The following is a 71,207-nucleotide window of genomic DNA, read 5'->3' as shown; positions in this document are numbered from 1 at the left end:
GGGAGTAGGCCAATTTTGAATAGCTTCAATTTTAGACACATCTACTTCTACTCCATGCTTAGAGACAACATAACCCAGGAATATGACCTTATCTTTGCAAAATGTGCACTTCTCAAGATTACCATAGAGTTTATTATCACGCAACACTTGCAAAACATGTCTAATATGTATAGTATGATCAGATTCATTGCGGCTGTAGATTAATATGTCATCAAAATACACAACCACAAACTTGCCAATAAAATCACGCAAAACATGGTTCATCAGTCTCATGAAAGTGCTAGGTGCATTAGTTTAACCAAAATGCATTACTAACCACTCATATAAACCAAATTTTATTTTAAATGATGTTTTCCATTCATCCCCTTCTTTCATCCTAATTTGATGATAACCACTACGCAAATCAATTTTAGAGAAAATAGCAGCACCACTCAATTCATCTAGCATATCCTCTAAAAGGGGAATAGGATGACGATATCAAATAGCAATGATGTTGATCGCTCTACAATCTACACACATGCGCCATGTACCATCTTTCTTAGGAACTAGAATAATAGGAACAGCACAAGGACTAAGGCTTATGCGGATATAAGCTTTGTCGAGTAGCGCTTGTACTTGCTTATGTATCTACTTTGTCTCTTCGGGGTTCGCCCTATATGGCGCCCTATTGGGTAGCGAAGCTCCGGGGATCAAGTCGATTTTGATGCTCAATACCACGCAATGGTGGCAATCCTGCGGGCACCTCCTTCGGAAACACGTCGCTGAATTCCTGCAAAACACTAGAAACACCAAGAGAAATAGGGGTCATGTCGTTAGAAACCAAAACCTCGCCCTTGTACATGAGCACAAGAGGCATGGCTATAGGATCCTCACTAAATTTTCTCATGTATTCTTTGGTGGCTAATAAGACTAATGAATTCACTCTCTCACTCTTCATTATATCACTCAAGACATTACAATTATCTCGCCTATCTAGAGGTGCATCCTCCAAGTTTACTTTAACTTTCTGACGAGATTCATTGATAGTTTGTGTGGTGACATAGGCTGCAAGTTTATTTTCTTGCCCTTGAACTCCAAGTGATATGTATTGGCACGGCCATTGTGTTGTACAGAACGGTCATAGAGCCAAGGCCGACTGATACGTCCATTTTGCATCACTATTTTATATCATAATTTACTGTTATTCATTGATATATTTCATATTTAGAGATGATACTTATGTTATTTCATCTATTTTGCGTGTTTCATCATTATTGGAGAATCGCGCACCGGAGTCAGGATTCTGCTGGAAAAAGCACCGTCAGAATGCAATATTTCGGAAGATCAGCAATTGACGAAAATTATACGGAAAATCTTATTTTTCCAGAAGACGGAGACAGCCAGAAAGAGGAGCCGAGGAGGGCCGCCATGGGCCCCCCATAGGCCGGCGCGGGCCCAGGCCTGGCCGCGCCGCCTTGTGGGGAGGGGGCCCACAGCCCCCTCTGGCCTCCTCTCCTTCGCGTACTTCTTCGTCCCGAAAACCTAAGCTCCGGAGGAGTAGTCGCGAAGAGTCACAGCCGCCTCGCGGGGCGGAAAACACCAGAGAGAAAAGAGCTCTCCGGCGGGCTGAAATCCGCCGGAAAAATTCCCTCCCGGGAGGGGGAAATCGACGCCATCGTCACCGTCATCGAGCTGGACATCATCTCCGATCATCATCACCATCATCTCCATCATCGATCACCGCCATCTCCACCGCTGCACCTCGTCACCGCTGTAACAATCTAGGGTTGGATCTTGATTGTTTGATAGGGGAAACTCTCCCGTATTGATTTCTACTTGTTATTGATGCTATTGAGTGAAACCATTGAACCAAGGTTTATGTTCAGATTGTTATTCATCATCATATCACCTCTGATCATGTTCCATATGATGTCTCGTGAGTAGTTCGTTTAGTTCTTGAGGACATGGGTGAAGTCTAAATGTTAGTAGTGAACTATGTTGAGTAATATTCAATGTTATGATATTTAAGTTGTGGTGTTATTCTTCTAGTGGTGTCATGTGAACGTCGACTACATGATACTTCACCTTTATGGGCCTAGGGGAATACATCTTGTATTCGTTTGCTAATTGTGGGGTTGCCGGAGTGACGAAAACCTAAACCCCGTTGGTATATCGATGCGGAAGGGATAGCGAGGATCTCGAGTTTAAGGTTGTGGTTAGATTTATCTTAATTACTTTCTTGTATTTGCGGATGCTTGCAAGGGGTATAATCACAAGTATGTATTAGTCCTAGGAAGGGCGGTGCATTAGCATAGGTTCACCCACACAACACTTATCAAAACAATGAAGATTAATCAGCTATATGAAGCGAAAGCACTAGACTAAATTCCCGTGTGTCCTCAAGAACGTTTGGTCATTATAAGTAAACAAACCAGCTTGTCCTTTGTTCTAAAAAGGATTGGGCTACTCGCTGCAATTATTACTCTCGCATTTTACTTACTCGTACTTTATTCATCTGCTATATCAAAACCCCCTGAACACTTGTCTGTGAGCATTTACAGTGAATCCTTCATCGAAACTGCTTGGCAACAACTTGTGGGTTCGACACTCTTATTTATCGAAAGTACTACGATACACCCCCTATACTTGTGGGTCATCAAGACTATTTTCTGGCGCCGTTGCCGGGGAGTGAAGCGCTATTGGTAAGTGGAATTGGTAAGGGAAACCTTTACTGTACGTGCTGATTTTATTTCTACCTGCTGCTATAACTCATTATGGAGAGATCTTCTCTTGAATTCCTATTTGGAAAATCTACTACTACTGCAAAGGTAGTGGATGAGGCGCCAGGTGAGAAAGAGGTTCCATACAAAATACCTATGAAAATTATTGAACGTGTTGTGGATAACCGCTATGAGGGTGATGGAACTGTCCATCCTGGTGATCATTTACTGTTTTTACATGAATTATGCCGGTTATTCAAATGTGCAGGTATTTCTATGGATGAAGTTAGGAAGAAACTATTCTCTATATCGCTGTCTGGTAAAGCGGCGCATTGGTATAAATTGTTGAAGAATGGTGATTCTCTTGATTGGAAGGATATTGTGCCTCTATTTTATTCTAAATTCTATCCTCCAAGTGAAATTCACAAAGACCGGAACCGCATATATAATTTCTGGCCTCATGATGGAGAGAGTATTGCCCAAGCATGGGGGAGATTGAAGTCTTTAATGCTCAAATGCCCCATTCATGAGCTTCCCGGTAATATTATCATTGATAATTTCTATGCAAGACTTGTCTTTTCAAGATAAGACTTTGCTGGATACTTCTTGTTCTGGATCATTTACACGCAACAAAGAAGAGTTTAAAAGGGACCTTCTTGATCGGATCCAGGAGAATACTCGAAGGATGGGAGAACGACAAAGATAGAGAGTCGGGTATAAACTATGATTATAAATGCATTGAAGCTTTTATGGATACTGATAAATTTCGTAATATGAGTGCTACTTATGGTCTTGATTCTCAAGTCGTTGCAAACTTTTATAAAGCTTTTGCCTCTCACTTTGAATTGCCTAGGAAGAATTTTGATAAGTATCATGAACCATACAAAGATAAAACTGATCCATCTATAAATAAATGTGCTATAATTGAAACTATTGATCATATTCTTCCTGAAGCTTATATTGAAAAAACTCCTTTCCCTGCTAAAATGAAGGAGTATTCTGTTATAACTAGTGCGGTTAATAAAAGTGCAAAGAAACCTATAGAACTTGAAGAACAAATAAAGGTTGAACCTGCTATTGCAATAGTTAAGGATCTTGTGACTGAAAATGTAGAAGATGGTCATATTATTTTCTGTGAAGATGCTTCTAATATTGTTTCGCATCCTAATAAGTCTAGGAAAGCCAGTGTTCCTATGCTTTCTGTTAGAATTGGTGATCATTGTTATTATGGTTTATGCGACATTGGTGCAAGTATTAGTGCCATTCCTTATGAGCTTTATACGGAGATCATGCATGAAATTGGTTCTTGTGAACTTGAAGATATTGATGTGGTTATTCGGCTAGCTAATAGAGAAACTATCTCTCCTATTGGTATTGTTCGAGATGTGGAAGTTCTATGTGGTAAGATTAAATATCCTGCTGACTTTTTGGTACTTGGTTCTGCTTGCTAGTAAGTCTTGTCCTATTATTTTTGGTAGACCTTTTCTAAATACTTGTGGAGCTGTTATAGATTGCAAGAAGGAAAAAATTGTGACTAAATTTGCTGGTGAATCTTATGAGTTTAATTTCTCTAAATTTGCCAAAACTCCTTATAAAGCTGAATTGCCTAATAATGATTTTAGAGTTGAACAATGTGCGTCTATTGCTCTTGCTCCTAATAATCCTTTGCAGCAACATTTGGAGGATAGTGAGAGTGAAGTGTTTAGGGAAGAAAGAAATGAGCTTGATGAAATTTTCCTTCGTCAACCTATTCTTAAACATGAGTTGCCGGTTGAAGATTTAGGTACAACACCACCACCAAAGGAAGATCCTGTTTTTGATTTAAAACCACTGCCTGATAATCTTAAGTATGCTCATATTGATGATAAGAAAATATATCTTGTTATTATTAGTTCTAAGCTTTCAGAATTTGAAGATGAAAGGTTATTGGAAATACTGAAGAAACACCGAGGAGCTATTGGCTACACTCTTGATGATTTGAAGGGGATTTCTCCCTCTATTTGCCAACATGCTATCAACATGGAAGATGATGCAAAGCCGGTTGTTGAACATCAGCATCGTCTAATTCCTAAGATGAAGGATGTGGTAAGGAATGAGGTATTAAAACTTCTTGAAGCTGGTATTATATATCCTATTGCTGATAGTAGATGGGTTAGTCCTATGCATTGTGTTCCTAAGAAAGGAGGAATAACTCGTTGTGCCTAATGATAATGATGAGCTCATTCCTCAAAGAGTAGTTGTAGGGTATAGAATGTGCATTGATTATCGAAAAGTTAATAAGGTTACTAAGAAAGATCATTACCCTTTACCCTTTATTGATCAAATGTTAGAAAGGTTGTCTAAAAATACTCATTTTTTGCTTTCTTGATGGTTATTATGGGTTTTCACAAATTGCTGTTAAAGCTAAAGATCAAGAGAAAACCACTTTCACTTGTCCCTATGGAACTTATGCTTATAGACGTATGCCTTTTGGTTTATGTAATGCTCCTGCTACTTTTCAAAGATGCATGTCTGCTATTTTTCATGGCTTTTGTGAGAATATTGTAGAGGTATTCATGGATGATTTTTTTGTCTATGGGAATTCTTTTGATAATTGCTTGCGAAACCTTGATAAAGTTTTGCGAGAGATGTGAAGAAACTAACCTTGTTCTTAATTGGGAGAAATGCCACTTTATGGTTAATGAAGGAATTGTATTGGGACATAAAATTTCCGAGAGAGGTATTGAAGTTGATAGAGCTAAAGTTGAAGCAATTGAGAAGATGCCCTATCCTAGGGATGTTAAAGGTATTCGTAGTGTTCTTGGTCATGTTGGGTTTTATAGGAGATTTATTAAAGATTTCTCCAAGATTTCAAAGCCTCTTACTAATCTTCTACAAAAAGATGTACCTTTTGTTTTTGATGATGATTGTAAGGAAGCTTTTGAAACTCTAAAGAAAGCCTTAACAAGCTGCTCCTGTAGTTGAACCTCCCGATTGGAATTTACCTTTTGAAATTATGTGTGATGCTAGTGATTTTTTCGTAGGCGCTGTTCTTGGACAGCGAGTAGATAAAAAATTATATGTTATTCATTATGCTAGCAAAACTCTTGATGCTGCTCAAAGAAATTATGCTACAACTAAAAAAGAATTATTAGCTGTAGTGTTTACTTGTGACAAGTTTAGATCCTATATTGTTGATTCAAAAGTCATGATTCATACTGATCATGCTGCAATTAGATACCTTATGGCGAAGAAAGATGCTAAGCCTAGGCTTATTAGATGGGTACTTCTTTTGCAAGAATTTGATTTACATATTATAGATAGGAAAGGTGCTGATAATCCTGTTGCTGATAACTTATCTAGATTGGAAAATATTGCTTATGATCTTGTTCCTGTTAATGATAGTTTTCCAAATGAACAATTGGCTGTAATAAAGGTGAGCTCGCGAGATAGTCCTTGGTATGCTGATTATGCTAACTTTATTGTTTCCAAGTACTTGCCTCCAACCTTTTCAGCTCAGCAAAGGAGGAAATTCTTTTATGACTTGAGGCATTATTTTTGGGATGACCCACACTTATATAAAGAAGGAGTAGATGGTATTATGCGAAGATGTGTTCCCGAATATGAACAACAAGAGATATTGAGTAAGTGTCATGGTAGTGCTTATGGAGGACATCACGCCGGAGATACAACTACGCAAAAAGTTCTACAATCAGGTTTCTATTGGCCAACTCTCTTCAAAGATGCAAGGAAGTTTATTTTATCTTGTGATGAATGTCAAAGGGTTGGTAATATCTCCAGACGCAATGAAATGCCTATGAATTATACTCTTGTTATTGAACCATTCGATTGTTGGGGATTTGACTTCATGGGTCCTTTCCCTTCTTCAGAAGGTAACACTCATATACTTGTCGCTGTTGATTATGTTACTAAATGGGTGGAAGCCATACCCACAAAAAGTGCTGATGGTGAGACTTCTTTAAAAATGCTTTTAGATATTATTTTTCCTAGGTTTGGAGTACCTAGATATATTATGACTGATGGAGGTTCTCATTTTATTCATGGTGGTTTTAGAAAAACTCTTGCTAAGTATGGTATTAATCATAGGATTGCTTCCGCTTATCATCCTCAAACTAGCGGGCAAGTAGAATTATCAAATAGAGAGATTAAATCTATCTTGGGAAAGACTGTTAATAAATCTAGAAAGAACTAGGCTAGTAAATTAAAGGAAGCACTATGGGCTTATAGAACTGCTTATAAAAATCCTATGGGTATGTCACCTTATAAAATGGTTTATGGGAAAGCTTGTCATTTACCTTTAGAACTAGAGCACAAAGCTTATTGGGTTGTAAGAGAACTAAATAAAGATCCTAAACTTGCCGGTAAGAAAAGGTTGCTACAATTGAGTTCTTTAGATGAATGGAGAAATGAAGCATATGAAAATGCTAAACTCTTTAAAGAGAAAGTTAAGAAATGGCATGATAGAAGAATTATCAAAAGAGAATTTAATGTTGGGGATAAAGTCCTATTGTATCGGTCTCGTCTCAGATTCTTTGCAGGGAAATTGCTCTCAAAATGGGAAGGACCATATGTCATTGTGGAGGTGTATCGTTCAGGGGCAATTAAAATTAGTTCTCTGCAAGGTGATGCCACACAAGTAGTGAATGGACAAAGACTCAAGCACTATATTTCTGGAGATTCTTATAATGAAGATGTTGATGTTATCCAAGTGGTGACTCCGGAAGCTTTCATCAAAGGTCAAATTGACAGTTCTGCAGAGTTCGACTTTGAATAGGTAACAGTTCTGGTAATAAAAAGTCCGCGTTTAACTTTACGAACAATGTTTTTGCTATTTTCGGAAAATATGAAAAATTACGAGATCGAAACGGAGAGGAGGAGACGCACGAGGGCGTGCCCCCATAGGCCGGCGCGGGCCCCAGCCTGGCCGCGCTGCCCTATGAGGACGGCGCCTCGGAGTCCCTCTCCGACTCTGGTTCGATCTGGTACTTACCTTCTGTCGTGAAAATTTCTGCTATATAATCCCCCAGACTCCTGGAGGTCCGTATATCGCTTTCTCGTCGTGTCTTGTTTCGAGCTGTTTTCTGCCAGGATCTGTTTTTGATCTAGAAGCACCATGGTCTCCAACAACAAGGACAAGGAGCCTTTGGAGGAAGATATTCAGGATCTCGAGTTGAAAGAAGAATTCGAGGAGGAAGTGAAGGAGATTTCATCAATAAAAAGAAAGCGGCAAACTGTGGGGAGTAAGCCAATCTTGGTGGGATCGGTTAACACTGGACGTTCTTTTTCTCATAACTTGCAGGGACCTCTACCGCCTGCTCTTAGCCTCAACTCTTTCCCTTGTGTGGAGGAAGCACTACGGGTTACCGATGAGTTTTGTGATCAATACCGTGCTCTGAGAAGGGAAGTGGAGATACTTCAGGAGGAGAACAACCGACTTCGCAGAATGCTGGAATATTACTCAATTCCCATCACAAGGCCGCCACCGCCACTTTCAGATAACAATGAATCTCTTCGAGTCTTAGTGCAGAACTGCCAAACTGAGAAGCTGAAGCTGAAGGAGATCTTTAAGGATCGCAAGAATTCATCACCATCACCACCGAAGGAGTAATTCATCATCGGTATTGGCATCCCCTTGGTTTGTTCCAAGCTTGGGGGAGTGCCGCGGTATCACATCATCACTATCTTTTACCTTTTTACTATCAAGTAGTGTCATATCATGAGTAGGGAAGTTATCATATAAGATAGTTTGCGGTATGGAAGTATCTCTCTTTAGTTGGTTATCTATGTATCCCTTGGTGTGAGTTATCGTTATGGAATATTAATGAGAAGTTTTATCATTTACATGTTGCACATCTTATTTTAGTTTGCAATCTCTATTATATGATTGATCTTGTTGTTAGTATTGGTATCACTTTGGGAGCATTGAGTAAATCTATTTGGTTTTGGCAAACTTAGCATTGGTCAATAGTAACAACACTTTGAGTTTAAGTAGAAAAGAGGAAATACATGTAGATATGTTGTTCCATTATCTTTCTTTCTTGTTAGCTATGAGCTTAGTATTCTGAAGTTAAAATTGTTTGTGCTTACAAGGAAGATGCATGATTGGTTCTATCACATGTATATTTGTTTGTTTCCCTCAACTCTTATGCTTGCTAATCAACCTTGCTAGCCAAATACCTGTACTGAGAGGGAATGCTTCTCGTGCATCCAAACCTTTAAACCAAACCTATGCCATCAGTGTCCACCATAACTACCTATTATGTGGTATTTTGCGCCACTCCAAGTAAATATTTCATGTGCTACCTTTAAACAATTCAAAAGTTATCATCCCTTATTTGTGTCAATGTTTTATAGCTCATGAGGAAGTATGTGGTGTTTCATCTTTCAATCTTGTTGGGCAGCTTTCACTAATGGACTAGTGGCTTCATCCACTTATCCTATAATTTTGCAAAAAGAGCTGGCAACGGGGTTCCCAGCCTCAATTAATTAACTCTCATTAATAATCCTCTTCACATGTTTTGCTCTGATTCATCAGTAAGCAACTTAATTTTGCAATAGAAACTCCTCCATGGTATGTGAAATGTTGGAAGGCACCCGAGGATTCGGTTAGCCATGGCTTGAGAAAGCAAAGGTTGGGAGGAGTGTCATCCTTAAATAAACTAAAGTACATGTGTAAACAAAAGAGAAGAGGGATGATCTACCTTGCTGGTAGAAATAACGTCCTTCATGGGAGCCGCTCTTTGGAAGTCTGTTTGGCAAGGGGGTTAGAGTGCCCACTACCATTCGTTGACAACGACAAACACCTCTCAAAACTTTACTTTTATGCTCTCTATACAATTTCAAAACTTGAAAAGCTCTAGCACATGATTTAATCCCTGCTTCCCTCTACAAAGGGCCTATCTTTTATTTTCTTGTTGAGTCAGTAAACCTATTTCCCTCCATCTTAAGCAAGCAATTGAGTTGTTGTGATCCCACCATCTATATTGTGATTTATTTAATCATGCCTTTTATTCTTCCTTGTTCAGTACAAGTTTTATCTGAATGAATATAGCTTTGAAGGTTATCAATGATTATGAGGAGATTATTATGATTGAGTATGCAAGTTTTGCTATAAGCTTTAATATAAGAGCGCTGCTCGATAAATAAGTACAATCTGTTAAATGTTCTCTGACCAAGAACGAAGTTTGCCATCACCAATTATGATTTCCTATGCACCTTTATTTGTGATTTCCTTTTACTTGTTTCAAGTTGAATCATATTGGGAAGTTGTTCACTAGAATGTCTTGTGTGAATTAATATGATTCTTCTTGTCCGTATTTTATTTATCGACTCTTCACTCCATAAACATGTGGTCTTGTTTACGGAGTTCAGTTTTGCTTGGGGACAAGCGAAGTCTAAGCTTGGGGGGAGTTGATACGTCCATTTTGCATCACCATTTTATATCATAATTTACTGTTATTCATTGATATATTTCATATTTAGAGATGATACTTATGTTATTTCACCTATTTTGCATGTTTCATGATTATTGGAGAATCATTCACCGGAGTCAGGATTCTGCTGGAAAAAGCACCGTCGGAATGCAATATTTCTGAAGATCAACATTTGACGGAAATTACACCGGAGATCTTATTTTTCCCGAAGACGAAGCCAGCCAAAAGGAGGGACCGAGGAGGGCCGCCATGGGCCCCCCATAAGCCGGCGCGGTCCCTGGCCTGGCTGCGCCGCCTTGTGGGGAGGGGGCCCACAGCCCCCTTCGGCCGCCTCTCCTTCGCGTACTTCTTCGCCCCGAAAACCTAAGCTACGGGGAATAATCGCGAAGAGACACAGCCGCCTCTGCGGGGCGGAAAACACCAGAGAGAAAAGAGCTCTCCGGCGGGCAGGAATCCGCCGGGGAAATTCCCTCCCGGAGGGGGAAATCGACGCCATCGTCATCGTCATCGAGCTGGACTTAATTGGGATCATCATCACCATCATCTCCACCATCGACACCGCCATCTCCACCGCCACCTCGTCACCGCTGTAACATCTAGGGTTGAATCTTGATTGTTTGATAGGGGAAACTCTCCCGGTATTGATTACTCCTTGTTATTGATGCTATTGAGTGAAACCATTGAACCAAGGTTTATGTTCAGATTGTTATTCATCATCATATCACCTCTGATCATGTTCCATATGATGTCTCGTGAGTAGTTCGTTTAGTTCTTGAGGACATGGGTGAAGTCTAAATGTTAGTAGTGAACTATGTTGATTAATATTCAATGTTATGATATTTAAGTTGTGGTGTTATTCTTCTAGTGGTGTCATGTGAACGTCGACTACATGATACTTCACCTTTATGGGCCTAGGGGAATACATCTTGTATTCGTTTGCTAATTGTGGGGTTGCCGGAGTGACAGAAACCTGAACCCCCGTTGGTATATCGATGCAGGAGGGATAGCAGGATCTCAGAGTTTAAGGCTGTGGTTAGATTTATCTTAATTACTTTCTTGTATTTGCGGATGCTTGCAAGGGGTATAATCACAAGTATGTATTAGTCCTAGGAAGGGCGGTGCATTAGCATAGGTTCACCCACACAACACTTATCAAAACAATGAAGATTAATCAGCTATATGAAGCGAAAGCACTAGACTAAATTCCCGCGTGTCCTCAAGAACGTTTGGTCATTATAAGTAAATAAACCGGCTTGTCCTTTGTGCTAAAAAGGATTGGGCCACTCGCTGCAACTATTACTCTCGCATTTTATTTACTTGTACTTTATTTATCTGCTATATCAAAACCCCCTGAATACTTGTCTGTGAGCATTTACGGTGAATCCTTCATCGAAACTGCTTGTCAACACCTTCTGCTCCTCGTTGGGTTCGACACTCTTATTTATCGAAAGTACTACGATACACCCCCTATACTTGTGGGTCATCAGTGCGGTAGATACTTCAATTTCAGCTTGGCACACAACTCCTTGCTTGCTAGATTGCGATAACTCCCGCCATCAATAATGACCTTGCAAGCTTTATCAGGACCAACTAGTGCCTTTGTTTGGAAAAAATTGCAGTGCTGAGTAGATGCACTTGGCAACACATTAAGAGCACGCTGAGACACAACAATAGTGCGAGCTTCAGACGGATAAGCATCTACACCATCACTGTCATAGTCAGCATCTTCTGGAGCTTATGGATCAACATCATCTCCAGTCTCATACTCATTGTCCTCATTAATAATCATGACCTTGCGGTTAGGACAATCTCTCTTGAAGTGACCCTTGCCACCACATGTATGGAAATTCATATCGCGGTTGCGCGCTGTAGACATGCTAGAACCACTCGTACTGGCAGCAGGTTCGGGCTTCTTTGTGTTGGACACATTGGAGACCGGCTTGCTAGACGGAGTAGAGTAAGGTGCAGAGCGCGAAGATGGCGTTGGCGCCGTAGACTGGGGCACCCTAGGCGTGTAGCGCCCAGCTCCCGTAGCACGCCCTTTGATTTGCGCTTCTTCAGCCAACTGTGCTTCAGCTTCTCTAGCATGATGTAACAATTCATTCATAGTGGTGTAACTGTGATGACGAACAATGCCTTCGATATCATACTTCAAGCCATGTAGAAAACGCTGCATTGTCATCTGAAGGGACTCACAGACACGGCCACGCTGCATAAGCATCTCCATCTCCATAAAATAAACATCAACGGTCTTCACACCTTGTCGCAACAGGGTCAACTTATCATATATAGTACACAAATAATTAGTGGGGACGAAATGAGCTTGCATGATGGCCTCCATCTCGCGCCATGTAAGAACTGGAAACTCGTTGTCTTCTTGACGAGCACGTGTAACTCCATCCCACCAACGCAATGCATAACCATCAAATTCTGAGGAAGCGAGTTTCACCTTCCTGTCTTCAGTATAATCATGTAAGCGCCATAGCTTCTCAATCCTTAGCTCCCAAGTGAGGTATTCTTCGACATCAGCTCCTCCTTCAAACTTGGGTATGGAGAACTTGGGCTTACCCAAACCATCGTCTTGTTGTTGTGGAGGGACACGGAAAGCTCCGAGTTCAACAAAGCCACGACCACGGTTACCACGTCCAACACCACGACCAACACCGCGTGCTTCATCCTGAAGCTCAGGGTCTTCTTCTTCTTGTTGCTGTTGTTGAGTGAGATTATCAATAACCAGTTGCAAAGCTTGAAGACTTCGCTGGATATCCGTCATTTGATCGGTCCTCGTAGTGACGGTCGCATTAGTAGCATCCAGCTTCTGGGAGATTGATGTCTACGGGTGCTTCTATTCTTGTAGACAGTGTTGGGCCTCCAAGAGCAGAGGTTTGTAGAACAGCAGCAAGTTTCCCTTAAGTGGATCACCCAAGGTTTATCGAACTCGGGGAGGAAGAGGTCAAAGATATCCCTCTCATGCAACCCTGCAACCACAAAGCAAGAAGTCTCTTGTGTCCCCAACACACCTAATAGGTGTACTAGTTCGGCGAAGAGATAGTGAAATACAAGTGGTATGAATGAATATGAGCAGTAGTATTGCGGCAGAAAAGTGCTTGCTGGCGTGCAGTTGATGGTAGTAATATTGCGGGAAGTAAACAAGCAGTAGTAACGCAGCAGTAGTAACGCAGTAAAACAGTAACAAGCAGCGATAGCAGTATTTAGGAACAAGGCCTAGGGATTAGACTTTCACTAGTGGACACTCTCAACTTTGATCACATAACAGAATAGATAAAATGCATACTCTACACTCTCTTGTTGGATGATGAACACATTGCGTAGGATTACACGAACCCTCAATGCCGGAGTTAACAAGCTCCACAATTAAATGTTCATATTTAAGTAACCTTAGAGTGTAAGATAGATCAATACGACTAAACCAAGTACTAACGTAGCATGCACACTCGTCACCTTCATGCTTATGTAGGAGGAATAATACACATCAATACTATCATAGCAATAGTTAACTTCGCAATCTACAAGAGATCATGATCATAGCATAAACCAAGTACTAACACGGATGCACACACTGTCACCATTACATCGTGCAGGAGGAATAAACTACTTTAATAACATTGCTAGAGTAGCACATAGATAAATTGTGATACGATGCACATTGCAATCATAAAGAGATATAAATAAGCACTTCACTACGCCATTCATAACAGTGAATAAGTATTCTGTGAAATATAGCCTAAGAGACCCACACGGTGCACACACTGTCACCTTTACACACGTGGGACAAGGAGTCTCCGGAGATCACATAAGTAAAATTCACTTGACTAGCATAATGACATCTAGATTACAAGCATCATCATATGAATCTCAATCATGTAAGGCAGCTCATGAGATTATTGTATTGAACTACATAGGAGAGAGATGAACCACATAGCTACCGGTACAGCCCCGAGCCTCGATGGAGAACTACTCCCTCCTCATGGGAGACAGCAGCATTGATGAAGATGGCGGTGGTGTCGATGGAGGAGCCTTCCGGGGCACTTCCCCGTCCCGGCGGCGTGCCGGAACAGAGACTCCTGTCCCCCAGATCTTGGCTTCGCGATGGCGGCGGCTCTGGAAGGTTTCTCGTACCGTGGCTTTTCCGTATCGAGGTTTTAGGTCGGGGACCTTTTTATAGGCGAAGAGGCGGAGTCGGAGGGGCGACGAGGCGGTGCCACCATAAGGCGGCGCGGCCAGGGCCTGGGCCGCGCCGGCCTATGGTCTGGGGGCCCAGTGCCACCCTCTGGTCCTTCCCGGGTGTTCTGGAAGCTTCGTGGAAAAATAGGAACCTGGGTCTTGATTTCGTCCAATTCGAGAATATTTCCTTACTAGGATTTACGAAACCAAAAACAGCAGAAAACGAGAGCCGGCACTTCGGCATCTTGTTAATAGGTTAGTTCCGGAAAATGCACAAATACGACATGTAATGTGTATAAAACATGTAGATATCATCAATAATGTAGCATGGAACATAAGAAATTATCGATACGTTGGAGACGTATCAGCATCCCTAAGCTTAGTTACGCTCGTCCCGAGCGAGGTAAAACGATAACAAAGATAATTTCTGAAGTGACATGCCATCATAATCTTGATCATACTATTTGTAATCATATGTAATGAATGCAGCGATCAAAACAATGGTAATGACATGAGTAAACAAATGAATCATAAAGCAAAGACTTTTCGTGAATAGAACTTCAAGACAAGCATCAATAAGTCTTGCATAAGAGTTAACTCATAAAGCAATAAATCAAAGTAAAGGTATTGAAGCAACACAAAGGAAGATGAAGTTTCAGCGGTTGCTTTCAACTTATAACATGTATATCTCATGGATAATTGTCAATGCAAAGCAATATAACAAATGCAATATGCAAATATGTAAGAATCAATGCTAAGTTCACACAAGTGTTTGCTTCTTGAGGTGGAGAGAGATAGGTGAACTGACTCAACATAAAAGTAAAAGAAAGGTCCTTCAAAGAGGAAAGCATCGATTGCTATATTTGTGCTAGAGCTTTTATTTTGAAAACATGAAACAATTTTGTCAACGGTAGTAATAAAGCATATGAGTTATGTAAATTATATCTTACAAGTTGCAAGCCTCATGCATAGTATACTAATAGTGCCCGCACCTTGTCCTACTTAGCTTGGACTACCGGATCATCGCAATACACATGTTTTAACCAAGTGTCACAATGGGGTACCTCCATGCCGCCTGTACAAGGGTCTAAGGAGAAAGTTCGCATTGGATTTCTCGCTTTTGATCATTCTTCAACTTAGACACCCATACCGAGACAACATGGACAACAGATAATGGACTCCTCTTTAATGCATAAGCATGTAGCAACAATTAGTGTTCTCATATGAGATTGAGGATATGTGTCCAAAACTGAAACTTCCACCATGATTCATGGCTTTAGTTGGCGGCCCAATGTTCTTCTCTAACAATATGCATGCTTAACCATAAGGTGGTAGATCTCTCTTACTTCAGACAAGACGAACATGCATAGCAACTCACATGATATTCAACAAAGAATAGTTGATGGCGTCCCCAGAAACATGGTTATCGCACAACAAGCAACTTAATAAGAGATAAAGTGCATAAGTACATATTCAATACCACAATAGTTTTTAAGCTATTTGTCCCATGAGCTATATATTGCAAAGGCGAATGATGGAAATTTAAAGGTAGCACTCAAGCAATTTACTTTGGAATGGCGGAAAAATACCATGTAGTAGGTAGGTATGGTGGACACAATTGGCATAGTGGTTGGCTCAAGGATTTTGGATGCATGAGAAGTATTCCCTCTCGATACAAGGTTTAGGCTAGCAAGGTTTATTTGAAACAAACACAAGGATGAACGGTGCAGCAAAACTCACATAAAAGACATATTGTAAACATTATAAGACTCTACACCGTCTTCCTTGTTGTTCAAAACTCAATACTAGAAATTATCTAGACCTTAGAGAGACCAAATATGCAAACCAAATTTTAGCATGCTCTATGTATTTCTTCACTAATAGGTGCAAAGTATATGATGCAAGAGCTTAAACATGAGCACAACAATTGCCAAGTATCACATTACCCAAGACATTATAGCAATTACTACATGTAGCATTTTCCAATTCCAACCATATAACAATTTAACGAAGAGGAAACTTCGCCATGAATATTATGAGCTAAGAACACATGTGTTCATACGAACCAGCGGAGCGTGTCTCTCTCCCACACAAGGATGAACTTATTCAAACATAAACAAAAACAAAAACAAACAGACGCTCCAAGTAAAGTACATAAGATGTGACCGAATAAAAATATAGTTTCAAGAGAAGAAACCTGATAAGTTGTCGATGAAGAAGGGGATGCCTTGGGCATCCCCAAGCTTAGATGCTTGAGTCTTCTTAAAATATGCAGGGGTGAACCACCGGGGCATCCCCAAGCTTAGACTCTTCACTCTTCTTGATCATAGTATATCATCCTCCTCTCTTGATCCTTGAAAACTTCCTTCACACCAAACTTCAAGCAAACTCATTAGAGGGTTAGTGCATAATAAAAATTTACATGTTCAGAGGTGACACAATCATTCTTTACACTTCTGGACATTGCATAAAGCTACTGGACATTAATTGATCAAAGAAATTTATCCGACATAGCAAAAAAGGCAATGCGAAATAAAAGGCAGAATCAGTCAAAACAGGACAGTTCGTAAAGACGAATTTTAAAATGGCACCAGACTTGCTCAAATGGAAAAACTCATAACTAATGAAAGTTGCGTACATATCTGAGGATCACTCAAGTAAATTGGCATAATTTTCTGAGTTACCTACAGAGAATTAGGCCCAGATTCGTGACAGCAAAGAAATCTGTCTCTGCGCAGTAATCCAAATCTAGTATGAACCTTACTATAGAGACTTTACTTGGCACAAAAACATGATAAGGAGAGGTTGCTACAGTAGTAAACAACTTCCAAGACACAAATATAAAACAAAGTACTGTAGTAAAAAAAACACATGGGTTATCTCCCAAGAAGTTCTTTCTTTATAGCCATTAAGATGGGCTCAGTAATTTCAATGATGCACTCTCAAGAAATAGTAGTTGAAGCAAAAGAGAGCATCAAGAGGAAAATTCAAAACAAATTTAAGTCTAACATACTTCCTATGCATAGGAATCTTGTAAATAAACAAGTTCATGAAGAGCAAAGTAACAAGCATAGGAAGATAAAACAAGTGTAGCTTCAAAAATTTCAGCACATAGAGAGGTGTTTTAGTAACATGAAAATTTCTACAACCATATTTTCCTCTCTCATAATAACTTTCAGTAGCAACATGAGCAAACTCAACAATATAACTATCACATAAAGCATTCTTATCATGAGTCTCATGCATAAAATTATTACTCTCCACATAGGCATAATCAATTTTATTAGTTGTAGTGGGAGCAAATTCAACAAAGTAGCTATCATTATTATTCTCATCAAGTGTAGGAGGCATAGTATAATCACAACAAAATTTACTCTCCATAGTAGGTGGCACCAAAAGACCACTATCATTATAATCATCATAAATAGGAGGCAAAGTATCATCAAAGAAAATTTTCTCCTCAATGCTTGGGGGACTAAAAAGATCATGAAAACCAGCTTCCCCAAGCTTAGAACTTTCTATATTATTATCAACAATGGTGTTCAAAGCGTTCATACTAATATTACTACCAGCACGCAAATAAGATTTCATAGGTTTTTTAATTTTCGCATCAAACAATCCATGTTTTAAATCAGGAAATAGAATAAGAAGCTCATTCTTGTCCATTATGCCAAACTAGTGTAAACAAGAAACAAAAAGATGCAATTGCAGGATCTAAAGGAAATAGCTTCGAGTACTTACAACGGCGAAAATAGCTTAGTAGCCAAGATCCGGAGTGTGAGTACCTTTTACCTTTCCTCCCCGGCAACGGCGCCAGAAAATAGTTTGATGTCTACGGGTGCTTCTATTCTTGTAGACAGTGTTGGGCCTCCAAGAGCAGAGGTTTGTAGAACAGCAGCAAGTTTCCCTTAAGTGGATCACCCAAGGTTTATCGAACTCAGGGAGGAAGAGGTCAAAGATATCCCTCTCATGCAACCCTGCAACCACAAAGCAAGAAGTCTCTTGTGTCCCCAACACACCTAATAGGTGTACTAGTTCGGCGAAGAGTTAGTGAAATACAAGTGGTATGAATGAATATGAGCAGTAGTATTGCGCCAGAAAAGTGCTTGCTGGCGTGCAGTTGATGGTAGTAATATTGCGGGAAGTAAACAAGCGATAGTAACGCAGCGAGTAGTAACGCGATAAAACGAGTAACAAGCAGCGATAGCGATATTTAGGAACAAGGCCTAGGGATTAGACTTTCACTAGTGGACACTCTCAACTTTGATCACATAACAGAATAGATAAAATGCATACTCTACACTCTCTTGTTGGATGATGAACACATTGCGTAGGATTACACGAACCCTCAATGCCGGAGTTAACAAGCTCCACAATTAAATGTTCATATTTAAGTAACCTTAGAGTGTAAGATAGATCAATACGACTAAACCAAGTACTAACGTAGCATGCACACCTGTCACCTTCATGCTTATGTAGGAGGAATAATACACATCAATACTATCATAGCAATAGTTAACTTCGCAATCTACAAGAGATCATGATCATAGCATAAACCAAGTACTAACACGGATGCACACACCTGTCACCATTACATCGTGCGGGAGGAATAAACTACTTTAATAACATTGCTAGAGTAGCACATAGATAAATTGTGATACGATGCACATTGCAATCATAAAGAGATATAAATAAGCACTTCACTACGCCATTCATAACGAGTGAATAAGTATTCTGTGAAATATAGCCTAAGAGACCCACACGGTGCACACACTCGTCACCTTTACACACGTGGGACAAGGAGTCTCCGGAGATCACATAAGTAAAATTCACTTGACTAGCATAATGACATCTAGATTACAAGCATCATCATATGAATCTCAATCATGTAAGGCAGCTCATGAGATTATTGTATTGAACTACATAGGAGAGAGATGAACCACATAGCTACCGGTACAGCCCCGAGCCTCGATGGAGAACTACTCCCTCCTCATGGGAGACGACGAGCATTGATGAAGATGGCGGTGGTGTCGATGGAGGAGCCTTCGGGGGCACTTCCCCGTCCGGCGGCGTGCCGGAACAGAGACTCCTGTCCCCCAGATCTTGGCTTCGCGATGGCGGCGGCTCTGGAAGGTTTCTCGTACCGTGGCTTTTCCGTATCGAGGTTTTAGGTCAGGGACCTTTTTATAGGCGAAGAGGCGGAGTCGGAGGGGCGACGAGGCGGTGCCACCATAAGGCGGCGCGGCCAGGGCCTGGGCCGCGCCGGCCTATGGTCTGGGGGCCCAGTGCCCCCCCTCTGGTCCTTCCCGGGTGTTCTGGAAGCTTCGTGGAAAAATAGGAACCTGGGTCTTGATTTCGTCCAATTCCGAGAATATTTCCTTACTAGGATTTCTGAAACCAAAAACAGCAGAAAACAGGAACTGGCACTTCGGCATCTTGTTAATAGGTTAGTTCCAGAAAATGCACAAATACGACATGTAATGTGTATAAAACATGTAGATATCATCAATAATGTAGCATGGAACATAAGAAATTATCGATACGTTGGAGATGTATCAGAGATCTCCTGAACAGACCCCCTAAGCTCATCATCCTGAGTGCGGAATTCACGTCGCATCTCATTACGGAGAGCTTCATACTCCCTCCATGTCATTATATCCGCGGAATTCTTATTTTCCTGGTTAACAATTTTGGCATCACTAGCATACATGGTTAGTAGGTTAGTGCACTAAATCAAAAATATATGTGGTGGTACTCTCACAACTCACTCAAAACGTATAAGAAAAGGAAATCTTACCGTTCCAAAGTAAATTAGTGTTGCTTACCACTTGTAGGGACAACTAGTGCACGGATGTAGCGAAGCGAATATCGAGGGTATAAGAACAATCACACGACAAAGCAGGATATATGTGAGGTTGTAGGTAGGCTACCTATTTGCACCAATAACAAGCTCTAGCGTTGACCGAAGACAACCAATGATACTCACACAAGGCGATAAATGTGGCAATGCAACTATATGGATGAAAGGTTGCAATGCACTGGAGAGACACTAGCAAAGCTCAACGAAACAGACACAAGATTGCTCAACTACACGTGCAGAAAAGTAAACTTAGGCCTTTACTTGAATCTTACTAGCACTTCATTCTTTCTTTTTTTGGATTTTTCTTTTTGTAACACACGCAGCTATGTAGCTCTTTTTTGCTTCTTTTCTATTTTCTCTTTTTTTTCTGACTCAACTCCTTGATAACACGGCCAACAGAAATTGCAAAGCACCAAAACCCTAACGAGCAGCCTGTCGAGCGGTAAAACTAGTCTCTTCTGGGGAAGTTCCTAGTCACTTTATATCGAAAGGTTGTGTCTATGGTTGGAACAAGCACACTGTACACTATGTGGACTCAGGGAAACAAAAAGTAAAACTAGATGATAGCGGAGACTCAAACCCTAACAATACTAGATGGAAGAAAAAGATACGCAAAAACAACTACGAAAAGCAACTAAAACTCGAAATTAGTGCAATCTAAGGCTATGGCAAACCCTAACCATAACTTTTTATGGATTTTTCTGGATAGGAAACACTCACAACTCAACTATGGGGTGGATTGTGGATGGCTTACCAAGGAAACCCGAGAATCTGATACCAACAAGATGATAATGGGTGGCCCGATCTTCTCAGTAAGCAACGGTGGTGATGATGATCACGGGATGAACACAACGGAGATACACGATGATGAAGTGGATGATAACTTGTATGACGTTGTCGAGTCTCTCGATCGATCCTTGTCGCCAATGCAACAGCTCTCAACCCTGCAAGATATTCGCAACTCCACACACTTGCGCACGTAGCCGCCGACCACGAAGCGGTAAGTTGCAACCGTCTAATTCCCAATGGAACAACAGATCACACAAGACTTTCAGGGGTTCAACACCAAATCGATGCAATATGGTGTAGAGATTCAATAGAGTTGCAAAGCAATCAACTATGAACTAGGGTTTATCTTAAACGTGGTCTAAACCTAATTTGGGGGCGTCCTGGGCACTTATATAGGGGTTCAGGACGACCAAGGGTCGAAAAAGTACATAGAAAACCGACCCAGATCGGATCTGGTCGAGACAGACTCGAAGTCGGCCGGTCGACCGGGCCTGGGACCGGGCCACCCGGTTTCAACCGGATGTGGCGCCGGGTGGTGACCGGGCAAGGGCTCAAGAGCCCCTGGATAGTCACCCGGTTGGCACAAGCGTGGAACCCGGTTTGGACCGGGCCGATCCGGCGTGGCAGCCGGTCGGACAGGGGCTGGGACCGGGCGGCCCGGCGTCACGGCCGGTCTGACCGGGCCTGGCGCCGGCCTGAGCTGGATCTCCTCCTCTCGCGCATTCCTCCCGCTCCTCCCTCGCGCGTCCATGGGATGTCTTCATGTCCAGCTCCATGTCCAGCTTCACGTCCATCTTCTTGTCCAGCTGCTCCTCTCCTCCTCGTGCGATGCTTGCTTCCTCTTCATACCTGATCATACATAAATCATAGGACTTAGGCAGTATAAAGTTCTCATAGATAAAAGTATCACATAGGAACAAGTTCACCTGTTGCTTAAGTAGCTTCGCACGAGCTCGTGTCATTGGTCCAATCCTGACTTCATTGGACTTGAGCTTCACAGTAGCATCGTCTTCATCTTGCAATGACGGAGGTAGTGGTAGAGTAGCAGGGATGTCCTCATCACCTCGCGTGGCAGGAGAGGGAGCTGCGCCTCAGGGAGGAGGCGCAGCTACAGGCTGCTGCGGCGGAGCAGCGGGCGGCTCCGGACCCGCACTCGGCCTGGGAGGAGGCCCTGTGGTCGCCGTGGCCGGAGTCCCCGTCGCGGTCGAGCCACAACAGCCCCTCGCCGCCCGAGGACGTCCTCGACGCATATGTTTAATGAAACTTCGTTTAGGTTTAAATTTTTCCTTTGTTTTTGATTTTCTTCACGTATGCGATGCGTCCGCGCGTTGGGCGCAGCGTGTGACCCAAACGGACACGCGGACGCGGCCCGCTATCCGGATGTCCGTGCGGCCACCCAAACGGCCCAAAACGGGCATCTCCAACGCAGCGACCCATCCCGCGCCCGCGCGTCCGGATGGGTTGAACCGGACAAAAACCCGGACCAGCGCGCGGACCCATCCCAAAAACGGATGGCCGGGGCGTCCGAGACGACCCAAAGCCGGCCCAAATTTGGGCCGCGTTTGCGTGGCCGCGGACGCCGATGGCTGGCCGCTCGCGTCCGCCCCTTGTCCGCCCCTGGCCCGCGTGTCATAGGGAGATAGTTTCTTTCTTCATTAAAGTTAGCCATTACATTTTTTCTTAAATCTACTACTACTAGTCTAGGTACGTACGGGGCCGGCGGGCTCGCCGGCGACTCGCCGACGGGGCCGTGGATTTCACTCGACGTGGGCGGCCTGTACGCGTGATGATTCCACTCCAGCTTTACCAGTTGGGTGCCTCGACGGCGGCCCTCTTGCTGCGTTCTGCGGCCGCCCTCCTCCTTTCCGTCCTCGCAGCTCGGGTGCGCTCGCGCTCCACCTCCTGCGGCGGCACCATCAGCTTCCCGCACAGCTCGAGCTCCTGCTGGGCGGCGCGTTCCACATCGGTCCGTGCCTCCAGGCGGACGCGGCCGGCGGCCTGGGCCTCATGGTTCTCCTCCCGACGGCGCATGCGCTCTTGGCGGCCGCGCTCCACCGACGCAGCAGCCTCCCGGGTGTGCCGCTCCGGCGAGGGCAGCTGGATGAGGTGGCGGGCCGCTCGCATAGCGAGGAGATGGTTCTTCAGGCCGAGGAGGTCGCCTAAACGGCGGCGGCCGGCCCGACAGGTGGCCTCGTGCTCCTTCGTCACGCGCGTGAGGTCGTCGAGACGCTCCTCGATGGCGACGTTGATGTTCACCAGCGCGAGGTCGTCGAAGTAGTCCTCCGCGTCGACGGGCTCCTCCTCCGCGGCGGGCTCCGCCTCCTCCTCCGCGGCCTCGTACCAGCCGTCCGCGGTCTCGTGCCAGCCGTCCGCGGCCGCCTCCACCAGCTCTGCGTCCTCTTCCTTCTTCGCCGCCCCCTCGGCAGCGACGCGGAGCGCCTCGTCGTCGGCGACCAAACGCGCGTCCGCCCGCTCCTCCTCCTCTGTCCGCGGGAACCTGGCCCGGGCGGCGAGGGAGAGCTTGGCCCACGTGGCCTGGAGGGTGCGCGGCATGGCGACGGAGGTGTAGAGGGCGCCGGAGAAGGAAGAGGGGGAGAGGACGGCGGACCGGGTGTGAGTTCTGCGAGGCTGGCGCCGTCTTTTATAGCTGGGGCGCGAGCGCGCGCCCATGGCCTTTTCGCGTGCGGGGGAACTTTCCCGTGCGTTCTCCCGCCCGCCATTGTTGTCCCGTCGAGGCCTGCCATGGCGCAACGCCGCCCAGCGAAAGACGAACCACGTGGCGGATTTTTGGGACCCAAACGGACAAGCGAACGCGGCCGCTGTCCGGGTGTCCGCGCGGCCATCCAAATGGCCTAAAACGTCCGTTTGGATCGCCGCGTTGGAGATGTCCTTAGAACCCTTTTACAACTGCCAAAAAAAAAAACGGCTTGACAGTTGACATGTGTGGTTTGGCATGCAATGCACATTTTTACTTGACAGAGTTGTGCGAGCACTTGCAAAGAAAACTTAATTATTGCATAACACTGAAAAAAAAGACACTGAAGTACTGAACCATGCTACTAGTTGGAACTGAACCGGTCAACAGAACAACCCACTGGCCACTGCAACTCCCTCCAAGGAAGCGGCGCTGCGGCGGCATGAGCTTGGAGGACATCATCGTTCCATCTCGTCGGCAAGGAGCTCGCCGCTCCGCCGGGGGCGACTAGCTCGCCGTTTGGGGCTGCATCGTGGGAGCTGGACGCGACACTCCGCCTCGGGGGTGACTGCCTGCGCGCGCTGCGTCCACCACGCCCATGTCCCGCCTCCACCGCCGCTTCTCCTCCTCCATCTCGCCGCGCGCACGCTCCTGGTCTCCCCACTCCGCCTTTGCCGCGGCCACGGAGCGCGTGCGCGCCGGGACGCTCACTTCGGAAGACGCACACCACCTGTTCGACCAATTGCTAGCGCGGCCAGCCCCGGTCCACGTGCGCTCTCTCAACGGCTTCCTCGCCGCCCTCGCCCGTGCGCCGGACTCCGCCACCTGCCGAGATGGCCCCGCCCTCGCCATCGCCCTCTTCAGCCATGTGTGCCGACAAGAATCCGGCCAGCGGATGGCGGCTCTCACAGTCCACACCTACGGCATCCTCATGGACTGCTGCTGCCGCGCACGCCTCCCGGAACTTGGGCTTGCCTTATTCGGTCGCCTTCTGAGGACGGGCCTCAAGACAAATGAGATCATCTGCAGCACCCTCCTCAAGTGCCTCTGTTGCGCAAAACGGACCAATGAGGCTGTCAACCTCTTGCTTCATTGGATGTCTGACCCTGGCGGTGTGACTAATGCCTTCTCATGCTCCATTGTTCTGAAGAGCTTATGTGACCATAGCAGGAGCCAGGAGGCGCTCGACCTGCTCCAGACGGTGGCAAAAAAAGGAGGCGCCTGCTCCCTCGATGTGGTGGCATATAGCACCATCATCCACGGCTTCTTTAAGGAAGGGCAAATTGGCAAGGCATGCGATCTATTCCATGAAATGGCGCAGCAAGGGGTTTTGCCTAATGTGGTCACTTATAACTCGATTATCGATGCGCTGTGCAAGGCCCGAGCGATGGACAAGGCAGAGTTGTTCCTTCGGCAGATGATTGGCAATGGTGTTCCGCCCGATAAAGTTACGTACACTAGCATGATCCATGGATATTCCACTCTGGGAAGTTGGAAGGAGGCAACTAAAACGTTCAGACAAATGACAAGCCAGGGCCTTATACCAGATGCTTTTACTTGGAATTCGTTCATGGCCTCCCTTTGCAAGCATGGAAGAAGCAGAGAAGCTGCAGAATTTTTTCATTCCATGACTGCCAAGGGCCACCACAAGCCAGATATCTTCTCATACTCTATTCTGCTTCACGGGTATGCCTCTGAAGGATGCTTTGCCGACATGATTAATCTCTTCAATTCTATGGAAAGCAATGGCATTGTACCTGACTACCATGTTCGCACCATATTAATTGATGCGTATGCTAAATGTGGAATGATGGATGAAGCTATGCTCATATTTACTGAAATGGCAGGACAAGGAGTGAGTCCGGATGTCTTCACCTTTTCAAGTGTAATTGCTGCATTTTGTAGAATGGGCAGGCTTGCTGATGCTATAGAAAAATTCAATCAGATGATTTCTATTGGAATACAACCGAATGCAGTTGTGTATCGCTCCCTAATTCAAGGTTTTTGTACACATGGGGATTTGGTGAAAGCCAAGGAGTTGGTTTATGAAATGATGAACAAAGGTATTCCTCGTCCTACCATTGCGTTCTTCAGTTCAATAATAAACAGTTTATGCAAAGAAGGAAGGGTTTCGGATGCATGGCCTATCTTTGACTTAGTTATACACTTCGGTGAGAGACCTGACGTCATTATATTTAATTCGCTGATTGATGGATATTGCTTAGTTGGCAAGATGGAGAAAGCAATGAGAGTGATTGATTCCATGGTATCAGTTGGCATTGAGCCTAATGATGTTTCATACAATACACTTGTTAATGGCTATTGCAGAACTGAAAGGATCGATGATGGGTTGATTCTATTCAGAGAAATGTTGCATAAGAGAGTTAAACCTACAACTGTTACATATAACATCATACTAGATGGGCTATTTCGTTCTGGGAGAACTGTTGCTGCAAAGAAAATGTTCCACGAGATGATAGAAAGTGGAACCACGGTGAAGATTTCCACATATAATATACTACTTGGAGGACTTTGTGGAAATAATTGCACCGATGAGGCAATCGTCCTGTTCCAAAAATTAGGTGCAATGCATGTGAAGTTCGATATTGCAATACTCAATATCATGATTAATGCAATGTACAAGGTTCAGAGAAAAGAAGAAGCTAACGAATTGTTTGCTGCTTTATCAGCTCGTGGCTTGGTACCTAATGCTTCCACATACGGAATAATGATAAGAAATCTTCTAAAAGAAGGATTGGTGGAAGAAGCTGAAAATATGTTTTCCTCAATGGAGAAGAGTGGTTGTGCTCCCAGCTCTCGTCTTATAAATGATATCATCAGAATGATGTTGGAAAAAGGTGAGATAGTCAAGGCAGGAAATTATATGTCTAAAGTTGATGGCAAAGGCATCTCACTTGAAGCTTCAACTATTTCTTTGCTGATGTCTCTCTTTTCAAAGAACGGGAAATATCAGGACAAAATAAAATCGCTCCCTGTAAAGTACCAATTTTTTGATGGAGTCAGCTGATGCACTGGATTCAGCAGATAAGTGTTGGCCTTGTCCGAAGATGGCTCTCAACGATGTGGGCAAGTGTCTATTCTGTGTGCTCACGAATATCGAGCTGGGTTATAGTGCCACCGTGGTGTTCTGGTCTGGTATGTTGCTACTAGGCATGCTAGCTGTGGGGCTAGCTCCTAATCTAATGCCATATCAACGCAGGGCCATTTGGTGCATGATGAGCTTGCTAATGGTGAACGCATTACTAATGCCAGGAGCATGTCATGGCGGATGTCATCTCTGAGTTTGTCGACTCTCGCTACATTATCAAGATATTTGAACCTCAGCATATCTGGTGCATGTTAGCTGAGGGTGATTATAGTGAAATCGATATGGTAGCTGATAGGAGCTCATAATGTTCTCGCTCTTTAAACCTTGAGTGATAGGATATTTTGTTGAATGTAGTTACCAAATACATGTACTGTTTAGATAAGACGAGTGGTCGGCAAGCAGGCGCGTGTAACCAGCAGCCAGGGTTCAAGGATTCACCCGACTTAATGACTATGGCAGGGAGGTGTCTTCCCCTCTGCTCCAGTTATCTTCTGGATAAGATCACTGTTTTTATCTTGTTAACTGAACCTGCGAGTTATCTCCAGATGAAGTTTCTGTGAAGAGAAATTGGCTGGGCGATCCATCTGCCCTTACATTTTCTGCATGGAACGGCTTGTGCTATGGTTATACTTCCAGCAGTCCTCGAAGAATAGAAGCCTGGTGAGTTGACACTGAAATTAATCGGTCAATATATATTCCATCAACTTTTGTGTACATTTGCATCCGTTATCAAAGAAATGAGGCTATAGCTGAATATATAAGGATTGTTTCAACTTCTTTGCAGAATCTTGTCATCCAGTGGGTTGATTAGTCAAATTGACGCTTCTTCTGGTGATCTAATGTTGCTCCAACATGTACGGTCTGTAGATATCCTATTAGACTTCCTCATAAGCGTGTTTCCACGGGGCTTCCACGGTTCCACCAACCACCATGGGACTAGTTTAAACATCTTTAAGTGCTTGATGTTAATTTTCATTTCCAGGGATCTGTCTCACCACAATCTGCCAGGATCATTACCTGATACTCTTAGTCAAGTGTCATCACATGGTCCTTCCTGATCTGACACCGTTTTTCAAATTGTGCAGCACAGAACCCTTAGTCTTTTATTTCTTTCACACAAGTATTTGCATGCAGTCATTTTTTTTTTCGAGGAATGACGGGGGGAAGAGATCCCCACCGCTTGTTGTTTATTACCCGAAACGACTAAGCAGTCAGTCCATCTTTACAAGGGAGTGAAGAGAAGTACATGGGGGAGGGAAGAAGAGCCGAGCACACACGAGGTGGTCAAGCAATGCACGTAAGGAGATAAGAACGAAGCATGTCACCTCCACTCTAAGACGCCAGCGCCAAATAGTGAGGTCATCGCAAGCATGCAGTCATTGGACTGGAGGATTTAGTTATTTCATTTTATTGAGTTCAGCTGTTGTACTCTGGTTAAGTAATCCTCTTTCATATACCATTCTGATACTGTTAACTTATTATTCATGTGAAGATCTTCTTTTCTTGCAAGCCGGCCATCGTCGTGATGATGCCGTGGCTTACCCAGCCGTCCTAAAATAGTACAGGAGAGGGCATATTTACATGTCGGTCCTTGGAATCAAAGAAACAGTATGTCTATCTGCGTGTCAGCAGTTTATTATGAACGTAAATAAATGCAATACAGTACTTGATAGAACACCAGGTTTTCTTTTACATTTACCTATAGAACAAATTCAGTGCAATCACAGGAGAATCATTTGAGGCTCTAGTGACCTTTCTTCCTACCACTGCGTGTGGCCGTTGAGAAAAAAGCGTATCCACTTCGTTGCTAGATTGTACCAACCAGTTGTTTCCTGTCCTAAGAGCATCTCCACTCGTCCCCCCGACGAGGCTCCCGGCGATCGTTTTTTCCATCCGGACGGCGTAATTCGGCCCAGTCGCGCCCCCGGTTCCTCGTTTTCGTCCGGATTTGGCCTTTCATCCGTCCGGGGAGCCCAGGCCATCCCCGGCCCCCCGGGGAGCGCTCGGGGACTCCGGATGAGAGAAAATCGCGGGAAACGTTCGGTGGCCCCGACCTGTCGGCGACAATGGCATGGGTTTCTACGGCAATACCCTCGTCTTCCCGATCTACGGCACTACCCTTGTCTTCCCGATCTACGGCAAGACCATCGTCGAACTAAAGATTTGAACTCTCAACATAGTCAAATTATATATAGTTCGACTAAACATAATTATATATAGTTCGAATAAACATAAAAATTACATATAAAAACTTAAAAACGAACTTAAACTACTACTTCTTCCTAGATGGCCCCGCCTCATCGTCGTGGCGGCGACGCTTCCGGCTCGTCACCTCCTCGTCGGAGGAAGGTGAGTCCTTCGCCTCTGCGTCCTCCTCCTCCTTCGCCTGCTCCTCGGCCTGCTCCTCGGCCGGCTCCTCGGCCGGCTCCTCGGGCTGCTCCTCGGCCGGCTCCACGGCCGGCTCCACGGCCTGCTCCACGGCCTGCTCCACGGCCTCTTCGTCCTCCTCCTCGTCGTCATCCCATTCGTCCTCGCTGGACGGCGGGGGGGAATCGTCGCTGCTGGACGATGCAGCTCGATCCCACCAATGGCGCCATCCTGGCGGCTTCCCCTCGCTGTCGGTGTCCGATGGCCAAGACCCGATCGCTCATGGTTGACAGAAGATGGTGAGGAGAGAATAGATGAATGGCGTCGGCCGTTCGAAACCGTATATGTAGTTCTCTCGACGAAGAGAGCGGCGGTTGCTCTTCCTCGGAGTTCATGCTCCATTACGGCGGTTGTCGCTTCGAGGCGACTTCGACCGTTCCCGACGAGGCGTTTGGGCTCTCCAGACCACTTCGCGGACCATTACGGCGGTTCAAAGCGACGAGGGCACTCCGACGGTTGCCCTTCCCGGCGACACACCGTCGCTATGCACGCGGTGGGTGCGCGTCCATGAGCTCGCGGCTGGAAAAATGGGCCTCCCCAGGCCAAAAACTACATCCATCCGGCGCTAAATTTCGCCGGATTTGGGCGTGGGGAGCCCAAACGAGTGGGGATGCTCTAACAACAACACAATCTCTCCTCTAACCCACACATTCCTTCACCGCCACATATGACGTGTGTGTGCTCCACAGTCGATGCAACCTATCACCAATGAACATGTGACCCTAGTGACCAAGGAAGCCAGTTGTCGGTGTCAAAGATTATCAGCAGCTCAAACCTTTCGAAATCAAACATTGATCAACATTTCTAGGAGCACAATTCTCCATCTCGAGCCACCGATCGTCTTCTACTCGGATCCCGGCCACTGCCGCGCTTTCTGTCTACCAAGCACTCACAGGTTCAGAACACACTTTCACACCCCAGAAAAGCACCTCAAGGAAAGCAGGCGTCTGCCGTCTGTGTGAACAGATTCGCCATTCTCATCAGGACTCCAAGAAAAAAACTTATAAAGCATGTGGTTACCGGCGCCACATACGTCATTAGAACAAACCACATACGCTTTTACCTGATTGGCCGCGGCATCCAGCTGATGAGCTTATCCTGCACAAAGGGAACACACAAATGAAGAGAAAAGGTGAGCAAAAGGCAGTGCATTATGCATATGATGCGCTTTTTATTCGCCACTGATCTTGGCAACACGACGACTAGCCAGGGCCCCTTCTTCTTCATCTTTTTTTACTTGCATGCAAAGTGACACTGGTGTCCTATGGCTATAAAGCATGCTGCTTCATGCATTCTGATGTAAGAAGAAAAAAAAGGCCAGCAGCTTCCTTATCCTTGCTAGCCCAGAAAGCCAGAATCTGGATGCCCAGCCTCCAAAAACAATTTCCTTCATGATTAAGCATCAGGGCAGGGGCTAAGGCATCCACACATCAAGAACGCCATAATTCTACTGCTTTTCGTTCACGAAGAATCAGTACCAAACAGGGAAATCAGCGAGACGTTTTATTCTTATTCCAGCAAAGAAGAAAACAGATGCTTCATTCTTTCCAATATATAATGACAGAAATTCGCAAGGGACTATCTCTATTGCCTCTGGTGTTATTAAATTGGTAGTATGTATAACCTGGCTGTGAAACGACAGTGCTTCATATACTGTAGTATAGAATGATACTTTAGAAAGGAAGGCATAAAATAGGCTGCCATGGCGGAAAACGCGGATTGAAATCATACACGTAAGGGCACAAGTCCATAAAGCTAAAGTATGAACCCAAAATAAAGGCACAAGAGGAGCCCCAGATTTCCAAAAACCATCACGGCATTATTAAAGATCGGCCTCCACAAAAGCAAAGCCAGCATTAGAATACACACAAGTACACCCATTGCAGGGAGACATGCACAGTCATCAGGGTGAAAAAGTAGAGTCCTCCCTCCAAGAGGAGAAGAAAGGCAGGCTGTGAACCAGGCCGCTCCAAGAAACATTACCACCTCAATCAGCAGAAAGAGAGAGTGAGACAAACCAAAATCAAGGGCAAGAAGAGCCAAGAACACCGTAGCCATATCATATAAACCAAAGGCCCAGCGGTGCACATCAGAACACAGAAGGAGCAGAAAGAACCGGAACAGCACCAAGATCAAGATGGACGGCATGTATTACCCTCAGCGTTTCAGCAACGTGATGATCGGCTACCTCAACCTGGCGACGCTACTGGCCTCCATCCCGGTCATCGGAGCAGGGCTCTGGCTGGCCAAGGGCTCAACGACGTCGTGCTCGTCGATGCTGCAGACCCCGCTACTCATCGTCGGCTTCATCGTCCTCCTCATCTCCCTCGCCGGCTTCGTGGGCGCCTGCTTCCACGTCGCCTGGGCGCTGTGGCTGTACCTCTTCGCCGTGATGATCCTCATCGGCATGCTGCTCGGGCTCACCATGTTCGGGTTCGCCGTCACGGCGGGAGGCGGCGGCACGCAGATGGCCGGCAGGCCGTACAGGGAGTACCACATCTCCGACTACTCCTCATGGCTCCAGAAGCATATCCAGGACATCAAGTACTGGAAGCCGGCGCTCGCCTGCGTTGTTGGGTCCAAGGCCTGTCCTAAGATCTCCAACTGGACTCCCATGGATTACCTCCAGCATGATCTCACGCCAATACAGGTTTGCAGCGTCAGCCACTGGTCCATTTTCTTCAGAATTTACTGCCCTCGTTGTTACTGCCACTGATTTCAGCACATATAGTGCAACAAAGTTGATAACCTGAACTGTACCCAGTTTAATTCTGTACAAAACACAACAGATTGTCAAAGAAGTGGAAACAAACAAACTAGGGGCTGCCTAGAATGGATAAAAGTTAGCGTGGTCACTGGTACTGAACTCAAAGTTGAACTAAATACCGGTGGATGCACTCATTTTGCACTCATTCTAAGCAGGGCCTTATAGCCTAAGAAGTATTGATATAGTTCATCACTTGCATCATTTTCTTCCATTAAATTTATTGCTAATGCCTAATTGGTCATGAAAAAATTGTAACTTACTGCTCCTGCGCTTCTGCTACTCCTAGTCCTAGCTCATGTTCTGTTACTATAATAACTACTCTAAATTACTTTACCCTGCAGTCTGGCTGCTGCAAGCCACCAACAGCGTGCACATACAGTGGTGGGATGCCAGTAGGAGCACAGGACGAGGACTGCTTCCAGTGGAACAATGCCCCGAACATCCTGTGCTACCAGTGCAACTCATGCAAGGCCGGCGTGATGGAGCAGGTGCGCCAGGACTGGCACAAGATCTCCGTGCTCAACGTCATCGTGCTCGTCTTCCTCATCTGCGTGTGTGCCTGCGGGTGTTGTGCCTTCAGAAACGCCCGCCGCTCCGTGTCCGAGTACCCATACGGGGTAAACCGCATGTCCAAGATCAGCCCACGCTGGGACTACTACTGGTACTTTCAGCCAATAAAAATAAAACAAAATTATGACTCTGTTTTTTCTTCACTTTTTGATTTCAGAGATGAAAACACATTGCCACATCTCATCACTAGAAGTAAACAATGGAGTTGTTTATTTAGGAAAAAGTGCATATTCAACAAAAAAGAGGATGTTTCTTTTATTTTGATGTTCACAACTGCATAATCATGCTTGACTGCTTCTTCATTAACGGCGTTCTTCATACAAAAGATAATCTGGTGATGACACAGCCAATTTTTATTTTATTAATACAGAATTTGAGTTTATTATCATTTATTTGCTGTGATTTTGTTAACACTTTTTTATGGTTTTCACTACAGGTGGCGATGGTTCCGCGATAGGAGAGAACAGATGTACTAGGCGCTATTGGTACTCAACCCATGTATAATATTTCCTTCCTGATAAATGGCTGGGAGCTGGACCAGTTCTTTGTAGCACTACGGTTTTCATATGTAAATTTCCGTTTAGTGTCCAATAATTAACTTAAGTACATATTTTAGTATGAGGACAAGATAGTGAAGTGGAAAGGGCACATGAGCATGCCTAATTTCTCCAGTATGGTAGCCAAAGCGTTTTGCATTTTGTAGTACATATTCTGGTTGGAGAATTCAAAAGAGAGGTGATTTCTTGTCTATGGAGGAAAATCCAGTCAGCTATATGACCATGTCAGCACATATTCTGTTGGTTTGTCTCCTATATTTTTCATGTTTTGGCCATGTTTACCTTGTGATATGATACTGGTGGGCCTCTAAACTGAAACTAAAACTAACACAAGCTCACCATCTTCAGCACCCATGGACCATGGTATTTTTATGTGATATGAGAACATTTTGGATACTGTTCAATAAATATTTCAAAAGGCACTTCTAATTCAGGGCAGAATAATAGAACGGTAAGACAAACAACTGATAAGAATGAAATAACTTTATCACAAGCAATATGCAGTGATCATATATGATTCACATTGGTCACAATAGAATATATTCCCATTGACCTTTTTCACATAAAAATTGATGCCGGATAGACGGTGCAGCAACTGCACCCGATAGGAATAATGCTATCCCAAATCTCATAAGGTTCCAAATGATTACTACGCTCCATGTATTCTAAATTTTAAGACAATCTGTCTCTTAGAAGCGAAAATCTAGTGTCCCATTTCAGCTACGACTGTCTAACAAGATGGTGACTAAACACAAATTCTGGAAGGTAACACAAGCAAAGGAAATGTCTGAAATGGACTCACCTCAAGTAACATCCAAGTGGGGAATTTTGAGCAGTAGTAGGCCTGGAGGAGACGTGTCGGTTATCGCCAGCCAAACTCTTGACCTCTATCCTCTCTGAAGCCCACTCCATCACAAATAATTGAAATTTAAGGGTCTTTTTCCAAAGTTCCAACTGGGATTCGACAACATATCACATAATTGAAACCAAAAGATAAAAGATATTTATAGGGCACTTCATATGGCCAATGTACTGCAGAGATGGTTAGCGCAGGTACTTAATCTAGGTGGCAACTATATATTATTGGGACATACTAGAAAAGGTCATCTGATTCACATTAGATTTCAAGTACAGCCGCAGCCTTTGTGCTAGCAAGGAACCTTCATCGATCCAGTTGAGAAGGTAAAAGTCTACGAAGGATGATCACTGTATATCTACTGCATTATTTGCAAGTCAGAACCACAATTGTCAGGCAGCTAAATCTGGAGAGCAAGAGCCTGGGTATTATGTATGGACAAGGAAATGTGTCATCAGGAAGAGCATGGCTTCAGCAAATTTCTTACAAAATATATATGTGCAGACTGGAAGCAATGGAATGCAAACTCCGATCTAATCTACTTCATATGTGCTTTTCCAGAACTGCAAACCTTATGCAGCGTTTTGCAGCGGAGCATGAATTACAGTTCCCAGATAGGAAGATGGGAATCAATTTAATAATCATTGGTAGTTCCAATCAAAAATCAATACAAAGAACTGTTCCAAAAGGTTGCAGGCATTGAACATTTCTGATCACCATCCGACAACCAAGATCATATGATTTATTGTCAATACATCACAGAACAGATACTCCATTACAAAGACAAAATTTGAGAAACAGTCTTTTCAAAACAAGAACCACCATTTCGGGATTTCTGTTCAAAAAAGTGGTACAGGTAGTGTTCCACCCAAAAGGATTGTGATATTCTTGATTGCATAGAACATATTTAGGCTATCTGGTAAAACAGGGATAAAACACAGCAGCAGAACGAGTTAGACTCCTTGCCGTTCCGGAGTGGTTCCTTAAGCCGTTGCAGCTTTCTTTTCTGCCTCTATCTGTTGTAGCTCTGCCAACCTCTCCACCCATGCCCGTTCTCTTGCCACTGCAGCCATCTTCCTCTCGGTCCTTTCTGCCTCCTTTCTCTTCACAGCAACAGAATACTGTGCTTTGCGCTTCCTCTTTTCCGCCTGCCAAAGCAAGATATATGGATGTCAGCACTTGGTTAGAAAGAAGGGAATGCCATGTAGCATTATTAGCCGTAACTATAATTAGAGTACTCAGGTCTTGGTAATTAGACAAACGGAAGAAGCATAAGTGACCATCATAAGTTCATAATCTAAGTTGTTAGAACTACATAGTAAGGAAGACAAAGTTTGGTTCCACAGAGGTAAATCTGCATGAGGCTATTACGGATTGACATAGTTGAAACTAACACTCTTGGAGTCTATGAAAAGAGCATAACCAAGCTGGAAAATAAAACCAAAATAATAAAATTTAAATTGGTGAGTTAGTACTTAGTAGACATGTAGATGTTGGTATTACCACAATAATTTTAAAATACCTACTCAAATAAGCTATGATTAGCTAGTGCCACTGCAACATGACATTTAGGGTTGTTCCGTGGCACAAAACGAACTAAACCTCCTCTCGATATTGTGTCTATCTACCTACTACGTTATTAGAATTCCATTGGCCTGTAAATTTGTTCCAATCCAGCACACAGATAGGCTTCGAAGATAACCTCACATAACCAATCATGCAATTAAACAAGTTTTTTACAGGGAACCGAACAAACACACAGACCATGATGAAGTCCTTGCGCTGCTTGATCCGCTTCTTCTCATTCCTCCCCTTCAGGCTGCCCTTATTGGGCTGGCTGGACGGGATAGGCTCCCCTGGCTTGCACATCACCCAGAAATGCGGACCTGTCGACCAACAGAAGCAGCATCAACAGCAGAAAATCGGCACAGCAGAGACGCAAAATTCAGATTATGGTCGTGGCGTCCTGACAGGTAGGAGATGCGGAATGGCAGAGATGAGATCACCGCACCTTTGGGGCGCAGGCTGGCCCTCTTCCGCCGGGACTCGAAACCCGGGCGCCGCTTGGGGAACCTGGTCTCCGTGAGCCCCTTGAAGAGACTGGCCCCCATTTCCGGCGCCCGCGCGACGGCCGCGGCGGCGGCGGCGGAGAACGGCCGGGGCCCGATCGGATCCAGGAGCGGAAGAGGGCGGAGAGGGCGTTGGGCAGGAGCCGGGGCGCGGCGGAGGAGAGACGCCGCGGGTGAGGCGAGCGGCGGGAGGGCTCGCCGGAGAGCTCGGAGCAGCGCCATGGGAGGGAATGTTCTAGAAGGTCGCTGCGCTGGGCTAGGGTTTTAGCCTAGGGGAGAAGACGAGGTGCTCTGAGAGCCGACTGGTGGAGACAAGAGTTGAAGGCGCCTCCGGTGATTACGTAAACAGAATGGGTATACGGCATCCTCCAGTATCTCGGCTCGACTCCCTTTTTTGATACTCCTAGTACTTAGAAAATGTTGCAGAAAATTTTGTTCGAAACACTGTTTGTACAAAGGACATTTGAACACTTAAATTCCTGGACACATCGAGAACTCGAAATTTTCTCGTGCGGTCCCACAGAATTTCTCTCCTAAAATTTCCGTGAAAAACCATTGCAGCATCCAGCGAACTACTCTATGAATTACTATGTTTCACTTTGTCTCCTACTACTAAAAGCATTTTATCCGTGTGCCTCAAGCATAATATCTATACTAACGAGTGTAAAAGAAAGGAGCGAGGTCTAACATAAACAATCTTGACCATTAATTATATATGTATTTATTGGTTATTCTAAATCTAAGGGCCGGGCATAAATCGCCATGTACTAACTACTGTCATTCAGTCATTCTCAATTGATCGATCCCTTCAATCAAAGCTTAATGAGACACTGATTTTCAGAATCAATACACTAGCCAATACGTAATAGCATGATCATTTCATGAATTATTAATAATAATGGATACTCTCGTGGTGTTTGACCTACACGAGTATTATGTTTGTAAGCAAAAAATTCTTATCTATTGATCTACCGGAGGACAAGTGACTTCACGTCACTGCCTACCAGTGAAGTCCTCTATAAAAGGAGCAAGGCTTCCTCAAGGAAAAAAGATGAATAGCTTGCTTCTCATTTTACTCTCATTCAGTCCCATTGTTGTGTGTATTTGTTGGTCATGCTTCTTTTTTTCCGATAAAGATTGGTCATGCTTCGACATACATGGAATTAGGATTTACATCGATGGGCATAGAAGGCACCAGGAATTGATGATTGAGTACAGCTATTATATCCTGCACTTCAGCTCTTGTTGTGCCGATGTGCCTCTTTCTCTTACTTTCTTTTCTTAGCTATTTTTCCTACGGAATGATGTTGAATGTGTGGTGCAAATCGCCTGCCTGGAGAGCATGAAACTACTCTGCTATATTTAGCAAGCATGTACATGTTGAATGTGATTGTTTGTCTTGGTATGGAAATTCAATATACCACCTGGGTTTGGAAGGAATTTTCTGCCCATGGATATTTGCGGAGAAAATGACAAAAAAACTACCACATTTTGGACGATCTTCTAGGAGAGCTACCACTTTAGAGTTTTTTACACATAAATACCACTTCGAGGGATATGGTCGTGACAAGAAGCACTAATTTTGCCTTAGACATTTTAATCCGTTTTCTGACCATACGGGCCCACCTATCAGGTACACGTGGCAACAAAAAACCTAACTACTGATTTAGTTTTACAAATAACCCCAAAAAAATTATTTTCATATCTCGCACAGCTCCTCATTAATTCCCGCACATAACAAAAACAAATAAAGGGAGTGGGGCAGGAGCGGGCGAGGCGGAGGAGAGACGCCGCAGGTGAGGCGAGAGGCGGGAGGGCTCGCCGGAGAGCTCGGAGGAGCGCCATGGGAGGGAATGTTCGAGAAATTCGTTGCTCTGGGCTAGGGTTTTAGCCTAGGGGAGAAGACGAGGTTCGCGTGCTTGCGCCCTTCTGCTCTGAGAGCCCCTGGTGGAGAGAAGAGTTGAAGGTGCCTCCGCTGATTACGTAAACCCGTTTGATTTTCGTGACTTGAAAAAATTACCCTTATCTTCATCTGAACCGCGGCTCGCTCCTCCTTGCAGAAAGAGGAGCAATGGCGCCGTCGATGTGCACTCCCCCATGCCCCGCCGCCCCTCCCGCTAGCCCACCGTGTTGCCTCCACTAACCTACGTCGTCGCCACTCCCCCATGCCCCGTCACTACTAGCCTCAAGCGGCCGCCTCTACCCGCTCACCCTCACACGCGTGGCTGCTTACTAACACCCGTCCACAACTGGCCGCCTGGTCCCCGAAGCTTTACTCCATCCTCATGCTCGCTGGTCTTGCCCATGGTGCAGACTCCCTGCTCCCAACCACAGCACCTTCGTCTTATGTGTGTGTGTAATGTAGCTCCTTTTCATGTGTTCCTTCTCCAAGTGTGTGTTGCGCCGCTTCGGGAACCTGGTCTCCGTGAGCCCCTTGAAGAGACTGGCCCCCATTTCCGGCCCCCGCGCGACGGCCGCGGCGGAGAACGGCCGGGGCCCGATCGGATCCAGGAGCGGAAGAGGGCGGAGAGGGCGTGGGGCAGGAGCCGGCGCGCGGCGGAGGAGAGACGCCGCAGGCGAGGCGAGCGGCGGGAGGGCTCGCCGGAGAGCTCGGAGCAGCGCCATGGGAGGGAATGTTCTAGAAGGTCGTTGCGCTGGGCTAGGGTTTTAGCCTAGGGGAGAAGACGAGGTGCTCTGAGAGCCGACTGGTGGAGAAAAGAGTTGAAGGCGCCTCCGCTGATTACGTAAACAGAATGGGTATACGGCATCCTCCAGTATCTCGTCTCGACTCCCTTTTTTGATACTCCTAGTACTTAGAAAATGTTGCAGAAAATTTTGTTCGAAACACTGTTTGTACAAAGGACATTTGAACACTTAAATTCCTGGACACATCGAGAACTCGAAATTTTCTCGTGCGGTCCCACAGAATTTCTCTCCTAAAATTTCCGTGAAAAACCATTGCAGCATCCAGCGAACTACTCTATGAATTACTATGTTTCACTTTGTCTCCTACTACTAAAAGCATTTTATCCGTGTGCCTCAAGCATAATATCTATATTAACGAGTGTAAAAGAAAGGAGTCAGGTCTAACATAAACAATCTTGACCCATCACGTTATATTTATATTCATTGGTTATTCTAAATCTAAGGGCCGGGCCTAAATCGTCATGTACTAACTATCATTCGGTCATTCTCAGTTGATTGATCCCTTCAACCAAAGCTTAATGAGACGCTGATTTTTAGAATCAATACACTAGCCAATACCGAATACTAGCATGATCATTTCATGAACTATTAATAATAACGAATACTCTCGTTGTTTCTGACCTACCCGTGTACTATGTTTGTAACCAAAAGATTCTTCTATATTGATCTACCGGAGGACAAGTGACTTCACATCACTGCCTACCACTGAAGTATAGTCTATAAAAGGAGCAAGGCTTCCTCAAGGAAAAGATGAATAGCTTGCTTCTCATTTTACTCTCATTCAGTCCCATTGTTGTGTGTATTTGTTGGTCATGCATCTTTTTTTTCGATAAAGATTGGTCATGCTTCGACATACATGGAATTAGGATTTACATCGATGGGCATAGAAGGCACCAGGAATTGATGATTGAGTACAGCTATTATATCATGCACTTCAGCTCTTGTTGTGCCGATGTGCCTCTTTCTCTTACTTTCTTTTCTTAGCTATTTTTCCTACGGAATGATGTTGAATGTGTGGTGCAAATCGCCTGCCTGGAGAGCATGAAACTACTCTGCTATATTTAGCAAGCATGTACATGTTGAATGTGATTGTTTGTCTTGGTATGGAAATTCAATATACCACCTGGGTTTGGAAGGAATTTTCTGCCCATGGATATTTGCGGAGAAAATGACAAAAAAAAACTACCACATTTTGGACGATCTTCTAGGAGAGCTACCACTTTAGAGTTTTTTTACACATAAATACCACTTCAGGGATATGGTCGTGACAAGAAGCACTAATTTTGCCTTAGACATTTTAATCTGTTTTCTGACCATACGGGCCCACCTATCAGGTACACGTGGCAACAAAAAACCTAACTACTAATTTAGTTTTACAAATAACCCCAAAAAAATTATTTTCATATCTCGCACAGCTCCTCATTAATTCCCGCACATAACAAAAACAAATAAAGGGAGTGGGGCAGGGAGCGGGCGAGGCGGAGGAGAGACGCCGCAGGTGAGGCGAGAGGCGGGAGGGCTCGCCGGAGAGCTCGGAGGAGCGCCATGGGAGGGAATGTTCGAGAAAGTCGTTGCTCTGGGCTAGGGTTTTAGCCTAGGGGAGAAGACAAGGTTTGCGTGCTTGCGCCCTTCTGCTCTGAGAGCCCCTGGTGGAGAGAAGAGTTGAAGGTGCCTCCGCTGATTACGTAAACCCGTTTGATTTTCGTGACTTGAAAAAATTACCCTTATCTTCATCTGAACTGCGGCTCGCTCCTCCTTGCAGAAAGAGGAGCAATGGCGCTGTCGATGTGCACTCCCCATGCCCCGCCGCCCCTCCCGCTAGCCCACCGTGTTGCCTCCACTAACCTACGTCGTCGCCACTCCCCCATGCCCCGTCACTACTAGCCTCAAGCGGCCGCCTCTACCCGCTCACCCTCACACGCGTGGCTGCTTACTAACACCCGCGCCACAACTGGCCGCCTGGTCCCCGAAGCTTTACTCCATCCTCATGCTCGCTGGTCTTGCCCATGGTGCAGACTCCCCTGCTCCCAACCACAGCACCTTCGTCCTATGTGTGTGTGTAATGTAGCTCCTTTTCATGTGTTCCTTCTCCAAGTGTGTGTTGCTTTTCGAAGTGTATGCGTGTGTGTACATCTTCTACGGGTCCCACAAACGCAACCAAATGAATGGAAAATATGGTATACATGAAGATGTAAGGGCATTTGTGTCTTTCTTCAAGAATGTTACTCTTAGTTAGTAGTTAGTGATATTTTGGCATGAAAAACCAAAACTGAGTGCTATTTTGGCATTTTGGTTTCTAAAATAAGTATTGTAGATTTGTCAAAATTCGCATGTATCTAGATTTTATTTTAGTTCGTAGATACACCTGAATCTAGATAAATCTTCCATACTTATTTTGGAATGGAGGGATTTAGTTCGAAACATTGTTTGTATTATCAAGGCCTTTTGAACACTTAAAACTCGTACTAGTATTCTAGCACTACCAGACATGTCGAGACTTTCTTGTGTGGATTCCATGAAACTTCTCTCCTAAATTTTCCATGATAACTCAGTGTGGCATTCACCGAACTAGGCTATGGATTCTTATGTTGTGCTTTGTCATAGGGTTCAGTAAGCCATAACACATATGTTTTTCTACTATTAAAATCATTTTATCCATGTGACCAAAACAGAATATCTACTACAAGTGTGTAAGAAGGAGTCGGGATTTGACAAAAAAATAATCTCGACCATCAATAATATCTATATTTATATGTTATATTCTAGATCTAAGTGCTCAAAAGAGGTGAAAAATATCAGCCCGAAATCTCCATGCATTAACTATCATTCAGTCACTTTTAATTTCAAATCCATTCAAACCAAGCTTAATGGCACATCAATTTTAAGGATCAATACCCTAGCCAATGGCTAATAGCATGATTTCATGAATGAATTGTTAATAATGAATAAAGATCTCATGGTCTCTGACCTACCCGAGTACTACGATCGTAGCCAAAAGATTATTATCTATTGATCGACCGGAGGACGTGTTACTTCAAGTCACTGTCTACAACTAGAGTCTTCTATAAAAGGCGCAAGGCTTTCTCAAGGAAAAGATGAATATCTTGTTTTAATTTTACTCCAATTAAATCCCATGATCGTGTGTATTATTGGTTGAGTTCCTACATACATGGGATTAAAATTTATATTGATGGGCATAGAAGGCACCAGGAATTAGTAATTTGGTATAGAAATTACAACATGGACTTCGTTTCTCGTGTCTTCGATGTGTCTTTTTCTCTTACTTTCTTTTCTCGGCTATTCTTCCTATGGAAGGATGTTGAACGTGCGGTGCAAATCGCCTGCCTGGAGAAGATGAAACTACTGCAGTTATCTCTAGCAAGCATGTATACCTGTGTTTGAATGTGATCGTTTGTTTAGATATGCAAAATGAATATACCATCTGGATTTGGAAGGCATTTTCTGCCCATGGATATTTGCGGGTAGGTACAGGCAAAGTCACAGGTTGTGTACCGTTGGGACCCAAGCAGCGGTGTCGCTGGCAATGCCCAACTCTAACACTCGAGTTCTCGAATTGTGAGACAATTAAGTATTTCAAATTGTATTGTTGTTTTGTGCTTTTAATTTATGTTGTCATCCTTGTTGTTGCTACAGATTAGTTGCAATGCTGATGCTCCTTATGCTAAGGCTACATACAAAGCCGAGCGGAGAAGGTGAGGCTTTGTAGTGCAAAGCCATGCTGATTCCAGTGTGACGCAGATAATCACACCTTGCGTCTTTGATCCAAGTTTTTGTTGTCACGTTGTCCTCCGTAAGCAACACGGAGGGAAAAATTGCGACTGAGTTCCTTGATCTAAACTCAGTTGGTTGGTCACCATCTTAAGCCACGATCTGCGTTAAGATAATAATACCGATCGTGATGGGCATTGTCCATTGTGGATCATGCAGCGGTTTAAAGAGCTAAACTACATTTTGGAACAGAGATCATTTGCCATGCCATTTGCCATAACAAAATCATCATATGCCATGCCATTTGAGCTCTTCAGGCTCAGAAGAGCACCACGACTCACCCAAAAGAAAGTGTCACAAATGTCCGATTACAATGTGCACTCGCTCATTTTCATCGAAAAAAATAAGGTACAGTTGTCTGGCCTGCAGAATAAAATAAGCAAACATGTAGGGATTGCTGGCACCATTATCCCTTCAGGTAAAGTGTTTTTTGTACACTGGCTAAAGAGTAAAATACACTATTCTTACAAGTGAACAATGCATCTACGCATATATATGAACTTTTTGTTAAAAAAATGCACAAGCAGAAAAATACTGCATGATTACTTGACCAGGAATTTCTCATAGTATCTCAGTCGAGCTGCAGATTTTCGCAGTGTAAACAGTGCAAAACTATACGCCCTGCCCCTCAAGTATAGCCTTGCAGCAGATTGATGTCTTTGTGCTTGCATTCAGAAATCAAATAAATACAACTTAATTTGTCAGAAATCAGTTGATCTGCAAATTCATATCAAAGTATTTCAATTTCATTCAACTTGACGCATGATTCAAAGAAGACCTAGATCAAGGCATGATCTGCGCAATCAGAGCAAATGGATTCAAAGTTTAATTTGGCAACACACTTCCGAAATAATGGCAACACATCAATGTCAAGAAACTGCTGTGATGCGTTTGCATGATAAACGGCAACAACAATGCCAGGAAATTTGCAGATGCCTCAAAAATGATTCAGTTCTAGCAACTGACTCGGCAAAACACACAAAACACAATCTTGAAGCATGTAGCTGGACTAGATTTAGCAACATGCTCCCATCTCTAATCTCCTCTTCTACTAGCATGCAACCATGCTTACATACAGATCTACTGCAAGAGTCACCAGACAACTACTCCACTGTCACCAGACTGCTCATGCTAGCAATTTCTCATGACACCCAAAATTTCTTATGACACCTAAGAACATTACCAAAGTTAAGGGCTAGACTAGAAGTTGCAGAGCATAAGATTTCCTGTCCTAATGATGTGATAATACCTCAGCAGTAATGAAAGTCTACTCAGTAATCTCCTTTTCCTGTCAAAAATTCACTGCAATCCTGCAGCAGCTGGCTAGTAGCAAGTCAGAACTCAGACGACGAGGTTGCCGAACGGTGCCCGGTGTGGAATGCCCTTGCGCCGGTGCAGCGGCATGGTGAGCATCGGTGTCGGCGGCGTGCAGCTCTGGTCGAAGGCATTGCAGAGCGGGGAGGGGGAGTAGGAGTAGGTGCTGCCGTCGGCGGCGGCCTTGCAGCCGAGGGAGCAGAAGCGGCAGGCGTCGCGGAGGCCGCGGCGGCAGGTGACGCAGGCGTAGTGGATGCCCTTGAGGCGGCTGTGGCCGTGCCCTAGGCTGCGCTCGTTGAGGAAGACGACGCGCGCGCCGTTGATGACGTAGGTCTGCACGCCGTCCATGTCCACGAGGCCACGGACGTCCGACACGCGGACCACGCTGCTGTACGACGAGCGGCGGATCTGGATGACGCGGTGGCCGAGGTGGGCGTGGCCGGCGCACAGGCCGCAGAGAGCGCCGGCGCCCGCGGCGGCGGCGCAGTCGAGGCAGAACATGGTGCGCTCACCGCCCCGGCGCGTGTGGGAGTGCGCCTCGCAGGTTGTGTAGAAGCGCGCCGTCAGCAGGACGCGCAGCCACCGAGGCCCCCGCTCGCCGTGCGCCGCCGACACCGCCCGCTCCTCCGACTCCGACTCCGACCCCACAGCATCCGGCTCATCGCCGTCACCTTCCTGCACACGCCACACGGCCACAGATTGGTTGGTCAAGAAGCAGCTCTCCTCGAAACCATGCGCACGAGGTGTTCGTCCGCGGGAATGGACCAACCAAATGAGGGAGAGAATGAAGAACTGATTTTCACAACCAAATGAGAGGGAGAATCATTCCAAGTCTCCAACCAAATGCTGCACGCAAGGAAGAATGCAAGAACATAATCGCACCCCTAGAACGGAGGGGAAGGGAGGGACAAAACTCCAACAACGAGGGTTTTGTAGCGGAAAATAAAAGTACCAGGCTTGCATCCATCGCCATTGCTCACAAGATTCGCCCGAAACCCTAAGTACTACCAGCAATCCGCCCAATGCGATGACAAATGAAGAACAAAGAAACCGTTTCTTGCCCGAAAGAGGGAGCACGGCGAATCAAGAACGCGGAGCAGAGGAGCAAGCAAAAAGGGAGGGCGAGAAATGGGGAATGTGCGCCGCAGGAGGGGTTACCGTGATCCTGCGGCCCTTGAGGCGAGGCTCCTTGAGCGGGGACTCGTGGTCGATCGCCATGGACAAGCGCCGCACAGCAAGGGGGAATCCAGAGCCGGCGGTTGGTAGGAAGAGTCCAGATTCCAGAAGAAGAGGCGGCGTGGTCGTGGCTCGGCTAGCTTCAAGCGGAATCGGCGGAATGGAACGAGGGGTGGGTGGTGGGCCGGGCTTATACGGATGGGCCCATTCAAGAATGGGGAAGAGTCTCCTTGTCCCTAAGAGATGTCCTGAATCTACTAAAAAAATCTCCTTCTCTCTATCACTAAAAAAAAATCTACTTCTATTTCAAAATTTCATATGTCTCCCATCAAAAAAATCATATTCCCTTTCCTGATAAAGAAATATACAGCACTCCCGAAAAAAATGTAATACCCCTAAAGAAAAGAATAAGAAATAGAGATAGAGATAAGGGTTGTGCCCATATATGATCGACATCTACCACCTCATCCTTCCCACGTGGGACTCGGACATCATCCTACCGAGAAGCACCCAACCTCTCGACATACAGTTTAGGGCCAAGTGGGGCCATGAGTCACGCATCAAAGAGCACCTGTGGTTTCAAAATTTTCCACCACATCTGGCTAGGTGGGAGGGAGGGGGTCGCCTATGCAGAACAATCTCCCATCTCAGCCGGAGGGAAAAGGCAGCAGGCCACAGGCGCGCATTCACCAGACTATGTGCATACAACATTTGTATGCAAATCAGCATGGTGATCATACACAGTACACAGTTGAAACGATTTTTTCACTGCTGCCTAAATCAATACCCAGTAACCAGGTTAAAAAGAATCAATACCCAATAGCAATAAAGACCGCGGTTGTTACAAATAAAAGGCAATCGGAGGTAAACAAAAGTGATGTGCCCCAACGGGTACATTGTGTGCCGTTTGATGGTTAACAGACAATGGTCATGCATGTTGCACCAGGAAAAGCTCTTTTCTGTGATGTAATTGTATTGTTTGATCCATGTTACTCATCAGACAAGAGAATCATTACTACTGACAACATACAATTACATCACACACAATAAAGTCATTACTACTGACAACCATTAGCTTTCACGAAACACATTTCGGTGCAAATTGATACCGCATTATGGTGTGATTTTCATATATCAGACCCCTTCGCTGTCAGCAGTCCCTCTTTGTTGAAAGACGGCCTATTCTATTTCAGTCACTAAAGGACCAGGAAACATTGAAAGAAATTCCAGAGCGGGAGCCAGCCAAAGTAGATATATCATGACCTCCAGGCCAAAATGGATGGCAGCCTAAGTAGTATTCCCTCGTGCTTCGCGCTAGTCATCATCGACTGAATGTAACTGACTGTGTAGTGGCCCTATTATATCTGGGACTTCTTCGATATCTTTGGATGGCTGAGAGAGGCCGAATAAACTCTATTACAATTTCATCAAATCTCCGGGGAAAAAATTAAGAAAAAAACATGGGTAAAAGAACTATACCTGCAGAAATTCTAGGAGGCACCATACGAGGTAGTTTATGATCATCACAAGGCAAAACAGTTTGCCTGCCCAAGCTCCACATGTGAGGTATCTACGCCATCACAGAAACACATGCATTAGTTGCTTCCCTATGTTGATGTCGTTGAAAAACTGCAATAGTGGTACTGCACACATTTGCTCAACAAAGAAGTGGTACTGCACACACATTGACTTGCAGAACTAACCAATATATGGAACATGGTAGAAAATACAAGCTAGCACTTTGACAGCAATAATGACAATATATTCGACTGCGGTAATAAAGATCTAAAGGGAAAACCAGTGTTTCAGCTACAACTTCTTTTTTTCAAACGGCAGAAAATTAGACTACAGTCCGTGTTCTGCCTTATACTCACTTGGGAAGACGGTCTAGCAAATTTGTGTGTGAGGACTGCATTGCACGGTCGTACACGATCTCTGTTCTTTTGGCCACATCATCCCAACTATAGAGTCTTTTCATCTACGATGCACGTTAGATTTGAATAAGCATGAAACAACTTGCATATGAAGTTTGTACTGAAGGAAAAAAAAAGCTGATGCAGGATGCCCATTTCTGACAGGGGGCTAATGTGCAGCAAGGCCCGGAGCCAGGTGTAGTCGAAACTCACCCGAAGATGCATAGTTTGGGGATCTATGCCAGGAAGTATGTCAATAGCTTTCCTGACAGCTCGTACCATATCTTCTGGATCTGGTTCTGCAAGTACTACCATGTCATCTGGTAGAACCTGAAAAAAGAATCGTTTGTAGGGAGCTGCATATTGTCCAACTAGCTGAGATTTATGGTTGTCGACAAAAGAAACATTAAACTCATAAAGGACATATACCTCTGGAACCCCTCCGACTCTAGTGCTAACTGTCAGCAGTCCACAGCTTGCTGCCTCCAGAATGGCTATGCAAAATGCTTCTGTAAGCGAACTACAATAAGGAAAGGTTAAATTTCAGAACTACATTACTATGGTTAACAACTGCACTCTGCTCAGCTGTCATAAACAAGGTTAACTTATCCACCTTCGAGTTTCCCAAATAATATTAGATTATCTTTAGAAGTGAAAAAAAAAGGAACGACAAAGCTCTTCTTTTTCTGTTTGCATTGGATCCATGCAATACTCCCTCTGTTCCGTATTACTCCGTAAAGTTTGACTGATTATATGGTAAGAATATTAAGATTTACTATATCAAATCAACATTACTAGAATCATGATGAAATATACTTTCATATCATATACATCCGGTATCATAAGTGTTGCTACTTTAACACATATTTAGTCAAACATTACAAAATCTGACTTTGATCAAACCTTATATGCAGAGTAATATGGAACGGAGGGAGTATATACTTAAAAGTTCCAGAAGAAAAAATCCCTCAACATCAGAGCGCTCACTTAAATGATAGTCTAAGTACATTTTTCAAGAACCAGAAGCTCACAACAACAATACAATAATCTGGTACAAGGATGACAAGTGCAGAAAAGATCCACTGGATCCGATGTGGCTTAACGTAGATGTTCAAGGAGCGCGTTAAGCATTCCAAACATTCAAATACAACAATTTTAGCTACCCTGGGTAATGGTAGTGATCATTTCCTCAGAACCCTTCGAATTTTGAGGATTCAACAGACAAGTTTAGTAAAAACAATTCTTTAGTAGCAAACAAACTGAAAGTTGGAACAAGCAGGCTAATGCAACGCACCATGGTATCATATAGTCAATGGAAAACTAGAAATACAGAAGAACACGGGAAAAAGCACATGTATGAAAGAAACAATACTTTAATAACAAAACAATGAAAATTCAGAAAGCTACCTGTTCAGAAATATATGACCAGATATCAGAACAGATCGTACTTGAGCATGAGGTACAGCCCCTAACATCTCAACTCTATCCTGAAGGGAGAACTTCTCCCTCATCTCTTCAAGTCGCACACGTTTTGGACCATCACCTCCAACAATAAAGCGAACCTAACAAATTCATAGATTTATTAATTGAGGGAACACAAGTGAGATCCAAAACAACAAAGAGTAAGAAAGTAAGGATGCAAGAACGTGATAATGTACAAAGCAAAAAATTCTATGAAGCTGAACTGTCAGGTAATTTATACAGATCATACCAGAAAGGATGATAGTAATCAGAATAGTGTGCTATATGCTGAATAAATAATCTGTTTGGCCTTAATACACGCACGTAATTCACCTTCACTTATTTCATGCATGGCTCATGTAAAGAGAAGCTGTAGTTATAACCCACCTTTGGAAACAGACGGCATACTTCTGGAATGACTTCAACAAGAAGGTCAGCACCTTTTCGATAAACTAATCTACTTATCACAACAATGATGATTTCATCACGGCTTAAGCGGTTGGGGGAGGGAGTAAACATTGCAGTATCCACTGCATTAGGGACCATGAAAACCTTCTCTGGAGATATCCCTGACCTCAAGACAGTGTTCTCTTTGCTTGTGTGAGACACACATATGGCCTGATCAATATCTGCAAGAGTAAACTGCAGCACCTTATTCATGTGAATGCTTCCAACGTCGGCAAAACCATAAAGCGAGTGGTCTGTGAAGATGACTTTGTACCCCATCGTCCTAGCATGCATCAAGGCTTCATGGCACAGGGTTGAAAAGGCCTGATGTCCATGCACAACAGAAATCCTCTCACGAATAAGAATGGTCCTTATAACTGGAAATGTCATGAACAATGTAGGCAGTGTATTCTGCATCAAGAAAGGTCTCCATGGCACATAATAAACCTTCAATCCACCAGTAACATATCGTACTCCAGAACGTTTTCCATATGCATGTGTCATGACAACAACCTACAGAAAAGCACACTGAATTTGTTCAAAACTTAACACAGAAGTTGGTATCATAAGTTACTTTGTACAAGCTTATTATGCCCGTTGTGTTCATTAGAAGGTAAGATCTAAAAAGAAGTGCAGCCTCAAGCAGAAACTATGTGCATGCTTCACAAATTCAGTATAAATGTTCCATTTATGGTTAGACTGTAGACTGATGAGAGTGGACAAATCAAATGCATATGCATTTGCTCATCTAAAATCCTTAAACCATAAATGAGCAGCAGAGCAGGATAGTAAATAGTTTATTCGGGAAAGACCTTATGGCCAAGCTTCAGCAGGCATTGCGATAGATAATATATGTGGCTCTCCACACCACCAAAGTTTGGGAAGAAAAAGTCAGACACCATAAGAATCCTGTGCTTCCTGCTTATCCCATCCATTGTGCGTGAAATCTGAAATAAACAAAAGACAAATATCATATGGTGTAGTATAACCGAGATTCATGAAAGGAAAAAAAGAGACTCCAAACAAAGCAGCTAAATCACTAGAGTAACTGGAAATGAATTTTGAACATACATTCATACACATGATGCGTGATTGTATCATCAGTAAACATACTCTTGCATTCGTACAAACATCAAAAAATCTAGAAATGCATGACTGCTATTTCACATACGAAGGAAATGCGCAAAACAACAAGAGCAGTAGTCTTCTCTCATGGCAACATGTATCAGCAAATCTTTCCCAGTCCCAGTTTTAAACAGTAAGGAAAAAATACTGCCTTAACACGGAGGGGTATGCTATCTAATACTACAATATCTATGTACAGTTTCTTCACTACTAATCCAGCAGGCTCGCAGCCTGCAATGGGAGGCCTCCCAATGACGCAGGCTGCTGACTGCACCTCCGGCCAACTCCATTTACTCACTATACTTCTTCCCTCTCTCGATTCTTCCATAAAAATGGTTAACTACTGATCGATTCCATCTTCGCCCCCTCAATCCCCGCAATCTCGGAGAAAATTCATCTCCCACACCTAGGGTTTCCAATATGTCTATGCATTCCTGCTCTGGAGCATAGGAGGAGGAGAGAAGGGGGGGAGAGAGGACATGTTGCGCACCTGCTCTTCCGGCTGTGTTCTGGTCGCTGGCCGCCGGCTGCCGGCTGCCGGCCGCCAGGGCGCGTGCTTACGGGAGATGTGGAAGACGAACAGAGGAGGCGATCGGACGAGTCTGACCTGGGTGGTGCCACATACGTTTCTTTCCTTTCAAGGGCAGCTCGGTCTTTTCCTACTCAGCGATCTATGTGCAATAGTCTTTCTAGTCATGTTTCACAAAAAAAGTACTATTTCTAGTCATGTGATATATTTCATCAAAGAATGACTAGTTTTCGATAAGAAAATTCTCCTTGCATCTGGGGAACTTGGCTCCATAGAAGTTGTAGAAGGTCATGCGACCTAAAAATCATGTTGTTCAAGTAGATTGCTTGCCAACAAGTTGCGTTGAGCATTCTACCAGAAGCCCAGACCTCGTTCGTTTGGTTCGGCCCTTTTTGTGTTTCGTGTTTTGGGCATGTGTTTAGTTACGGCCTGTTTCCCGCATAATGTTACCTTGTACGCTTTGTGGTGAGCTTACCAAAGCAATCAACACTTCACATAAGGTGTCCGGGAGAATATAAATTTAGGCAGAGCTGATATATTGCACATAAACAGCAACATAAACATAGTTCTAGAAGTTGATTAGATTGTTGCACCACAAGTCCACGAACAACTGCTCGCGGTGCAATACACGTTCATCGAACCAGGGGTTAATACATACCTCCTCGCCGTACCTAGTTACCACCAAAATATGCATACTTACTAATTCTTAGCATCGAAACAACGTTGAGTTCCGCCCTTGAGAGGTTTTAGCCTTTTTGGTGGAACTTTCAACTCCTGATGCCACAACCGTTGGGCGTTTTGTGACCCGAGAGACGTAAGTCTCCGGATCCTTGTCAACTTCTTCGTCCTCCGCCTCCGAAACAACCTATCCCTTTTGGGATCCTCCACAGTTTGGCGGGTCAAAGGGTGCGAGATGTCAAGCTAAAACAAGGCAGAGCACAAGTTTCATCAAATATAACTCGGAGTCAAACGAAAGGAAATAACTTTGTTGGAAATGAATTACCCTGAGACATTCATCTTTGGTATAGATGTCGCGGCTAGTCTCATGAGTGGTCTGCCCCCTTGGAACTTTGTAAATTGTTCGGATCCTCTTATTCAGAGAATAGGCATGGAAATTGGTTACCGAGAGGATGTCGTTGACAGTATACTTGCACATCAACCGATCATGGAATTCAAGGGGTTGGATCCGCCTCTTGAACTAGATCAGGGTCAAGTCATTGCTGGATAGTTTTGTAAGCCTGGCGATCCTATGCTCCATATGACCTAGATCCGGGTGATGGGTGAGGTCCATAATGAATGAAGAGTTGTCCTTCACTTCAGGACCGCTGTTGACAAATTTCGGGAGGCCACCTATGCGGCCCAAAGCGACCACGTCCTTGTGATAAAACCAACCCGCATTCCAGTAGCGGGCATATTCATGTGTTGACATCACATGGAACAGGCGCTTGGGCGGGAGCAAGGTCACACTCCTGTTCTACATGTTCCTGTCCTTGGTCTCCTCCTTGATTTGTTAGTAAAACTTGAAGATCCGGAAATCCGGTCGGATCCCAAGGTGACCCTCAAATAAAGTGAAAAGGTTGGAGAGCGGTGTAGCTGTTGGTGCAAATGTTGTGTGGCTGGAGGCCATACTTCTCCAGCACCTCCAGGAAAATATCGGAGGTGGAAGCGAGAGACCTCGCTCCACCCAAGCCTTGGTCATGATCCGCTCATCGAGTTGAGGTGTCGGAACTGTCTCGCCCTTGGTGAATCGCCAAGAGCCATCCACAAGAAATCTTTCCTCCTAGAACATCTTTAGGTCGGATTCTTGGGGATCGCAGAGCCACCACTGACCACTGACCCCTCTCACCCTCGCGCTCCTTAGCTTTGGAGGCTTTCCTCTACTCTGCTTCGATGATTTTCCCCCATTATGGTTGCTCCTTCCTTTTCTTCTAAGATCTCCGCCTTAGTCGGGACTGCTTGTTCGAAGGGGTTGATGGAGGATCCAGGATGATAGGAGGCCAGAATAACACGCGGAACGTTAGGCGGCATAATAGATATTCGCTCAATTATTAAAGGTTCCGACACATTGGGAGGAGTGTTTTCCGACATGTTGTGACTAATATTGTGAGTAGTGTTTTCTGACATATTTATAGCTTCAAGTATAGCACTAATGACTTAGGAAAAACTACTAAACCCTAAGCACTTCATCTTCCCAAGGGCCGGCTAGAGCTTACCAGAATGGCGTGGCAGTTCCCCATCACCGGTGACGATCTTGCGCGGTGGACGGAGTAGGAAGAAGCTAGCGGCGCAGCTGCGAAATGGATGCGGATGAGCGTCGGTGATCAACCGTGCGGTGCTAGGGCGATGCATGTCCCTGAAACAGCAACACGGCGAGGGCAATCGAAGCTCCACCAGGAATCTAGATCTAAGTGAGTGGCGGCGCTGGAGGAGGAAGACGATGGAGGGTGGCACAGTCAGAAATGATAAGTTCCACCATTCCTCGCACTATTTATACCGCAGCCTTGAGATTCGTGTGTCGGATCCTACGGAGGGAACTCAAGAGTCTCACCGTTGGATTACCCCCACATGTCCTAGGGCTTAAGCGTGAAATCTCCACGAAGGTACTTTCACTGTAGAAATCGCTACTTTCTAGGAAAATTCGGATTTTTCGCCATGGAATTTAGGAGATTCTTAGTAGAACCTTGCCATGGAAGACTGATTGCGCGTAATTAACACGTCCGTTGGGAACCCCAAGAGGAAGGTATGATGCGCACAGTAGCAAGTTTTCCGTCAGAAAGAAACCAAGGTTTATCGAACCAGGAGGAGCCAAGAAGCACGTTGAAGGTTGATGGCAGCGGGATGTAGTGCGGCGCAACACCAGGGATTCCGGCGTCAACGTGGAACCTGCACAACACAACCAAAGTACTTTGCCCCAACGAAACAGTGAGGTTGTCAATCTCACCGGCTTGCTGTAACAAAGGATTAGATGTATAGTGTGGATGATGATTGCTTGCAGAAAACGAGTAGAACAAGTATTGCGATGAGATTGTATTCGATGTAAAAGAATGGACCGGGGTCCACAGTTCACTAGAGGTGTCTCTCCCATAAGATAAATAGCATGTTGGGTGAATAAATTACAGTCGGGCAATTGACAAATAGAGAGTGCATGACCATGCACATACATGATATGATAAGTATAGTGAGATTTAATTGGGCATTACGACAAAGTACATAGACCGCTATCCAGCATGCATCTATGCCTAAAAAGTCCACCTTCGAGGTTATCATCCGAACCCCTTCCGAGTATTAAGTTGCAAACAACGAGACAATTGCATTAATTATGGTGCGTAATGTAATCAATAACTACATCCTCGGACATAGCATCAATGTTTTATCCCTAGTGGCAACAACACATCCACAACCTTAGAACTTTCTGTCCACTGTCCCAGATTTAATGGAGGCATGAACCCACTATCGAGCATAAATACTCCCTCTTGGAGTTAAGAGTAAAAACTTGGCCAGAGCCTCTACTAATAACGGAGAGCATGCAAGATCATAAACAACACATAGGTAATAGATTGATAATCAACATAACATAGTATTCTCTATCCATCGGATCCCGACAAACACAACATATAGCATTACGGATAGATGATCTTGATCATGTTAGGCAGCTCACAAGATCCGACAATGAAGCACATGAGGAGAAGACGACCATCTAGCTACTGCTATGGACCCATAGTCCAGGGGTGAACTACTCACTCATCACTCCGGAGGCGACCATGGCGGTGAAGAGTCCTCCGGGAGATGATTCCCCTCTCCGGCAGGGTGCCGGAGGAGATCTCCGAATCCCCGAGATGGGATTGGCGGCGGCGGCGTCTGCGGAAGGTTTTCCGTATCGTGGCTCTCGGTGCGGGGGTTTCGCGACGAAGACTATATGTAGGCGGAAGGGCAGCCCTCGGAGGGGTCACGGGGCCCCACACGCTAGGGCCGCGCGGCCCCCGGGCCGCGCCGCCCTAGTGTGGCGGCGCCCCGTGGCCCCACTTCGTCTTCTCTTCGGTCTTCTGGAAGCTTCATGGCAAAATAGGCCCCTGGGCGTTGATTTCGTCCAATTCCGAGAATATTTCCTTACTAGGATTTCTGAAACCAAAAACAGCAGAAAACAGCAACTGGCTCTTCGGCATCTCGTTAATAGGTTAGTGCCGGAAAATGCATAAATACGACATAAAGTATGCATAAAACATGTAGATATCATCAATAATGTGGCATGGAACATAAGAAATTATCGATACGTCGGAGACGTATCAAAGACACACAAATTCCGCGAAGTTACCGTTGGCAGAAATATGTCCATTGGAGTCAAGATCATAAAGTTTATGACCAATGCTTTGTGGGAGACATGAAGTTTGGGAGTCTTTCAAGGTTCACTCTTATTCGTTCCGAGCAAGGAAGAAGATGTATTCGCAAGCTGAGCTAGATGGAAGAACGACAAATCTCAAAGAACTCCAAGGGGCTAGTGTTGTGGATATGATAACTAGGTATATTACAGTACATAGTGTCTCAATTCCGACAGGCCCGGGTGATCCATGGATGGTGGAAAGGCATGTGGCCCAACCGGGCGACCCAGTTGCCGGAGAACCCAATTGGAGGATTCCAGCCCGGAGAGAAGTAGTCAGATCCGTCCATAGTTAAAGTCGGTCAGATCCTTGACGTGCACAACAAGATGACTTAGCTTAGCTTAGATCTAGTTGTATCCAGTTGGATCTCTACCATTGTGACCCTAGATCCGGGTTATAAGCCGGATCCTAGGAGTTCTAGAGGCATAACTCAAGTCATTGTAATCTCGCACTTGTTGCCTGATAATTGCAGACAAGCAGCAGAAGGATCTCTCCACCGTCATGAGGTTTCCGAAGCTGGTTACTCATGTGTTCCCGTCCCAATGACTACTCGCCCTATGACCCCCTCTATCTCCCTCCTCTGTGAGAATCCCCTCACCGGAGTACCATCGATCACACAACAACAGTCTAGCCTAACTTCACCAATCAACCGTCAAAAATACCTCTCTCCCAATCCCAACAACAGTATAGCCTAGCTTCACCAATGGACCGCCAAAAATACCTCTCTCCCGACCTAAATCTGCAACATGTATGGGAAGCCTACCAGGGAAAACCTATACACCGACCAGGTCGGTGGCTACCGGCCACCGCACACCCCCTGGTCGAGTATGGGCCGGCCCATTTGGGTCTGTTTAGCTTGGGCAGTTCGTTTTTGCTTTTTCTTTTTTCTTTTCTGGTTTCTTTTTCTGTTTTCTTTTCTTTTTTCTGTTTTCGGTTTTTGTTATATTTTTTCATATTCGAAAATTTAATTTTTAAAAATTGTTCAAATTGAGAAAATGTTTAAATTTATAAATGTTCAAATTTAAAAATCGTTCAAATTTGAAAACCGTTCAAATTTAATTTTTGAAAAAAGTTCAAACTTTGAAACTTTTCAATTTTTAAAATTGTCCAAACTTTGAAATTGTTCAGTTAAAAATGTTCAATTTTAAAAAATGTTCAACTTTAAAAAATGTTCAAATTTAAAACTGTTCAAATTCTAAAATTTGTTCAGTTTTGAAAATGTTCAAATTTTACGGAATATTCCATCTCAAAAAATAGTTTTGTGTTTCCAAAAAAGTTGTTAGATTTTAAAAACGGAAATATAAACAGAAAAGATAAAACAGCAAAAAGGAAAGAAAAAGGAAAAAAAGCTTATCTGTTGGGATGGGCCACGGCCCACTGAACCGGCCCGAGTTGCGGGGGTGTGCGGTGCCTTGCACCGACCGACCAGGTCGGTGTACAGGACGTCCCAGCCTACCATGAGTATTTTAAAATAGAATGGCCGGATGAAAATAGCTGATTACTTTCCTTCGCGTACACACAATACAATTTACTTTTATCCCCACATAGATTTTCAAATCCTTGCAAGTGGGGGAAAGTCACTACATCGAAAAGTCGTACCTTGACAAATAATAGGTCGTCCGGCTAATCAGTCCCACCTAATTCAAAAGGGAAAACAGCAACTGAACCCGATTAACCTGCGGACTTCGAGTTCAAAAGATTATAATCACCCTATAGAAAGCGACAGATTAGTCTTATATTAGGTACTGTTTCCCACTTTCATTATACGGTGTGTCTAGGTCTCAGTTGACTGAGATTTTCTTAAGTCTAAGTCACCTCAGAAAAGTGCAACTGCAGTTTAAAGAAAAGTGCAACTTGGTCCAGTTGCACATTTCTGGTAGAAAAGTGTAATTGCACTTTTTTAACAGAAAAGTGCAACTCAAGTACTTTCTTGTAAGTGACTTAGACTTAAGAAATTCTCAGTTGACTGAGACATAGCAAAACCGTTCATTATATTATGGGTTTTATATGCATGCGATTGACAAACTGATGCGAGTAAGAAATAAAAAAAATGCATGACCAAAATTTAAAATAAAGCTTTACTGGATTTAGGAAGACACGTGGTTGGGTAACATTCTTCTTACTCAACAATATGCTTCATTTTAACATAAACAGCAAAAAGAAATTTCAGTCGATAATGTTTTATCACAAAACCTGTCGAATACATGATTTAGGCGGGTTTTAAATGAGAGCAAATGGGCGATATGGATTCGTTTGGTGCGTCATCCAATAGATGTTCAACCGAAGAAAGAGATATGTTCGTTTGGAACCTCACCAAATCTAGCGTGTACTCCGCCAAATCCCATTACTTAGATCATATGAATGGCCTTAATCCATACCTAATAAAATATATTTGGAAGATGAAAGAATCACCAAAAATAAGGATTCTCATATGGTTCCTGCATCGAAAAATGATCCTAATGAAATATAATCTGGCAAAATTGACATGGTAATATGAAATGTTGCTTTTGTAATCAAGAAGAAAAAATTCAGCATTTATTTTTGATTGCCCCTTGGCTAAAGTTGTTTGGAGTGTCGTTCACATGATATTTAATATAATAATCCCTGCTAATATGACGAATTTGTTCGGAAACTAGTTACATAGGGTTAATAAAAAAGATAAAGTGCACATCTGGGTGGAGCTTCTGCTTTACTTTAGGCCTTATTGAGGACACGAAATAATATTATCTTTAACATATCCAAGTTCTCCTTCAAAATAAAGCTTCAGTGGATTTATTTTGCTGCTGCTACCAGTTGGAGCAGCGCGATTTAAGCTTGTGGAATGGGCAGAAATTAGGCAGTGACGGATCGAGATGGACGGATGGATCGCCACCGTATAGACATCCCAACTTGCACTACTTCAATAATGCATCGACCCTGTCACCACTCACCATCACACTGTGTGCAGTATCTACACTGCCGTTCAACCCCATTTTCCAGTGGATCACCCCACACATGAGTAGAAGCAGTCTCCAACATATTCGTGGTCAACAACACAGCTCAGTAGATTATCATCAATCTTTTAAGTGGTCAACACAATACGTATGTACAGAGAGATCTCTATTGTGTATATTGACTCGATCGAGCAAACCAAGTGGCTGCTGCATCAGAGAGTGTGGTGATTGATCCGTCATATTTCCATACTGACTTGATGGTTGGACCGGTTAAGCTAGCTGACTTCGTTCTCTCTGCTGCTAATCAGGGCTAACTTGCTCGTGCATGCCACGCATCCTTATTTTATACTCTCACCGCAATATATCAAAACATCTCTGGTATGATACCGTATCCAACCGAAATCCGCACAATAATCACTAGTTTCCAGCGGTACTGGGTCAAAAAATATCCCGTGCAGATATTGGCAAAATAGCCGCCCCCAAAAACTTTTTGCAGCAAACCTGCATCGCGCCTCGAAATGTTGCATCTATACGGATTTGAGGCCTAGATTCCAGTTTGATGCATCGCTGCAAAATGGTTGGAAGGACAGAATATTTAGAAGCATCCCTTCCTCGTTGCCGCTGCCACCATCGGTGGTTGATCCGGCCATCTCCACCTCTGTCAATGCATAGAGAGAGTCCCTCACCGTCGCCACTTGACTTCCCGTCAATTTTTCGAGAAATCGCGCTGAAATTCGAGAAATCGCGCTGAAAAGAAAAAAAAGAAAAGAAAAGGATGGGCCCTCATAAAATTCCTCAGTTTTTAGCCTATCTGATCTGCCGCCTCACTTTTTCGTACTGCATAACGTTTTGCAGTTAATTGCATACGAGTTTTGCGGTTTTGTGTTCTAGAGATGCTCTTACTGTAGGATTGATTGATGCCCAAAGTAGATAAACAAATCCAGGTCACAACAGCAGAGAGGGGATCCTGTCAAAAGTAAAACAGAGAGTGTGAAAGGCCGGTACATCTTGATTGATGGGACCTAGCTCCATCGACGAAACACATGAGAAGTTTCCATTTATTAATTGATGCCATTTTCAGCTGCTAATCAGACCATGTTCTCTCGAAAAATCCGATCCCTTTTTACTAAAAAAGAGCATGATTCACTAGCTAGATAGCTAGGCCCGCATGCACAAGTACAGTTCGTTAAGGAAGGTGCGAGGTGGCCACATGCAGGCCACACGTACGTATAGAAGACATTCATGTTTTGGATGGAAGCTCAAGCGGGGAGTATGTTGGTAGTATATAGATTTCTTCCCGATCGAAATTGCCTACAATGTCTCTGCCTGTATAATTGTATCTTGATTAATCACGTGCGTGTGTATAACGCACGTACCGATCGACATACATGGAGCTAGCAGCTAGTTGTTGGCATGTTGCAGCAACTTGCAGGTGCAACAAAGGGAGAAAACTCATCGATGGATGCGTGGATACTATTTGCAAACTATCTCAAGCAAGCAGAGCTGGGAACTAGCTACTTCTTCAGTGAGGGAACAAGGTTGGGGCCGTGCTGGTGCTGGCGAAAAGCGACTTGTTGCCGTCGACACAGTGATCGAAACCAATCATCATCGCCGCCGCCGATGGTTGTTGGTCGGAAGACACCCGGAGTAGCTCCTCCAGGTAATCCGCGCCCAGGTCCTCCAGCTCCACCACGGCAGCAGAGACTGATGTGAACTGTGCCTGCTGCTGCACGGGCAGGTGCTCCTTCGTCATCTTTGCGGGCGCCGCCATGGCCGTCGTCTTCTTGGCTTTGTTGGGCGACCGCTTCCGGATGGAGTGACGACGCTTCAGCGCCAGCACGGGCGACCCTCCCCCGGCGACGAGCGCGAGGGTGCGCAGCGACTCCTGGACGCGGTCGACGGGGTAGTTGAGCACGGCGGCGGCGCCGCGCACGGAGAAGGCGGCCTGGTCGTAGGCCATGGCGGCGGCCTCGGGCGTGTTGAAGGTGCCGAGCCACACCCGGGCGCCCTTCCGGGTGGAGTCCCGGATCTCCGCCGCGAACTTGCCCCACGGACGCGTCCGCACGCCGATCAGCCCCTTCGCGCCGGGCGCCGGTTGCTGCTCCGCACGGCGCTTGCTTGGTGCAGCCGTGGCGGCGAGGGGTGGCTGCAGGTGGTCGGAGGAGGAGTAGGAGGAGCTGGAGGTGGAGGTGGAGGACGAGGAGGAAGACGAAGCTTCCATGTCGAAATCCAGGTAATGGCCGCCGGACATGTCGCCCATCTCCAGGAGCGTGCTGAGCAGCTGCATGTCGTCGGTGTCGCCCATGTCGAAGGCCGACGACGCGTACAACTCTGGGTAGTTGCTGCCCGTGTCGCCACTCAAACGATGCTGATGATGTTCCATGAACCGATCGATCGACCAATGTTTGGCAAAGCTACAAGAAGGAAGAAGGTGCTCACCGCCGGAATTTGGTTGGAGCAAAGCTGACTGTTACGACCAGGGCATCTGGCTCTGCTTTTATAAGCAGCCCATTCCATCTGGTCCTCTGCCACTGCTGAATTTGACTAGTCGTCCAAAACTTGGGTCTGGGTCCCACCGCATCCGAGGACCCAAAACAGAAATGGTTAAATAATTGCGGGCCCCACAAGCTCCCAATAGATGGAACGGGACGGAACGGAAGAGGCACACCCGACAGGGACAACCCTTTGCCACGGTAGGGCGGCTGGATACGACAAGCTAGATGACGTCACCCACCTCTCATCTTCTGCTACAGTACCGCCCTGCCTATATTGGTCAAGACACTACAGATGAGCACTCCCCTTAATACAAATATTTGCTTCCCTTAGGCTGGCCATAGTGGTAGTATCATGTAGTAGTATCATGCATATGATACTACTACATGATACTATCTCTATAGTGGGTAGTATCATGTAGTAGTATCATAGTCATGCTATATTTATTGTTTTTTACAATCTCAATGCAAATTTGTGTACAAGATTTATTTAGCATTAACTTTTTCTCGTTGTTTGCGCTATGATACGGTATCTACCTATGTTACTCTAATCTCCTCTCTCCTCCTTAATTAGTTGCCACATCAGCATTTGTGTGTGACCAATGTGCATGATACTAGCTATGATACTAGCACTATGGCTAGCCTTAACAAAATCATCTAGGAGTAATGATCATCGAGCTACACGTGGGACCCATGTCCACTTGTACCCTTTGGGAGAAAAAAATACTACTATAATCCTCACTCTCTAATGTACCTGCTGCCTCTTTTTTCCACTTTGGAAGCAAAAAATGTGATTAACCCGCACATCAGGATGACCTACTCGAATCTTCGAAATTTATCGCTGACATACCAACAATCGGAAACCGAGCTGACCGACAAATGTACTACCAATATAAAAAATTATCACGGATTTTCTCGCAAGATCCTCGGACGTCTCCACATCATGCTCGGGGATACTACTACCAAGCATCGTTTTCTCCTACGGAATTTAGAACATATGCATTTTGGTTTTGTCAAGCAGGCTACCTCATCTTACTACATGTCACTTTATTATTGTAATTGGTAGATGCCTTTGTTAATTTTCCCAATAGCATGGTGCTAGGGTGTGTTTCAAGATTATTATTGCATGTAATTCAAGGTCATTGGTATTTTTCTTAAACCAACCACCAACTAGAAATAGTGCATCCTAGGATTTCGCCATATATAAGAATGTGTCATGCATCCTTCACAAATACATGCCTTTATCTGATAGAATTTATTACTATCAGCTATGTTTTCATCCTTAAGACACTGTCGATTTAAGATTCACGTTTGACCAATGTCGACAACAATACGTGGGTTAAATGACACACAAACTCAAGTGCCATGACTGATCAAAATTACCATGTGTAATTTGCCAGCATCTTGCATTTAATGATGACGATTATGTTTGCATGAATTTGCTAGAAAAAATATAGAAAGTGCAAAACGTGGTGTGCAAAGGGGAAAAACAAAAAGAGAAGGTCTCAAGAAAGAAACTGTTAGAGCACTAGATTGTATTTACACGGGGCGCTAAGCTTGTCTTTTTTGACAAAAAGTCACATGTGCACAAAAACATACACCTGGATATGTGTATCTTAAAGATATTTTTACAAAAAATAAACCACATCTTCTAATTGAGAAGCAAGGCACACGGTTACAACTTTGAATAGCCGATTTCTAGTGGATCTGATTTAAGGCATTTCCTAGTGGGTTGTCTTCTGGGATGTTATCATACTACTCCACTGCATTGACTTTTTAGTGTTATATCTAAGTGAGGTTGCATTTAATGGATTTAGGGATCATGCTCACATGTGATTGAAATATTTATTTTTTGCATTTAGACATGTACACGAGTCATATGGTATATACAACATACAACGTTAGGGAAAAGCACAAATGTAGCTCAAACTACTTGTAGCCTGTTTTTGTAAAAAAAATCAAAGAATGCATTTTAAATTTCCAAAAACTTTGGAATAAAATCTAGAAATAGACAATGTTGTTTTCTACAAACTTGCAATTTTTCTACTTAAAATACCTTATATTCGGGGCTGTGAAAAAATGACAAAATCTGACATCCATAGTAATGAAGAGTGTAAACTTTTAAAATATGTTGTGCAGCCCTGAATATAAGGTATATCAAGTTCAAAGTTTGCACGTTTGTAAAATACAACCTTGTCTATATCTAGATTTTCTTCATATATTTTGAAATTTATAAATGCCATTTAAAAAAAAGCTACATTTAGCTCGAGCAACAAAAATCCACCTTTGACAATGATAGTATCTTTAGTTATTAATTATATCACCTCCTTAGCATTTTGCCCGTGATACCATGGTAAGAGCTAAGCATTAGAAATTCCCTAATGCTATGTAGCGATGTTCTAGAGCGTGATTGGTTGCCTGATCTATTTATGAGCTCCTGGGTGCATGTCCCTGAGGGGCATGACTAGGGAGAAACAACCCAAAAGTCATGGCGTCCAGTTCGTGTGGTTGCCCATACCGGGGCAGCTTTGTCCCATTTGTTTGGTTGCATGCGAACTTAGTTTAATGAGAGGCTGATGTAAAAAGAGGATGTTTAGTTAATGAGTTGAGCGTGCTTATAGTTACCCCATTCAAATTCTGGTGAGGTTACCATAACATACTATCATAGACATAGGTAGGTATCAGAAGAACGCCATCTTGACGATCACCACCATCACGACAATGATGATGAACCTCTTACCTAGTCTGTCCAGCCTGATGATGATACATTGCGCGCTTGAACAACCATAGCTTGAGTAGGCATACCTTGAAGAAACATACATGGACCAATTAGTGCTTGAACAACCATACATTGAAAATCCATTGCCTCACCAACTAAGAATTTCTTGAACTCCTCCTCTGTTTCCTCTCGTGGTTATACCTCTGTAGTTGTTATGGGAGAAACCATTGACTTGAGGATGTCAGATTTTCCACGAACTGTAGACTCCTTGTTGGCTCCCCCTGTACACCATGTACCACTAACATGGAACGGAAACAACAGAGTTAAGCACATGATTGTAAATATTGATAAGCTCACAAGGTCATCCAAGCAAGACAACATTTTCACAAGTTCATAAGCTAAGGAGAGCATCCATGATTGAACAACCAAAAGTTCATCCTAGAAGTAAGGTGTTAACCTAGCACCATTGCAAAAGTGGATGTCGTCCTACAACCGTGAAGTCATCGTCACATGAGGGGTTAGTATGTACCACCTCATCATACTTACATGCCATAAGAGAAGTTTGTAAGCCCTAGCTACCATCAAAATATACATCACAACATCAGCATCATCATCCATCATCGGCAAGCACGAATGCATCCCCACCCCATGGCCTTATGACAACATCACAGATTGTAGTAGTGCTTGGACAGGTAGGTCTTGAGCCACTGGGTCTTGTGGCTCTCCTCCATGACAACAAAGTTGCTACCCTAGGCCTTGTTGTCCACAAGGTGGCAAAGAGCCGCCATGAGAGCCTCCTGGGAGAACTCAACAACGCTCATGACGACATTCTAGAGCTCTGGCTGCATGCTAGTTGGCTTGTTGACCCTCATCGCTTGAGCGACGTCCTTGAAGGCTTCGGTCATACTGCTGAAGGCCTAGATCTCATCCTCAGCTAGCTCACCCCTCTTCCTCTTGCCTCCGTTTGAGTGGCTAGTGGCAGGCTTGTCTGGTCCATCGATGATGATGGTATCAGACTCCTGCGTATTAGTTGCTTCCTCGGGTGGAGGTGAAGGTGTGTTAGGGGCACATTAGAGCCAATGGCAAACTTGTTGGTGGCCAGCCTGCGAAGATGGTGTGCATCTCAGTGGAGTTATGGATCCTAAAGAAGGAAGACAAAGAAGACTGTTAGAAGTGGCCATGGATGAGCAAATGACAAGTGTAATATAGTTAGGGTGTCCTGACCGTGATGTGCCTCTGGTAGTTGTCAACCTCTAACATAATATTGCAGTTGTCCTCATCCCACTGAGCACCGCTTAATTAGACCTCTGAGCTTGCTAATATGGATCCACCTCAGCCTCCACTTCCTTAGCTAGGTGGTTGTACACCTGAGTAGAAGTCACCTCGGCTTCACAATTCTCAAGTAGATCCTTGTAATCAGCAGTCAAGTAGACCTCTTCGAACCCTTTGTCAGTAGGGACACTAGTTTTATGAGCTTTGACATCCTCTCCAGCACGAAGGAGGACAAGAAGGGCAGCCACTTCATGGTGCCCCTCATCTACGAAGCCGTGCGATTTTTGTGTTGCATGAGCATCATGCACCTCCCGCGCCTTCCTTGTCTTTGCAAGGCTCAGGGAAACCTTCGATGTGACATTGTTCATAAGGCTTTGCACAGAGCTTTGAGACATTGATCCGAGTTGTGCATGCTGAGTCTGGTCAGAACTCTAACCCACCACCACATTGTTCTCACCCAAGTGAGCCTACAAATCGTCGACAAATGAATGGATCTACGAGTCCTCAAAGGGGACGAGAGCCTGACTAGGGAATTCGCACAACGAGCCCTACATTGACCTACATGTACAAGCTAGTTAAACCATCCTACAATCTAGGTAAGATCATAGAAGAGTACCATGGTACAATTTAGGCAAACAAGACATGCTCAAGGCCTACATAGAACAAGATCATACAAGACTACCATGGTGCAATCTAGGAAAACGACAAAACTAAACAAGACATGCTCAAGGCATACTGTTATGGGTATACTTCATGGGTGTACCATCGACAGTGCCTAGATCCGGCAAGTCCGGGTGGCCCACAGATGGTGATGAGGCATGTGGCCCATCGGGCGGCCCAGTTGCTGTTGATCCTGACGGAGGATGTCCGGCCCGGGAGCGAGGAGCCGGATCCGACCGACCTTTGGAGGAACCCGGATCCATGAAGGCCCAGTAGGAACCCGGATCCGGGACGACGTATAGAGGGAGGCGGATCCTTGACGTACACGGCAAGACATTGTACCGTAGTTAGGAAACCTGTATCCGGGTAGGACTCTCCATGTAAACCCTAGATCCGTGCGCCTTTATAAGCCGGATCCTGGGAGCCCTAGAGGCACAACCACAACTCATTGTAACATCGCGAAAGCGCCCAGATAATTCCAGACAAGCAGTAGTAGGCCCTGTCATCGTGCAGGTGTTCCGAAGCTGGGTAAATCGCGTACCACCGTCCCGTGTGCACTCCGCCCTATGGCCCCTACTTCTTCTCCCCTCGTGAGGATCCCTCCTCCGAGGTACCGTCGATTAGGCAACGACACATACATAGAACAAGATCATACAAGACGATCATGGCACAATCTTGGGAAACAAGACAAAATAGGACAAGCCATTCTCATGGTCGACCTAGAACAAGGTCGTACTACACATGACTAAGATAGCAAAATCTAGGTAAACAATCATAGATCTAACATTCCACATCCACTTATCCAAGCTAGAACAGCCAAAGATCTTATCAACAAGTCTACAATAGTGACAGATCTAAGATACAGCGGTCAGCGATCTACCCTACATACATGGAAGTGGAGGAGGAAGTCATGGTGATGTTACTCACAGTTATCGCCGAAGGTGGACGAAGAAAAAGAATAGGTGTCTTGTTCTGAACTCGGGATCGTAGGTTTGCAGGGCAGGCCCATTCAACCTCGAGCTTCATTGCGCTCACTACTAGTTTGTTAAAGTCCATGTAGGAAGTGTCTACGCTCCTCCGCCACCGAAGTCCCAAGTTAGCCTCCCCAACTTGCTTGTATGGCATGTCCTCCATTGCTCATGCATCTTTTATACCTATATGCATTTGTGCTATATGTGAAAAAAATTGTTATCATAAGCTATCTATTCGTTCTAAAACTTTAGATACATATCAACTTCACGATCAAGTTTGACTTGTACTGATCAACAATAGGTGGGTTTATTAAGTGACATACATCATTCACACAGAAAGTAAGTGGTACACACATTCTTTTTGAAGTGAGATCATTTGTATGGCACATAATTCACACGTCCTAGGTTACAACTTCTGATCAAACCTAGAAGAATGGATGTAAGTCTTAAAATATAAATAAAACTTGTTACATCCATGTTATGAATGTTTGTGTGGATTATTTTGATAAAGGGAATATATTAATAGCGTGAAGATAACAATTACACCCAGCCTCTACAACAACACAATACCCTAATGGTAGTACGGATGCACACGGCCGAAAAAAGAAGAAGCTAAAAAAAGGAAATGTTCCACTATAGTGTTCCAGTCATTGCATCAGCAACACAAACACCAACATGACAACACCTGAAGTTCAACTCCAAAAGTGCTGCCTCCAAGAAGAAATCGGTGCACAAGTGTCGTCGTCGCCCACTCAAAATCTTAGGTTTTCACCCTTTGAAGAAAGTCCTTGATCTCAGAACAATGCCTTCAAAAAGGTCATTGCTAGACATAACCAGTTAAGGCAGACCTTGGATTTTCACCCTGAAAGGTAGGATATTGAACTTCTCCTGTGATGACGCCCCCACTCGCATGCCGCTGCTATGAAGCATGAAACACCAAGAAAGTTCACCATCGACACAAAGCTTGGAACCACCATCACTAGTCCTCAAAACTCGGCTTCCATGCCATCCTCCGCCTCTGACTTCACGATGGAACCAAAACGACGTATCCCATGATGGCAACAAACATAAGAGCTTCGCGCCACTCCCTCCTGAAACCAAACGGCCGGTAAAAAAATATAGGAACACACGACCGAATCCTATCCTATCAAGAAATCTCTAGGCACGAGTTGCCCAAGGGAGCTGCTGGCGGAGTAAAAAGTCGACACTTTGGCCAGATCAAGGAGGACAAACATTCGGTAGATCTTCATTTTAACGTGAGAGAGATCCTAGGACAGCCATCTTTATAGGAAAATGCTATGAAAATGTGTGGCAATTTTACATCAACCTAACCACTATTTTCCATATCAAATGGTCGCCAAGAGGGTACATCTTGCCATTTGTGATGATCAAGCAGGTATATAGAATAATGGAGCCTAAATCTAGCCTGATTTATTTGTACACAATAAGTTGTAATTCTTAGCTACCTACATATATCTAAGCTCACTCTGAACTGCTCAAAAGTTGGTGCATGCATGTAGGCAAGCCGGTCCGTATGCAACAGGCCAAGTATAATAATCCAATACATTTGCTAGTGTTGCTCCAGATAATATATCTTCCTCATATATATAGTAGACAATTGCAAGTTGGTGCTAGAGCTAACTAGCACGGACCAGCCTGCTGGTTTGCCTTTTGGGCCTCACTAACTTTTCATGCTACAGTGACGTGATGTGGACCGGCTAAAAGTTAGGAACGATCATAGTGTTATCTTTCATTACTACTTGTATTATAAAGCATGCTTCATCCATATTGGCTTATTTTACAAAACAAATTCCATCTTTCCATGAAACAAGTACAGTTGATTAATCAGTGTAGCCATCACGAGTCTCACGACCCACGACTTTGAAGTTGCTGACTGTTCTTGCTGGGAGTTCAACCTTGTGGCCGGGATTCAAGATTGACATAATTTCGCAATTCTACGATAGTCCTCTCGAACTATATAAAAATCCCGTAAAATTAATCATAACACTCTCAGATGAAGCTTCTTCTCTCCGTCTGTCATCATAAACACCATTTTCGCATGATGTACCCCCACTTCTTCTGGGCAAATAGCTCATGTGCGACGCCTTTCCTCACTATTGGAAAGAAAGCGACGTTGTTCGTAGGAATAGTCCACATGCGATGCTCGCGACGACGCAAATAGCTAGCATGCGGCACTTCTCTTAAACAAACAGTAGACAACTTATCAACTCAAATCAACATGGGCTGAGCGGGATCCACAACTTATCCAAATCAGCACAGAACACCTCCGAGCGCGGGACCTACCTCTTGTCCACCTCACCGCAGGACCCACAGCTTATCCACCTCACTGCATGGGACCCACAGCTCTCAGCTGATACAAAACAGAGCCGCCTCGCCCCCGCGCCAGAGCAATCCCCGACCGTTGCATCCTCCTCTGCATCCTCTCTTCCCCTTCTTCTCCAACGACGACGCACGACAACACCGACAGACGATGTCGAGCTCCTCTTCCGCCTCCCAGCTCAAATGACCACGCTACGGTCCAGTGCCGTTGGGCAGCTGCCCTGATTGCCACGGACGGCGCCCTTGAAGAGGCTGGTGATGCGCGTGGTTGACGTATTGTCTTTTCGTTCGACACGCGTCCGTTGGGAACCCCAAGAGGAAGGTGTGATGCACACAGCGGCAAGTTTCCCTCAGTAAGAAACCAAGGTTTAATCGGACCAGTAGGAGTCAAGAAGCACGTTGAAGGTTGATGGCGGCGAGATGTAGTGCGGCGCAACACCAGGGATTCCGGCGCCAACGTGGAACCTGCACAACACAACCAAAGTACTTTGCCCCAACGAAACAGTGAGGTTGTCAATCTCACCGGCTTGCTGTAACAAAGGATTAACCGTATTGTGTGGAAGATGATTGTTTGCAGAGAAAACAGTAAAACAAGTATTGCAGTAGATTTGTATTTCAAGTAAAGAGAATTGGACCGGGGTCCACAGTTCACTAGAGGTTTCTCTCCCATAAGACGAACGAGCATGTTGGGTGAACAAATTACAGCTTGGGCAATTGATAAATAAAGAGAGCATGACAATGCACATACATATCATGATGAGTATAGTGAGATTTAATTGGGCATTACGACAAAGTACATAGACCGCCATCCAACTGCATCTATGCCTAAAAAGTCCACCTTCAGAGTTATCATCCGAACCCCTCCAAGTATTAAGTTGCAAGCAACGAGACAATTGCATTAAGTATGGTGCGTAATGTAATCAACAACTACATCCTTAGACATAGCATCAATGTTTTATCCCTAGTGGCAACAAGCACAACACAACCTTAGAACTTTACATCACTTCGTCCCGGTGTCAATGCAGGCATGAACCCACTATCGAGCATAAGTACTCCCTCTTGGAGTTACAAGCATCTACTTGGCCGCAGCATCTACTAGTAACGAAGAGCATGCAAGATCATAAACAACACATAAGCATAACTTTGATAATCAACATAACAAGTATTCTCTATTCATCGGATCCCAACAAACGCAACATATAGAATTACGGATAGATGATCTTGATCATGATAGGCAGCTCACAAGATCCGACAATGATAGCACAATGGGGAGAAGACAACCATCTAGCTACTGCTATGGACCCATAGTCCAGGGGTAGACTACTCACACATCACACCGGAGGCGACCATGGCGGCGTAGAGTCCTCCGGGGATGATTCCCCTCTCCGGCAGGGTGCCGGAGGCGATCTCCTGGATCCCCCGAGATGGGATCGGCGGCGACGGCGTCTCTGGAAGGTTTTCCGTATCGTGGCTCTCGGTACTGGGGGTTTCGTCACGGAGGCTTTAAGTAGGCGGAAGGGCAAGTCGAGAGGCGGCACGGGGGGCCCACACCATAGGCCGGCGCGGCCGGGGTGGGGCTGCGCCGCCCTAGGGTTTGGCCACCCCGTGGCCCCTCTTCGTCTCGTCTTCGGTCTTCCGGAAGCTTCATGAGAAAATAGGCCTCCGGGCTTTTATTTCGTCCAATTCCGAGAATATTTCTTTACTAGGATTTCGAAACCAAAAACAGCAGTAAAACAGCAATCGGCACTTCGGCATCTTGTTAATAGGTTAGTTCCAGAAAATGCACGAATATGACATAAAGTGTGCATAAAACATGTAGATAACATCAATAATGTGGCATGGAACACAAGAAATTATCGATACGTTGGAGACGTATCAGCTGGTCATCACGAGCGACAAGAATGGCAACGCCGGGCGGGAGTTTGTTAAATGTGAGAGCAAAGCAGAGCCATGGAAGGTGGGATCTGAGTTTCCCCTCTACCAATTTTGTTTGATTTTACTCAATTTCGCGTTTTCATCCGATTTGGAAATTAGGGTTAATATTTTTCTTTTTTCAGGATCTGGCGAAATGCATGCATTTTGAGTGGATTGATGAGTACATCGGGAGGATTGAGATGGAGGGCGCAACCCTAGGGTTCAATATGCCTTCAGCGGTGGAGTAATTGGAATCTGCTGCTACGGTGGGGAAATCGGAAGGTGTTGCAGAAGAGATGGCAGTGAAGGAGTTGAAGAAGATCAACAAACAGCTAGTGAAACTTGTCAATTTGAAAAGGCACGATAATTTGATGGCCGAGCTATTTTATTTTTGTGTAATTTCTCTCAGCTTTGTTTACCTCTTGATCATTAGCCGTTAGACAAAGCAATCCGTGTTCACTTATCAATTTTCATGCTTTGTAATAGTAATAAGATGTATCTTATGCTTTGTAATCAGTGTTCAATCAAATGCAACAACAATTTGGCAAAACTACCATGTTATTCAGGTCGCTCGTGCAGGGTTTGCAAAGTTCAGTTAAATGATAAAAAACCGACGAAGGTTCTAGGAAAGGCCGGAATTTGAATTTGTAATATTCCTGAGTATTTTTATAAGTGTTTTTAGTGGAAGGTAGTACTCCCTCCGTTCCTTGATGTATAGTTTTTCCGAAAAAAGCTCCAAAATATAAGGTGTATTGCGTAGAACCACTTAGTTGGACTTAACTCATGCAAACTCCTCTATTTAGGGGTAATCTTGCCCAAAACTCGTGTAAGTTATCCTCAATGTGTGTTTCTTAATTTCCGTGCCAAAAACTATACACCCTATATTTAGGAACGGAGAGAGTAGTACTAAACATTTGAATTTGTCATAAAACAAGGAAATAGATAAAAAATACATTAAAATAGATTTTAAAAAATTAAAACACTCATAATAGTAGCAATACGATATATAGTGTCGTGTCACGACACGAACACGGGATTGTTACACATAGATAAA

At 44.5% G+C, this 71,207-nt stretch overlaps 6 protein-coding genes across 8 annotated transcripts; 2 read left to right on the top strand and 4 right to left on the bottom strand.

Moving 5' to 3' along the window:
* Positions 1–24,241: 24,241 nt before the first annotated feature.
* LOC124646808 (protein Rf1, mitochondrial-like) lies at positions 24,242–27,011 on the top strand (the record flags this gene model as incomplete). The annotated part of the gene is made up of 2 exons (XM_047186864.1): positions 24,242–26,748; positions 26,882–27,011. A coding segment is annotated over one exon (2,448 nt), but the record flags the coding sequence as incomplete, so codon positions are not given.
* A 3,956-nt stretch (positions 27,012–30,967) lies between these two features.
* LOC124649437 (tetraspanin-6-like) lies at positions 30,968–33,284 on the top strand. Of its 3 annotated transcripts, XR_006986636.1 has the most exons (4): positions 30,970–31,847; positions 32,306–32,581; positions 32,692–32,868; positions 32,971–33,284. XR_006986636.1 is itself a non-coding variant. In XM_047189076.1 (3 exons), the coding sequence occupies exons 1-3, from the start codon at positions 31,335–31,337 to the stop codon at positions 33,008–33,010; spliced, it is 873 nt and encodes a 290-aa protein (XP_047045032.1). In that variant the 5' UTR covers positions 30,968–31,334; the 3' UTR covers positions 33,011–33,284. The 3 variants fall into 3 exon arrangements, 2 of the variants coding, with proteins under 2 accessions (XP_047045032.1, XP_047045033.1); XM_047189076.1 differs by lacking the exon at positions 32,692–32,868 and having other exon boundaries at positions 30,968–31,847; positions 32,306–32,625; XM_047189077.1 differs by lacking the exon at positions 32,692–32,868 and having other exon boundaries at positions 30,969–31,847.
* Positions 33,285–34,625: 1,341 nt separating this feature from the next.
* On the bottom strand, positions 34,626–36,313 carry LOC124708976. The gene is made up of 3 exons (XM_047240613.1): positions 35,959–36,313; positions 35,712–35,833; positions 34,626–35,095 (listed from the first exon to the last, which is right to left on the bottom strand). Exons 1-3 carry the CDS (start codon positions 36,236–36,238, stop codon positions 34,931–34,933), a joined length of 567 nt encoding a protein of 188 aa, XP_047096569.1. The 5' UTR covers positions 36,239–36,313; the 3' UTR covers positions 34,626–34,930.
* Positions 36,314–43,852: 7,539 nt separating this feature from the next.
* On the bottom strand, positions 43,853–45,043 carry LOC124646806 (protein RGF1 INDUCIBLE TRANSCRIPTION FACTOR 1-like). The gene is made up of 2 exons (XM_047186863.1): positions 44,984–45,043; positions 43,853–44,500 (listed from the first exon to the last, which is right to left on the bottom strand). Exons 1-2 carry the CDS (start codon positions 45,041–45,043, stop codon positions 43,853–43,855), a joined length of 708 nt encoding a protein of 235 aa, XP_047042819.1.
* An 864-nt stretch (positions 45,044–45,907) lies between these two features.
* Positions 45,908–50,509, bottom strand: LOC124649158 (phosphatidylinositol N-acetylglucosaminyltransferase subunit A-like). Its single transcript, XM_047188825.1, has 9 exons — positions 50,438–50,509; positions 49,635–49,769; positions 48,763–49,335; positions 48,322–48,476; positions 47,344–47,434; positions 47,128–47,244; positions 46,876–46,979; positions 46,481–46,571; positions 45,908–46,393 (listed from the first exon to the last, which is right to left on the bottom strand). The coding sequence occupies exons 2-9, from the start codon at positions 49,755–49,757 to the stop codon at positions 46,316–46,318; spliced, it is 1,332 nt and encodes a 443-aa protein (XP_047044781.1). The 5' UTR covers positions 49,758–49,769; positions 50,438–50,509; the 3' UTR covers positions 45,908–46,315.
* Positions 50,510–59,047: 8,538 nt separating this feature from the next.
* LOC124646805 (ethylene-response factor C3-like) lies at positions 59,048–60,168 on the bottom strand. The gene has a single exon (XM_047186862.1). The coding sequence runs from the start codon at positions 60,166–60,168 to the stop codon at positions 59,308–59,310; it is 861 nt and encodes a 286-aa protein (XP_047042818.1). The 3' UTR covers positions 59,048–59,307.
* Between the last annotated feature and the right edge of the window lie 11,039 nt (positions 60,169–71,207).

Source organism: Lolium rigidum, chromosome 4 (assembly GCF_022539505.1).
Source record: "Lolium rigidum isolate FL_2022 chromosome 4, APGP_CSIRO_Lrig_0.1, whole genome shotgun sequence".
Lineage (NCBI taxonomy): Eukaryota > Viridiplantae > Streptophyta > Magnoliopsida > Poales > Poaceae > Lolium > Lolium rigidum.
This window is presented reverse-complemented; position numbering and strand designations above follow the sequence as displayed.

Coding starts and splice junctions, on each gene's coding strand:
- LOC124649437 (XM_047189076.1), top strand. CDS start 31,335: ATGGACGGCATGTATTACCCTCAGCGTTTCAGCAACGTGATGATCGGC. Junction 31,848..32,305: donor ATGATCTCACGCCAATACAG/GTTTGCAGCGTC, acceptor TTTACCCTGCAG/TCTGGCTGCTGCAAGCCACC. Junction 32,626..32,970: donor CCACGCTGGGACTACTACTG/GTACTTTCAGCC, acceptor TTTTCACTACAG/GTGGCGATGGTTCCGCGATA.
- LOC124708976 (XM_047240613.1), bottom strand. CDS start 36,238: ATGGCGCTGCTCCGAGCTCTCCGGCGAGCCCTCCCGCCGCTCGCCTCA. Junction 35,834..35,958: donor GGCCAGCCTGCGCCCCAAAG/GTGCGGTGATCT, acceptor GTTGGTCGACAG/GTCCGCATTTCTGGGTGATG. Junction 35,096..35,711: donor AGCGCAAGGACTTCATCATG/GTCTGTGTGTTT, acceptor TTGCTTTGGCAG/GCGGAAAAGAGGAAGCGCAA.
- LOC124646806 (XM_047186863.1), bottom strand. CDS start 45,043: ATGGCGATCGACCACGAGTCCCCGCTCAAGGAGCCTCGCCTCAAGGGC. Junction 44,501..44,983: donor TCAAGGGCCGCAGGATCACG/GTAACCCCTCCT, acceptor TGGCGTGTGCAG/GAAGGTGACGGCGATGAGCC.
- LOC124649158 (XM_047188825.1), bottom strand. CDS start 49,757: ATGGATGGGATAAGCAGGAAGCACAGGATTCTTATGGTGTCTGACTTT. Junction 49,336..49,634: donor TGCTGAAGCTTGGCCATAAG/GTCTTTCCCGAA, acceptor GCTTTTCTGTAG/GTTGTTGTCATGACACATGC. Junction 46,394..46,480: donor GCCTCCTAGAATTTCTGCAG/GTATAGTTCTTT, acceptor GGCCTCTCTCAG/CCATCCAAAGATATCGAAGA.
- LOC124646805 (XM_047186862.1), bottom strand. CDS start 60,168: ATGGAACATCATCAGCATCGTTTGAGTGGCGACACGGGCAGCAACTAC.